General features: G+C 44.7%; 1 protein-coding gene across 1 annotated transcript; it reads right to left on the minus strand.

Moving 5' to 3' along the window:
* Positions 1-10,818: 10,818 nt before the first annotated feature.
* On the minus strand, positions 10,819-41,551 carry MICOS10 (mitochondrial contact site and cristae organizing system subunit 10). Its single transcript, XM_028108601.2, has 4 exons — positions 41,406-41,551; positions 14,463-14,510; positions 13,320-13,429; positions 10,819-11,069 (listed from the first exon to the last, which is right to left on the minus strand). The coding sequence occupies exons 1-4, from the start codon at positions 41,467-41,469 to the stop codon at positions 11,055-11,057; spliced, it is 237 nt and encodes a 78-aa protein (XP_027964402.1). The 5' UTR covers positions 41,470-41,551; the 3' UTR covers positions 10,819-11,054.
* Between the last annotated feature and the right edge of the window lie 30,538 nt (positions 41,552-72,089).

Below are 72,089 nucleotides of genomic sequence, written 5' to 3' on the forward strand. Positions count from 1 at the left end.
AAATAAATAATTAAAAAAAAAAAAAAAAAGAAAAATCCCCCTTTTAGGAACGTAGGGATGGCGGGGGGAGAAGGCACAAAAGAGTATCATCTGGGTGTCTGTCCTCTACTAGGGCGACGGCCTCCAACTACTGACCACCGACCACTCGCGGTGAGTGGTTCTCCTTGAACCTGCCCTCCTGGCCAGAGCAGTGGGACCAGGGTGGACAGCCGACCCAGGCTCTCCGAGGAATCTGACCTGTAAGGCCCAGGGGCCGTGCTGGGCAGCTGAATCCCGATCAGAGTGGGATTCTAGAGAACTCTGGGCTCCTGGAGAAGCCGATGAGGGCTTGGTTCTCCTACATCCTTGACATTCGCCTGTCCTTGGAATCTCTGCATTTCTCAAGTGTCTGACAATCTTAAGCTAATTTGCAGAAGTTTATCATTTACCTCCCACAAAAGTCTGATAGAAATAATGTCTTTTTTTTTAAAGATTTTTATTTATTAATTTGTCAGAGAGAGAGCACAAGCAGGGGGAGCAGCAGAGGGAGAGAGAGAAGCAGGCTCCCCACCGAGCAGGGAGCCCGACATGGGACTCGATCCCAGGACCCTGGGATCGTGACCTGAGCTGAAGGCAGACGCCCAACGACTGAGCCACTCAGGCGTCCCAGAAATAATGTCTTTCTGTGACCACTTCCTAAGTGTCCGGCAGAGTGGCAGGTACTAGGGACAAAATAAGGCGGAAAGCCTGCCCGGTACGGGAAAAGGGCAGACACACAGTCAATGAGAAGTAGCAAAGTCCCAGGGGGCTCACGAGGAAAGGCTGGAGGAAAGGCTCGCTGGAGGAGACAGGATTTGAACAGGGGCTTGAGCAAGTCAGGAAAGTAGTTCATACAAAGAAAGAAAAAGCCAGGGGAGCGCCTGGGTAGCTCAGTTGTTAAACGTCTGCCTTCGGCTCAGGTCATGATCCCAGGATCCTGGGATCTAGCCCCGTATCTCCCTCTGCCACTCCCCCTGCTTGTGCTCCCTCTCTCGCTGTGTCTCTCTCTGTGAAATAAGAGAGAGAAAAAGAAAGAAAGAAAGAAGAAAGAAAAAGAAAGAAAAAGAAAGAAAGAAGAAAGGAAGGAAGGAAGGAAGGAAAGGAAGGAAGGAAGGAAGGAAGGAAGGAAGGAAGGAAGGAAGGAAAGAAAGAGAAAGAAAGAAAGAAAGAAAGAAAGAAAGAAAGAAAGAAAGAAAGAAAGAAAGAAAGAAAGAAAGAAAAGAAAAGAAAGAAAGAAAGAAAGAAAGAAAGAAAGAAAGAAAGAAAGAAAGAAAGAAAGAAAGAAAGAAAGAAAGAGAAAGAAAAAGAAAGCAAGTGAGCGAGCCAGGGAAAGGGGTTTGTATTTGACCAGCATGTGGCCGCGGGCCTCCACAGCGCTCCAGCGGACAACAGTAACTTAACACGCCTGGATGGGCCCAGGCACAGCCCCAGAATCCTTCTTAACACAGCTCCTCTACAAGTCACCACCAAATGGATGCATTTGGCTTGTGAGATGAAACTTGGTTGAATGAATGTACCACCCATAGGCAAATGTGTCTCAGGAATAAATAACTAGTTTGATTGAAACAGAGTTAATGGACTACTGTTCACTTAGCAAATATTTATTGAGTACCCCCCACATGCCAGCTCTGTTCCGGTGCTAAGGATACAGCAGTGAAACAAACAAATTGCAGTCCCTGCCTTCAGGGAGCTCACGTTCTGGTGAGAGGAGACAGACAACCCACCAACCGACTATGTAGGTACAAGATTCGGGGAAAGGCCGGAGAGAAAAATCCAGCAGAGCGGGGGGTGAGGGCGCGTGTAGGGTTAGAAAGACCAGAGTGGTCGGGAAGATCTCACTGAGCACGAGACATCAAGTAGAGGCTGGAAGGAGACAAGGGCGTGAGCTTTGGGGGCACCTGCGCGAGGAGCGGGCAGAGACCACGAGCCGAGGACAGCGAGTCTCAAGGCCCCAGGGTGGGAGCGCGCCAGTGTTCAGGCAGAGCAGGGACAGAAGGACTGGAGCAGAGGAGCAGGGGGAGGGTGGGAAGAGTCAAGGGCAGACAGGCGCTGGGAGGGCCAGAACTTGCAGGGTCTTTGGAGTCCACTGGATTGACTTTGGCTTTTTCTCCAAATGGGATGAAAGGCCACTGAAAGGTTTTGGGCAGATGACTGACATAATCCAATTTATGTTGGAAGACTGGCTGCCGTGTGGAGAATAAAGGGGGGAATAATGATATAATCCAACGTTACTATAGGTCAAGGCACCGTGCAAAAGGCTGCTTTTATAGTAATGAAGACATATGTGGATGAATTTATTCTCATAATAGCCTTTTGAAGGAATCATCATCGTTCCCATTTACAGACGAGGAAAGCAAGGCACGGACAGCGTAAGTAACTTCCAGGAGGGCCCCATAGCAAGTAAGTGTGGGTATTGGAATTCAGCCCCCCGCCCCCCGAAAGTGTGGCTCCAGAGCTCCCGCTCTCAGCCTTTAACTCACTCTGTGGAGAGAGCAGTGGGCAGAGTAGGAGGCCGAGGGAGGAGCTGGTTGGTGGATGGCCTTGAACGCTAAGCTAAGAAATTTGGACCGAGGTTCTGTGCATGAGTGGGGAACCACTGAAAATTTTGAACAGGCATAAAACAGTGTTAAAACTGGTGGAGAAGCGGGGGCCGCCGGGCTGGCTTCATCCGCGGAGCGTGCGACTCTTGATCTCGGGGTTGTCAGTTTTTGTTTGTTGTTTTAAGGTTCTATTTTTAAGTAATCTCCACACCCAACGTGGGGCCTGAACTCACAGCCCTGAGGTCAAGAGTGGCGTGCTCTTCCAACTGAGCCAGCCAGGCACCTCCTCGGGGTTGTAAGTTTGAACCCCATGTTGAGTGTAGAGATTATAGTTAAAAATAAAATCTTAAAAAAAAACCAAAAAACTAAAGAGCTGGGGGAGCGGGGTGAGGCTGGAGGCTGAGAGGCCACCGGAAGCCTTACAGAGATTCTGGTGAGGTAAGAGAAATCCCCAAGACTCCCCTGCCTTGACTGAACAAGGCTCTACAGATCACAGGTTTGGGCCAAAAAGGCAGCCTTATGGCTGGTTTCTGGGGCCCAGGGTTGAGGAGTCAAGAAACCTGGAGGGATGTGGCTACCGACTGCCACTTTCTAACATTCACCTTCGATGGCTCTACCTCCTGGTCTTTTTTTTTAAGATTTTATTTATTTGAGAGAGAGAAAGAATGAGAGATAGAGAGCACGAGAGGGAAGAGGGTCAGGGTCAGAGGGAGAAGCAGACTCCCTGCTGAGCAGGGAGCCCGATGCGGGACTCGATCCCGGGACTCCAGGATCATGACCTGAGCCGAAGGCAGTCGCTTAACCAACTGAGCCACCCAGGCGCCCTACCTCCTGGTCTTTAAGAAGGGTATCTAAAGGGATCAAGGGAAGATCTGTAATTACCTTATATTCCTCGACAGGAGGACTTTTCCTGGTAAAACAAGTGGAACTTTGGGTTTTATGCAAGAAGACCCCACAGAGGGAAGAGGAAGTGAAGTCTGCAATAGGGGTAGGCCTTTCTTTCTGTGCTTATAAAAGAGTCTGTCGTGTGATGTCACAATTGATAGGCCCTGGTTTTAAATGGGAAAGTGATTCATTTGATCATAATTTGTTGCATAGTTGATTCTATCATAATATTCAGCTGGCTGTTCCACTTTTCTCCAAAATAACAGGGTGCATGACCTCACATTTGTACAGTGTGCCAGGAAGGGATCATTACCACCGCCTTACAATGAGGCCCGGAGAGATCCAGTGACTTTCTCATGATGACACAGTGACCCAGGGAAGCAGCTCAAAAGAGAACAGAGGATGCCCTACAGTCAGAATTTGGGGAAGCCTTTCTTCCCATTGAAAGTCACTGACCCATACAAATGATCAGTTAGGGCCACCCACTTAAAAAAGCAAGTTAATTTAGGGGTTTTGAAAATATACGAAACATTAAACTCAACTGCCTACCTGAAAGCTAGTAAGGACAAAACTCTTTCATAAACACCACGACAAGAAAAATGTGCCCTGGGCCTCGATGGCATGCAGAGGTATAGACAGCAGAAGAGGTAGAATAGAAGGTAAGGGAGGAAGTGGAAGACACGCCGAGGGACCAGGGGGCACCCACACCCTGACTCCCTCTCAAAGACTCCCAGCACATTTCCACTCAGCTCTCACTGATAATACTGCCTTCTAGAAATTAAATCCCCAAAGCCAGGTTTCTCACTGTTAGATAAAGGAGTTACAAACTGGGATGGGCTAAGGCCAGACAAAACCCTAGGTTTTGGACTTTGGTTATCAGTACGAACTCAAGGTTACAGATGCGTGCGTGCGCGCGCACACACCACACACCCCTATTTCCTAGATCTGCTGAGCAATGACACACGGACAGCAATGCGTGCACCTGCGGACCTTGATTTCAGACTACCGTTCTTCTCTAAAAGGAACTAGGGATTCCAAGCCTGGGGTAAAGAAAATACTGGAACGGTCTGGACTACCTTGTCCTTAATAAAGAATGGAGTTGGTGAGCCTAAAGGTAACCAGGCGCCAGCTCAGAAAAGCTCCTAACAGGCATATCTGGACAATCTGAGTAATAAATATTGACAATCACAGATTATAATCAATTTAATAAAATGAGAATCCATGAGTCCATAATGATAGATATAAACGAACAAATAAATTGGGAGGAAGAGAAAGTTCTTCCTCATAGTGACTCCAGGTCGTAAGGAATAATAAATTCTGAAAATCGCCACTGGATGCTAAAACTCACAATGGCTTGATATGGAACAGGATGATTTACGGTCTCAAAAGTATCTCCCCACAATTTATTAATTAGAAAGAAAAATAATCAACGTGCACTGGAGAAACCAAGCAGGCAGCACTAACACCAAGTAACCAAAGTTCACACCACTATTAAGACACATGGACATCCCGGTCACTGAAAAAGATACATCTCTGCCCAAACTGCAAAACCTGAATCTAATCATGAGTAAACACACCAGACAAACCCAAACTGAGAAACACTCCACAAAATAACTGGCTTGTACTCTTCAAAGATGTCAAGAGCAAGAAGAAAGGCTGATGCATGGTTCTGGATTAAAGAAAGTGACTTGACAACCAAATACCCTGCATGATCTTGGACTGGGCAAAGAGCGGGACAGTGTATTGTTCCAACAATTTATAAAATTTCAACACATACTGTGGATTAGATGATACTATTCTATCAACGTTAATTCCCCGATTTTTTATTGTTTTTATTAAAGATTGTATTCATTTATTTGAGAGAGTGAGAGCGCACATGCTCAAGTGGAGGAGCAGAGGAAGAGAGGGGAAGCATTTTTTTTTTTTTTTTTTTTGGAGAGGGAGAGAATCTTAAGCAGACTCCATGCTCAGCATGGAGCCCCCAACAGAGCTCTTATGTCACAACTCTGGGATCATGACCTGAGCTGAAATCAAGAGTCGGATGCTTAACCGACTGAGCCACACTGGTGCCCCTTACTGTTTTTAAAGATTTTATTTTTAAATCATCTCTACAACCAATATGGGGCCCAAACTCACGCCTCCGAGATCAAGTCCCATGCTCTACTGACTGAGCCAGCCAGGCACCCACCAATTCTCTGATTTACATAATTGTACTGTGGTTATCTAAGAATTTCCTTATTCTTAGAAAACATACACTGAAGTATTTGTGTGTCAATGGACATGATGTCTCCATCTTAACTCTCACACGGCTCAAAAAATACTATATACACACACAGATACAGAGGGGTAAAGCAGACGAGGAAAAGTGTGAATAATTGGTGAGCATGGGTAAAGGGTACGAAGGCGCCCCTTATTTGCACAACTTTTCTGTAAATGTAAAATTATATCAAATCAAGTTACAATATTAACCTCTTAAAAGTAAAATATAAAGGTACACATTATAAAAAGGTTTTCATTTTTGAACCAGGTAATGGGTGCATTTTACTATTTGTAAGTTATGTCTTAAAAAAAAAAAACCTAATTGAAAAATGTAGTTTTTAAGATGCACAGGTCAATAAAATGTCATGATGCTTTATCACATTTGCAAGGATTTAGCAAAACTCATCAGTAACACTGACCTGAAGCTCTGATTGACCATTATGTTTCTGATTAATAAGCATAGGGAGTTTTTTAAATAAATACAGCTGATTTGAAACTGAATCAACTTGTTCTTATCAGTTTAAACTCGGTGAAACCGATCGATTTCAACCAGTTCGAGTGTCTCAAATCGGACTTAAACTGGATCAAGCCTCTTTGAATGACCCTTCCCAGTTTCAACTGTTTTCAACTGCGTAGTTAAGAGCTTAGGTTCTGGAATCAGGTAAAAACCCTGCCTGTATCACTTCCTGGCTGTTAGTCCTTGGGCACGTTAATTTATCCTTTCCAAATCTGCTTCTTCATCTATAGAATGAGGTAAGAGTACTTCTCTCATAGAGTTATAAAAATGAAGCATCGTGGGGTGCCTGGGTGGCTCAGCCGTTGGGCGTTTGCCTTCGGCTCAGGTCATGATCCCAAGGTCCTGGGATGGAGCCCCGCATCGGGCTCCCTGCTCAGCGGGAAGCCTGCTTCTCCCTCTCCCTCCCCCTGCTTGTGTTCCTGCTCTCTCTCTCTGTCGAACAAATAAATAAAATCGATTAAAAAAAAAAAAAATGAAGCATCATGATGTACGTAAAGCCTGAGAACAGTAACTGGCACCAAGCACGTGCCCCATAAATACTCTTCACTCGAAGTGATCAAATTCAGTTCTGCCTGGCTCAGACCGGCTGGACCGGGAAGAGGGAAAGATGACTTGGCTGACAGTTGATAATGAGCTCCTTTTTCTAGTCCCAGTTTCTTCCCTATTAAAGACTCCTCTTCTGCCCACTCCTGAATTCCTCCAAGAATTCTTGACATCGCCTTCCCCCACTTACATCTCCTGGCTCCGAGCTCCAAAGTGAGGATCGCACAATGGAAGCCAATTATCCTGAATACAAATGTTCGCTCGAGGTGCTGTTTCCTACCATGCCCAAAGCTCCATGAGGAGGTCTCAGGTTCCCATTCCACTTCCTTAGTGTCCCCTGCCCCCTGCCCCCACTAGCGTACCAGGTGCTGAGCCAATAACTCTGGATTTTAGCTCGGGTCATGTCAGAAGGGGAGATGCCACAGTGGCCGTACTCATGCGTATCTCAATGGAGCAGAGTGAAAACAAATGACATTTAATACTTATTCACAAAGATGCAGTGTTTTCTAACTACTCTATTACGAGAAACTCATTTGAGACATCCATTCTCTCTCTAGATCTTGCTCGTTTAAGACTCTAAGAACCGGACTCCTTGGGCCCAAGGATTATTCCCTTTCTGTTCGGGAACAGTCCCCTACCCACCCTTAGTAATACCACGTACTCCATTCTGATTCAAAGAGCAACAACCTCTTTTTAATGCTTGTGTTAGCACATGTATTTCTCTCTCCAAGCCTATAAGGTAGGAATTCTTTTTTGCTCCCTTTACAGCGAAGGGAGTCACTCGGCGAGTAAGTGATGGAATGGGAGCTTGCACCCAGCTCCTCAGACTCCAAATCTTTCCGGCTTTAAGGGCGATCACTGACTCTCAGCCTGGCTCCACACAGACGCTGCTCACTGAACGTGGGAACCTCCGCCCTGCTCCTGCCCAGGTCGGTGTTCACCCCGACCGACCTCATCCTTTGGTGTCCGAGGCGAAGGGGTGCTTGCAGCACACTTAAGAGAAAAAAGTGGTGATAGCTTCCAGATGAGCTTGTTATTCTAAACTTAACATTCCTTTTGGTACTTAGAATTTCCACTTTCTCTCTTCCACCCCTTCGCGTTTATGTAATTAGAAAGCATGCAACAGGAAACTTGTTTGTGTCTCCAGACCACTCAGGAGAAAGGTTGCTCCAGCCCCATGGAGTACATCCTTGTGGAAATACTTTGCAGAGTTTATTTGGACAGGTTCAAAAATAGTCCTTCAACAATACAATCAGATTGAACCACGACAAGTAAAATGTAATTATGGCTTGGTTACATAAAAAAAAAGGAAAGAAAAAAATGTAAACAGTGAGGCTTGGGAAAACTAAAAGCAAATCTACATGGATCTCTCCTTCGTTCCCAGTCTTGGCATTTCCTACAAGCATGATTTCAAGACTTTGTCCTGGGATCTTCTGAAATGGAGGAGAGGATGACACTTGCTTAAGGAGACAGCTCAACAAGAGTGTGTTCTGAGGCCATGTCTCGGAACAAAGGCCTACTGCTGCAGAAGGCAAAGGCAGCCTGATAAAGGCTCCCCCAGTGGGTACTTGGAATGCCAAAGTCATTCACCTAAATGAGTTCAAAATACATATTGTTCTGGGCCAAATTATACAGTGTCAAGCTCAGACTGTATGAATTTATATATGTTGGCAGAGCAGGCCACTGTCGGGGCACCACAGCCTTATCCTAGTATCCTGTGCCCGGTTGGGTTCCCATCACTCTCCCCCCAAATCCATGAATTTCCCTGTATTTGGTTCCAGAAGGGCAGACGAGAAGCAAAGTCAAAGTTTCATAGCCCCACAAGGGAAAAGAGCCCCGGAGGACTTGAATTTCTAATGAAACTTAAAGTAGAACAGAATGTGTGCCTTTGCCAACGAGCTGGAACTTTCTGAAAGTTGATTTGAGGTGGGGGCAGGGAGTGGGGACAAAATTGAGCACTGTGCTTCGGGCCAGTCTCTGCTAAGAGCTCCAAGGCAGGAATACAAAGTGCTCTGGAATTAAAGCAAACAGCCAATGCTTCCTTTGGCCGACCTTTGCCCGGAATCATTCCCTCACAGAGCTGACCAGTTTCTCAAACACAGAAGTGGCATTTCAAAGATGCTGGGCAAAGGGACTCTCCAAATATCATGCCCAAGCCAATAACTTAAGTGAGATAGGGAAGCCTGCTTCCAGTGTCCATTTCCCCTCCATATGCTTCTGACATTATCCAGAGAACCAGTGGGCATGCTGTGATTTGTGTTTTCTTCTTTTTTGAAAAGGGACCTGTTACTCATCTGCCTGAATAAAGACAGAAAAATTAGAGAGAAATAACTTTTAAAGCAAATATGAAGACAAGAGTAAGAAATGAAACAGGTTGCAAAGGCATTTTTTCTTTTAGTGACATGGGTTATATCTTGATCATGGAATGAAAGGATCAGAGTGAAAAACAGCAGAATGGCTATGATGAGCCAGGGCCATGACTTCTAGTCCTGGGCTCAGGTCCCCTTTGGGCTTTAAGTGATTCAAATCAACAAAAAGGCCCAGAGAGCAGAGGAGTCCACAGTTTGCAGGGCAGAGAGCCACTGCTGCCTGTTCTGGTCCAGAGCTTAGCACCTTTTTCTGGAAAGGGGGGGTGGGGTGAAGGATGACGGAGGGAAAAAAGAGAGGGTATTTCTACCCTGGATCTGCTCATTGCGATACTTGCAAGAACCGTCTAATCAATGTTCCAGAACTGGGGTCAGACACTAGTTCTACCCCGGTGCCTGGCCTCACCCTCCACACCTCTCCTGGCCCCTGCGGACCTCCGCGTCATTCCCCAACGACCATATGCACTGCGTGACTCCGCGCCTTCACATAAGCCACCCTCCTGTCTTCCTCGTCTGGCTCGAATGTCCACGTCCACTTCAAGTCTCGGTCCACGGTATCTCTCCTCTGCCGGGCTGTCTGAAGGACACTTGGCTGTTCCTTCTCCTTGGTTCTCACTGCACTTCTCCTACACCCCTCCGCTTCGGGGTCAAAGTCTGCAGGCCCAGCCTTCCACCACACTCGAAGCATCTTAATGGCTTCCCTTTCCATCTATCTCTGCGGCCTGGAACAGTGCCTGGCTCACACAAGATGCTCAATCAACACGTACAGGACAGGGGCGCCTGCGTGGCTCAGTCGTTAAGCGTCTGCCTTCGACTCGGGTCAGGATCCCAGGGTCCTGGGATCGAGCCCCGCATCGGGCTCCCTGCTCCATGGGAGGCCTGCTTCTCCCTCTCCCCCTGCTTGTGTTCCCTCTCTCGCTGTGTCTCTGTCAAATAAATAAATTAAAAAATCTTAAAAAAAAAAAAATGTACAGGATAAAGGGACCAGTGGGATCAAGCGCTGTGCGTCTCCATTTTATTGTGGAGAGAGAAACACAATAGGAAAGACGGAGCTCCCTCCGGGTTTCTACACATTTTCAGAAGAAATTGCCGCAATATTACTTCTGTGTCCAGCCTCCCTGGTTCAAGTGAAACCAAAGGAATAAACTCACGGAGGGGCATGAGAAGCAGCCCCTCTGTCCTCAACCTTCAGCTGCTGTGTGAAGATAAAATCACCTCCAAACGTGGCCTTCCAGCCGGGTGGGTACACCACTAGCTCACCCCGCCCCCCAGGGCGAAGCCCCCCACCCCCCGCCCCCTGAAGCTGCGGGACATCATGCCACGGATGGAGGGAGCCGTGGACACCACCCGCGTGCACACCCTTCCCCACAGAAGCCACTGCCCTCGTGCAGCAGGTGCGGCTGAAACGTGCCCCGCCAGGTCTACTGGTGAGAAGGACACACGGATCCTAAGGAGCTGCTACGGCGAGGCTCCTCAAGACGTCTGTTACCGTCAGCAGACGCTCCAAGCACCGAGTGAGGTGGACGCAGTTCCGAACACTACCCGTCGGGGGATGAGGGAGGCGGGACGCACAACGGCTGTCGTTTCGGGAAGGCTCTGCGAGGCGGGGACGAGGTTACAGAGGCTGGCAGCGCAAATACACTCGTCCTGAGGCTCAAAGACCACAGGCAAAGAAAGGCAGGCGATGCACTGGGCTGCCTATTTTTAATTTATTTCTTTTAAGACCACCTCCTTGCAATTTCCAGAGAGAAAATACAAAACAAGAAACAGACTTCGTTTCAAATACATAAACAGTGTGCTGGAGTTTAAAGCGTTACTGATAACATTGTTACAGAAGAATGTCAGCTTACTCCAGGGCACGTCAGTATTCCTGAGGAATAAACATGATTTCTCTTCTCCTCCCACTGGGATGTTCTCAGGTGCAAGTCACTGCTCCTGCTCCTACAAAGTAAGGACACTCTGATTAGAAGTGTGCAGACAGCATTTGGACAGCCATCTCCGACCCAAGGGACCATGGGCCCCAAACCTTGACACCCTGTTTGCTTTACAAAACGGTCTCCCAAGAGAACTGTGAACACCCCTCCCGGGGCCTCCAGAGTGGCTCCCCAATCTTGGCGGGAGGACAGGGGCACCAGAGTCAGCACCCGCACAGCTCTTCCTCACACTCATCAGAGATGGGAGGACGCAGCGCGGCTCTGGAATCCAACAGCCAACCACCGACGGGCCCTCGGGCAACCTTCTTAACCAGAGTAAGACTGCAGTTCCTCATCGGCTGGAGGAAGGCAAGGAAAACCTCTCCCACTAACCTACTGGGAGGGAGGTCTCGAGAAAGAACAGGAAGGTGAGGCATCCAGGAGGGGCCCTCAACAGGCCCCAACCGTGAGGTGACTACCTTGAAAGAGCCCTGTGCTGTGCCTGCCTCTGCAGACAACGGAGGGTGACCACCCAGAGGCACAGACTCAAGTCCAGATACAGTTACAAGGCCACTTTGGAGCAGTACACACAAGGCTGTTAAAAGGGAACAATATTTTCCACAGTAGCTCCCAGCCATGAAATGTATAATACGCATATAATCACCCCTGAGCCACTATCCATGACAGCTGGGTCTGGAACAATGAAAACATTCTGAACAATTAAAAGACCTGAAGCTCCTCTCCGGCTCCTTTCTGTTCTCCCCCAAATCCAGCTGTGGTGCCAAGAAAGCAAAGGGACAGGGAGCGGTGGAAACTGCCTGTTGCCAGCTCTGGTACCATGCAGCTGCGCTTCTTCTCGTCCCTGTGAGGATCTCACCCGGGCGCTGGTGCAGGGATGGGGCACTAACCTGGAGGGCAGCAGAGGGCGGCCAGGCTCCCCAGCCAGACAGCTCCCACTGCTCCCGGTTCTCCGGCTAAGCACGCGAGGGCTGGGGGCCCAGCAGGCACTGGGTGGTCTGAGTGGGTTCTAAGACAGAGGCTACTGAGCTGTGGTGGGGACTGTCCTTTGAGCTTTGGTGACCCTTGTGGCTCCAGCTTTTGACCACTCGATGGTACCACCTCTTCCGCTCTACTTGTTATTTCGGAGGAACAATGGGTAAGTCAATCACCCTTTCGGGGCTGGCCTCGACTATTACCGCCAACATTCCTATTGATACAGCACCTCACAGCTTAAAATCATTTTCACACTGAATTCTCACAGCAACCATGTAGGTAGAAATTATTACCCTCATTTTATAGACAGAAGTGAAAACTCAAGATCACAGAGGAAGCAAGCGTTGGGTGGTCCAGGACCCACACCCCGGGCTCCTGGCTTCTGGGCATTTCCCCCTCGTCCCCTGCTGCTGCCCAGATCACAGTGACTCTAGGTCACGGACGACCCAGAAGGGAGAGGAATCTACACATCCAGGCAACAGGACACTCTGCACTGAAGCTGGTGTTGCTACAAAGACTGTGCCTTAGTAAGCCCGAGGCCACAAACACATCTAATAGGAGATACAGTTTACTTCACTCAGTCATTTCCTATTTATCTGAGTGTCTACTTTGTTCCAGGCCCTGGGGATACAAAACTAAATACCACCCCTGTCCTTGAGCACCCAGCCTCCCATGATCCTTTCCCCCCAAACCCCACAGTAACCAATCATCTAAAGTAAGGCAATGGGAAGAACCTCAGGAGACGTGCCACCTTCTCCCTCCCGAGGTGCGGGCCACAGGTTTTCATCCTGTTCCCATTATTAAAAATCCACCTGTAGACAAGGACTTCAGCAGAATCACATGGGACTCAGAGAGAAGAGAACCTCCCCTCTTCAACAAAAAGTGAAAGAATGCTGAGTCCTAGCTGTCTTTAGGTTTAGCTGGAGCATGTGTGAGATGTTGACAGGGCACTCTGAGATCTTGAACATAAGTGCTACTTGGAGATAATTGAAGATAAATCTACTGTACCGTGATGATAAACTTTTCCAGGCAGGTTCATCCATTCTACTCGCTCACATAAGCTTGTATACGTGAATGCACAGGTGTATCTCAAGCCACAGTGGAAAGGACAGACTTTAGGCACCAAAGCGGTGTCAACATCACTAAAGGCCGAAGAGCAAATTAAGAGCTCAGTGGTGCCACAATGACACACACCGTTTATTAATTATATGTGCTCCAAAGAACTCCTCAGGGACTCTGCAGAAATTGTTTTTAAAAGAAAGAGAAATATCAGTTCTATACATACTTTGACGTATTTTCCGTGTAGAAGATATGGAGCCTGGAAATCATGCTGACAGTTGGAGTAGGCCATTCCCAATCCCATGCCAGAACCAAAGGCTAATGGCCACATTCTTCCTAGTGAGCAGAAAAAGGAAAATCCCAATAAGGAACCATTAAGAGAAGATAAAGCTTTTTCTCTGGCTTCAATACATTTATTTGCTCAGGGTTCAATAAATATTCGCATGCATCTTATTGATGACTGCAACATGCCGCACATTTCTATCAATGTTTAATCAACAGTTAAAAACCAGGAAAGGAAGTCTATTACTGAATTTATCAATTCAGTAAATATTTATTAAGTACCTATGCCGCTAGGTTCGAGGTCTTAACGAGTGGTGCAATATGAAAACAGTGGACACAGTCGAACCTTTTAATTTTATATATACGTTCTAATCATTTGCTCATTTTAACTAATTTCTTAACCTTAACAGAAATACTACCTTTGAATTTTAAATGGAATCAGTGAATTTTGATTGCAGTAAGTCATAAAGCTTATTTATGCCAATACCGTTAAGTGATGATTTTGCATCAGCACTGTGTATCATGATTCTCTGGTAATGTATTCCCCCACCGATTCTTCACGGAAAGAGGTCAAAATGACCCCTTTGGCTTCCATTCAATAACCAAATTTCAGAATTTCTTCCACAGAATGAAAGGGATATTGTCTGCCCTTTGCTTAGGAGAATTTCTGGCCAAAAGGCATGTGTACTTTTGGTCCACTTGTTTTTGTGACCAGCAAGACTCATTTTCAAGTTCCTTTAGAAAAAATTATAATTAATTAGAAATATTTGAGCATGCAGATTTGGCCAAATGACTCACTGGCATAAAGTACAGGCTTTTCAGATGATATCATACTGAAGATATCAGGCACCCTGACTCAACGCCCAGGGGGAACTCTGGAGGTGCCCAACCCACTCTGACCTCTTCTGAGTCCACATTCTCTGTCCAGCACCTTTGACTGTGGCCTACCTACACCCATAAACGGACAGGGTGGCAACCACGCAGCTGTGCCCTCCAGAAGTGTGCCTGCTGTGTGTGGGTGTGCGAGAGAGAGAAAACGCGCACAAGGACATTATGCTGAAAAGGTAGTGGCAAAAGTCACACTTACTTTTAAAGAAGGTAAGTGAGAAAACAAGTCCTAATCCAAAACCAGTACCTACAAAGAGGGAGGAAAAACATGTTAAATCTTGTAACAGTAACTTAACAAAAGTAAAATGAACATTTCATAAATGTAAACATCTATAAAACAAATTTTTTCTTAAATAATTTGGTACCAAGTTGATTTTCTCATTTCTAACCTTATCGTCAGAGGCTTTACAGATGCCTTCGGTCCTTCTGCCTACAACAGGGGAGAGCAACTTTATTCCCAATTCTGTCTAGACAAGTCTGGCGGGGTAGGGGAAGGAGCCAAGAGACAGTTCTTGAGCAGACGCTCCGGGGCCCCGCTTGCAAACAACGTCTGGCACCTTGGGCGCTCCTAGTCCTCTGCCGTAGGGGTGCCTGAGCCAGAGCATCAGACTGTAAACAATGTCAACTGGAAGCTCCCCTTGTCAGTTTAGCATTTTGAGTGATGGCTACTTTTTGAGGAATAGGGAAAGGAGTGATCCAGAACATTCCCAAAGGCTGTCACATGTCAGACACAAGTCAGAGACCTCAGACAGAAGGAAAGTGTCTCCTCAAAAGCCCCGAATGTGGAGATTAGTCCCCTTCTCTCGTTTTCACTCATGGCGCATTTTCAATCACTATCTTTCAAAATAAAAGAACAAATGCAAGCCTATTTTAATGGTCTAGAATTTAAAAAAAAAGTAAATACCTAATTTTCAATCAAACCTCACAGGAACCTAAGCTTGTGGGGGAAAAAAGACCAGATCCTCATCTTTACCAGTATTTCTCAAACCTTGGTCATTCTAGTGCTGCCATCACAATTTTTGCTAAATCTATATTACCTTCACAATTACTTGTTTAAAAAAAAAAAAAAGCTAAGAAAATCAATGCATGTATTTAATTAAATGAATTTGGCCTGAACTTAAATAATATTGGTGTAATCATAGCTTTGAGTGCTAGATATAGCTTTCTCATAACATGTGTTAAAATGAGGGGCGCCTGGGTGGCTAAGTCGGTTAAGCGTCTGTCTTCGGCTCAGGTCACGATCCCAGGGTCCTGGGATCGAGTCCCGCACTGGGCCCCCTGCTACTCGGGGAGCCTGCTTCTCCCTCTGCCTCTCTCTCTGTCTCTTCTCATGAATAAATAAATCAAACCTTTAAAAAAAAAGTGTTAAAATGAATGCAGAACCATTAAAAAAAATTTTTTTGTCTGTGGTACCATTTTGGGGGGAATCACCCCCCATACTATAATAATACATGTCCCAAATATTGAAGTAAACTCATTTTTCCATTATCAAAAAAGTTATACACACCAAGGAAGAGAGCCAAGGTCTGATTTTATATTTGTTTTTCAGACTTGACAACTGTTTTCAGACCTTTCAGAGTATTCTGTGGTTCTTTACAAAGCGTCTACGCCAGGGTCCAACTGAGCCCCCAACCAACCTCTTTACAATTAAGCACCACAAAAAAGTCCCAATTCTCACTTTGCCTTAATAGTTTTCCAATTTTGGCTGTTGGAATTCTAAGAGATTCTTCTCTGTCTAACCATGATTTTAGGCTACTGCAGTATAAACACTCAAAAGTACTTCCCTGGTCACCAACGGGACCTCTCCGCTCTAAACACGGAACTTTGGTACAACTAAGCAAGCTAATTCACATGAGTTTTCATCCACCCATGTAACCAGCCAGTTGATGGTGGCGTGAAGAAAATATTTATGCCACTTACTCAGAATGATTTCTTATCATTCTCTCGTGCCACAAACATGCAGCCATGGTGTAGGTTCCTCTCCTATGACTGCATCCTATACAAATATGAATTTTCATTACAAATCATGACTTTGCCCCCTGTCCAACAGACCCTGCATTAGGTTTAGTGCTCAACTTTAAAATGCAGTATCTTTGGGGCGCCTGGGTGGCTCAGTCGTTAAGTGTCTGCCTTCGGCTCAGGTCATGATCTCAGGGTCCTGGAATCGAGCCCCGCATCGGGCTCCCTGCTCAGCAGGAAGCCTGCTTCTCCCTCTCCTTCTCCCGCTGCTTCTGTTCCCTCTCTCTGTGTGTCTGTCTCTGTCCAATAAATAAATAAAATCTTTTTTAAAAAAATAAATAAATAAAATGCAGTATCTTTTTTTTTTATATTTTATTTATTTATTTGACAGAGAGAGACATAGCGAGAGAGGGAACACAAGCAGAGGGAGTGGGAGAGGGAGAAGCAGGCCTCCTGCAGAGCAGGGAGCCGGATACGGGACTCGATCCCAGGACCCTGGGATCATGACCTGAGCCGAAGGCAGACGCGTAACAACTAAGCCACCCAGGCGCCCCTAAAATGCAGTATCTGAAAATCACCCATGTCACCCTAATGTCCATATCATTTATAATATGGTGGAAAGCTAGGCAGCTTACAGACCACACTAGTTAAACCTGTTCAAAGCTAACATCATCTGAAGGAAAAGGAACTAACATTTTGGTATTTCCCATGAGTACCCACCATTTTCTCCCCCTCCCTGCCCCCAAATTCTCTTTCAAAGCAAATGACAACCTGATCCGGTATTATCCCCCATTTTTCAGATGCAGAAAATCATTTGCTCAAGGGTACTCTGTTTAGTTAGTGGTAGAGCAGTGAACGGGGCCCAGGTCTGCAAGACTCCAAAGCCACTCTACCCACTATGTCTTGACACTGGAGTCCCCTACAATTTCAACGCCGACACAATCACTACCTCCCAAGGGGAAGTTGTTGGAGTGTCAAGATTTCTACTGCCAGTGAAGTAAGATACAGCCAAAAACCAAATTGTGCTTCCCACGCAACAGCCCAGAACGCTCGGCAACCAGGCCAGTAACAAGTCTGCACAAGGCCAAAAGGGCTTGTTCAGATTCATTCCCAGACTGATCCTACCGCACATGTCACAGACCCAAGTCCACCTGGTAGGTGAGATTCAAGAGCTTCAGAGAAATGCGAGCTATCTCAATTGATACTCCTTGGCGAGAATCTGCTGTTGCCCGGTTTATAAAATGGCACCGGGTTCAATTTCAAAGCAACTTGCCTCACCCCCTTGCAGCTGGAAGATGAGTAAGACAGTAAATTGGTACTAGAAAATGAGGTAAAGGATTTGGACTGGCTTACAGATTTCAAACCAGGCAATGGGATGGGGAGGTAGGCCAGTAAAAACATAATGGCTTACAATCAGAGCTTTTGGTCTTCTCCATCTGGAAGGCAATTTTTTGGCAAACAAATCAAAAGCCCAAAAGGAAAATATTTCAGCATTTTTCTTGTCCCTCTGACTCCATGCCTGTCTCTCCTATTTTTCCCCAAGGAAAGAAAGCTCTCAGATGCTCAACTTTTCCAAAGAGTAGACCAAGAATGATGGTAACCCACTGCTACCAGCATCGCTCACCACAGAGATGAGAAGTGTCTCAACATCAATCAATACAGCACAAAATATCTTTACCCTAGACACTTAAGCTCAGGTATATGCCCAGCACCTAGTTCTGCTCCCAGCAAAGGCACCTATCTGCAAGTCTGAGACCAAAATCCCAGTTCGGACTAAGCAAAAGATGGTCTCCAACTGGGCTGCTACCTCTTTGATTCTTAAGAGTGATCCCCCCGCCCCAACCGTCTCTGTATTTTTAAGACACAAAATAACAAGACTGGTCTCTTCAGAAAAAAATAATACAGAAACTGATTTTTTCAATGCCAATGTTTGACTTAAACTTAGCTATCTCAGTTATTTGAGAGATTAGCAACGGTGGAGCCGCTGATGAGCTTTACAGGCTCAAGTTCTCACATGCTGGATTTCTTTTAAAAGGCAACATGGTGCTTCAAAGAAGTCCCACCTGATCCGAGGACACCCACTCTGCAGCTGTTTCCACTAAAGATTGGCACCTCTAGGCCACGTTTAAACTTCATAACAATAAAACATGAAAGGTTTGTCTTACAATAAAAACAAACCAACATGGAAAAGAGAAGAGTTTTTTCTGCCTTTGGCCACTTTTTTCTGTTGTTGCATGACAAGCTCTCTTAGAGGAAAAAAGCCAAAGGAAAAAGTACAAAGCATTTTTCACCTTCCCTGGAAGCAAATATTTAACTATGAATAAAGTTTATATAACTTCGCCTTCCCCCCACTCAAGCCTGTTCTTTTGCTCCGTGCTGTCTGGAATGACAAATCACCCTCCAAAGGAAAGAAATGCCTGATTATAGGTACACATCTTCTTCGTGGCAAAGTCCAGTTATGAGGAGAAGGAGGGGGGCAAGGCAAACACACACACACACACACACACACACACACACACACACACGAGCCTTATGGAATTGACATTAGGCAAGGAGCCCATGCTCCAAAACCATTTCTTTTGGAGAGGAAAAAGAATTGGCACAAATTCTTTCAAAAAGAAATTACTCCAAATCAATCAAACCCTGCACTTCAGTGCATGTTTAGTGCCCAAATGGACATCATAAAGCTTGCTAGTAGAGAAACACAAATTTTTAGGAAGGACCAATTCCTTAGCAGTGTCATCTGATACTATTTTAATAACAAAACAAGAAAGAACTCACTCCTGCTAACAACACGTAAAATACATATAAAATATTGCTGTATCTTATGCCCAAGCGGATTTTGTAACAGATTTAAAAGAATAACAACCCGAAGCAGTACGTCCGTGTATGCCTGAAGCCACGTTCTGTGTAAGAAGGGGAGGACAGAAATATATGTTGACAGCCATTACTGTGACATGTGGACAACTTCTGGTTCCAACTTTATTTAGAAAAATCTTTGCTCTCACCATGCCACCTAGCATAAAGCTTCACTTCACTGCAAATCACTAAGAAGCAAGCATCATCAGCAAGAATTAACAAGCAGGCCACACAAACGGATTGCAGTCTTGGGGTAGAAGTGTACTTTGGATGTGAGCCCCTACAGAACAAGTTGGAGCAATCCATGCTCCCGCAGAACCGACTTGGTAAAAAGTTGCACTTGCCAACAGACTTTAGGCCAGGAGGAGGGACTCATTGTTTGGAGGGGCACAGAAAAAAAAAAAAAAATCCTCATTAAGTCACTTAGAAAACATGTCTAGGAAAGATCCCGGGGTGGGGGGGAAGACCATGGGCCCCTTTTATTTTTTTTTTTTAAAGATTTTATTTATTCATTTGAGAGAGAATGAGAGAGAGAGAGAGCACATGAGAGGAGGGAGGGTCAGAGGGAGAAGCAGACTCCCTGCTCAGCAGGGAGCCCGATGCGGGACTTGATCCCGGGACTCCAGGATCATGACCTGAGCCGAAGGCAGTCGCTCAACCAACTGAGCCACCCAGGCGCCCTATCAATAACTTATTATACAATAATTAAGCTCTCCTTCCAGTTTACATTTAACATTTTATTTTTATTTATTTTTGATTTATCATTTTTATTGTTTTTAATTTTAATTCCAGTATAGTTGACAATGCTATATTAGTTTCAGGTGCACAATATAGTGATTCGACAGTTTTCTACATTAGTCAGTGCTCATCATGAGAAGCAGACTTCCATTTCACACGTTAAACGAAGCTCCTACATTCAATAAGCCTAATGTATAGTTATCAATGCTAAAATCTGACCTCTATCTAAAAATTAAGTAAACCTGCAAAGCAACTCCACTTTAATTTCTATAACTTACCTCAAAATGTAGGAGCAAAAATTTAAGTATCATTGCAACTGGCAGTTTAGTGAATATGAGAAGCTTCAGTAATTCCAAGCAAGTTTTTCGGATCCCTAGAAGCCACGTGCCAAGCAACTTTATTTGTAAATGTCTGAAAGAAAACACAAAGGTTCCAAAGCAAGGAGGGCTTTGGTCTCCCGCTGAGTGGCACGGCAAGAGGACTGGTGCCATCACGACATGGGCCTACGTCAACCACTGTTTGGCAGCTAGCTCCCTAACCTCGCGTCCTATACTAACGTCACCTGGCCCCAACCCACTGGGCTATAAAGTAAAAACAATCTCACAGGGTTGCTGTTTCCGGAAAATGTAAGGTATCTGGCAGTGTCTGGGACGGAACTCAACAAGTGGTAGTAAGTTCTGTTACTTCTCTAATAAAACTCAAAATAGATCAAAAGTGTCATGTAATAGTTAACCCTCTATCAAAATACAACCCACTGGCTTGCCTAGGATCACACTGTGGGTAAGCCACGGCTGAAAGTCACAATCTTCCCCCATCCCAACTCTGCGTGGGTATCAGCAATTTTTTATAGGAACACCTCAGGTTTTGACAGACATTTTTTTTTTTTTAAATAGGGGATTCCTTCAGACTCATGGCTAACTAGAACATTTTGCTTAAAATATGATAAAAATTTTCCTAGAGCTATCTGGTGTTTCATAAAGCTCCAGTTATGCTTTGAACATGGATTAGTATCAAACTGATCTATTTATGATGGGCACGCTTTCCTGTTCAATCATGTTTCGATCAATGTTATTACAATCATCAAATGCATTTGTTATGACAGAACAAACAAGAATGTGCTTTTATAGAGAAGTACCCTTGGGACTGAGTTTAGTGAGAATTACATTTCCAAGAAACATTCCTGATTTATGAAAGATGCTCAGGGCCCAATTTATGAGGGAAAAAAAAGTTTTAAGTCAGCTCCAAACTGTGTTACTTAATGCTCTGAGGCAAAGACAGACTGTCCCAGGTGTCCACGTGTAAATGCCAAGTCGTGTGAATTAACCAAGAAAGTGGGCCAGACCAAAGACCCAGAGATGGTAAATTCAGTCTGCGTTAACTAGCCTCTCAAAAGTCAACATCGCGGGCGCCTGGGTGGCTCAGTCGTTAAGCGTCTGCCTTCGGCTCAGGTCATGATCCCAGGGTCCTGGGATCGAGCCCCGCATCGGGCTCCCTGCTCCACGGGAAGCCTGCTTCTCCCTCTCCCACTCCCCCTGCTTGTGTTCCTGCTCTTGCTATCTCTGCCAAATAAATAAAATCTTTAAAAAAAAAAAAAAGTCAACATCGCTGCAGGGTAGATAGGCAGCAGACTAAGAAGGTGGCTTTTGTACAAGACCTCCACCTTCCGTTAGCTATCCAGACTAGACGGAGGCTGGAACATCGGCAGGAATTTCTCGGGTGGACATCAATTCCCGGGATCCTGATCAGAACAAGCAAGCCAGTCAGCAGAAAGCAGTAAAGATAGGGAAGGTAAATGTGGAAGTCATTACCGGGGTGCTCGGCTTCAAGTAAAGCCAAACTCACTGAAAGGGTCCTTCTAAATGAGTGCGTGTGGCACATGATCCAACCTCGGAATTCTGACAGCCATACAACTTTCCAAGAATGCACAAAGGAAGAAACAGGTTTGGTACACATTTTACTAATATATAATTAGCTAATAAATTCACATGTGGGCATAGCATGCAGGAAAATGAGAAAATGCTCTGAACACTAATTTAAGGGAGACTGAAAAAATGCACAATTACTAAGTTTTAATAAACACAGTAAAAGACAATGCATTACACTTATTTGGGGGGAGGGTGCTTTGGAGGTACTAACATTTACAAAGTGTCAGGCACTTATATTGTTTCTATGTATTATTTCATTTGATCCACAGAACCACCTTGTAAGATGTACTATGATCCTGTCTCCCAGGAGAGGAAACAGTTTACTGGAACTGACTTACCCAAGTACACACAACTAAAAAAGTAGCATTCAAAGCCAGGCTGTCTGACTCCACAAAGTCATGGCTCTTTCCTATACACAGGGGTAAACTTCATGGAAGGTTGAGCACAACAGCAGGGCCGCTGGTCTAATGCTACATGTAACAGCCAAGTGTTTTCTGCATTGTGGCAGGTAGTTTCTGACTATGTTACTCTTCAGTCCCTCAAGAAAACAACAGAAACCACAGATGTTTGACTTTTCAAGAGTGGTAACAAAAACCTGAAATTACTCAGAATCAATGAGAAAGAGTCCACAACTCAAGGTGGGAAGTACTGCCCTCTGTGCACTGGCTGGAGATCAGATGAATCCAAATGGGATGAGAGCTGATAAAATGAATCCAAATTCCAACCAAACTGCTCAAAAGGGTATCTTCCAGTGAGTCCCTTCCCTCCCAAAACCCCCATCCCTCTAGCCCGTCCCCATCAATACAGTAACTGGACTCTTACCTTTGGGAAAGGAAATGTAAGAATCGGGGATTCAGGATGCCCGACATGTACCATTACAGAGATTATGTTGTCATCTACTCCTGATTCAAATGAAAAATTCAATGGAGAAACAAAAACCAATAATTTCTTTTCCTTACACATCTACTTGAGCTACATTTATGAGCATTTATTAAGTAGAAGGCACAGGTGTTTCTTTTTCGAAGGTGGGAATTGTTACATGGAGGTCTATTTCAGTGATAAGGTTGTGTGGACTTGGGGCTAAGACAGGTTAAAACACAAAGGAGAATACCGGTTAGGTTACTTATTAGTTGTGTGTCTCAGGCCTTGGGCAAATGACAGAACTTCTCCCACCATCTGTTTCCTCGTGTAGAAATCAGGCACACTAACAGTACCTGTCCCCGACTGGGGAATAGTGAGGATGACACCGCAGAATATGTGTAAAAAGCCTGGAAGAACAGCTCGCCACACACAGTAACTGTCATTCCCTTCCTTCCCAACCAGCCAAACCATCCTGGCAGGTTAGAGAAGGGAGCGGGGAGAAGGTGGTGAGATTGTTCAAGAACAAATCAAAAGTTCAAATATTTACTGAGTGCTGAAGGACACGGGTCAGAAATAAGTAAGACAGAGTCTCTTCCCTGGGGAGCTTGTGATCAGGGAAGGAGAGTAAGTCAGGTATCCAGAAAACTGGGAGGGAACATGTTCTGCTGGTCGGAGGCAGAGGGTGGGAGGAACACACTTAGCTGGGGAGATTTTTTAAAATACTCAAGAAAGAGGTGTCATTTGAGTTGTCTTAAAGAGTAGGACATTTAACAGCCGAGTCTGTACGGAGGGGCACACGCTCCACCCAAGGCTGTGCAGGAAAACTTGGGCGGCAGAGGCGGGTGGGGGCAGCCTGCCTGAAGCCTGAGGCCTGTCCTGGAGAGCAGGAGATAAGGCTAGAAAAGGGTCAGGGCCATTCTGAGGGCCCCAAAACATCACGGCACTTAATCTAGCAGGCAAGAGGCTGCCTAAAGAATTTTTAAAAATATGTAACATGACTGAAGCTGTGCTTTAGTAAGACTCATCTAAGGTGTGTAGGACCACTTGGAAAGGCAGAGACATTTTGCTGGCAGAATTTACAGGCTTAACAACTGATTAAGTGTGTGTATGTGGGTCTGGGGTTTGGGGGCTGCGGTGGGGCAGGCTGTCAAAGAAAATGCTGAGAACTGCTATCTGGATTAACTACAAAAACAGGGGTACCATTTATAACATTCATCAAATAACCTTTTAAATACCAAATGCCCTTTATCTAAAATATAACTGGGTTTATAAAACTGCAACATCTAGGGGCGCCTGGGTGGCTCCATCAGTTGAGCGTCAAACTCTTTGATTTCGGCTCAGGTCACGATCTCGGGGTCGTGGGATTGAGTCCAAGGTTGGGCTCTGCGCTCAGCATGGACTCTGCTTCTCCCTCTCCCTCTGCTCCCCACCCCCACTCATGCTCTCTGTCTAAATCAAATAAATAAAATCCTTAAAAAAAAGGGGGAACATCTACAATGTTTTCGGGAACACTATATAACATTAAAAGCATTCACTAAGCACTTAAGCTTCAGGAGCGCATTATCTCATTTAATCCTCACGACAGGGGCACCTGGGTGGCTCAGTTGGTTAAGCATCTGCCTTTGGCTCGGGTCGTGATTCTAGGGTCCCGGGATCAAGCCCCACGTCGGGCTCCCTGCTCAGCGGGGAGCCTGCTTCTCCCTCTCCCTCTGCCCCTCCCCATGTTCACTCTCTCTCCTGCTCTCTCTCTCAAATAAATAAATAAAATCTTTTTAAAAAAATCCTCACGATAAACTTCTTTTATTAGCCCCATCTTACAGGCCAAGAAAGGGAGACACAGAAAGGGTAAGTAACTTGTCCCAGGTCACACATCTGGGATCTGAACCCAGGCAGCCTGACTCCAGAGGCCTGGTCCTTGACTGCCCCTCACAGATACACAAAGCTATTATCATAATTTTGACTCCCTAAAGTAAATGAAATAGCTTTCCAAATTTGTCCTGGCCAACACTATGTGTGAGCATTGCCTTAATCATACTCACTGAGCACCTACTGTGTGCTGGCTGCCACGCCAGGCCCTGCCATTGGTAAGCTCACGGTCCAGTGCTGGAGCCAGCTGTAATTAGAAACTCGAGGTGCAAGGTACAATGACAGAAGCAGGTACAACGCACAAAAAGCACTGAGGAATCCTCCCAAACCATTCTGGGGGGCAGAGAAGGGGTAAGGGAGCTCCTTGTTGCCAAATTATCCAGTGTGAGGTCGACAGAGCAAGTCTTTCATGCCACACTAAGACCCCTTGGCCTCTACTGTTAGCAGGAGGGAAGCAATAAAGAAGATTAAGCAGGGGAAACAACATAACCAAAGAGCACCTGACAACGGGCCTGCTCTGCAGCAATGGGGACAGAGGTGAAGAGGCCCCCATCAGAGATGGGGGTACCGCGAGGAGAAAGCCATCACAGCAGCTCAAGTGGGACACAGGCCCGACCACAGACTCTCCTCTGCCCATCTGACTGGAAAATGGTATCCTACATACCGTGGCCTTTGCCTCCCCTGTCCCCCCGGCTAGGCAGAACTGAAAGGGACAGTACTGGAGGTGAGCAGCACAGCTTACAGCGGGACTCTGGTTAGGGCTGAGGAACTTCTGAGCAGTGAGAGTGACCACACTCAGTCATGACTCTTAATAAATAAGGGATCCTTAAGACATAGTCATGGACGGGGCGCCTGGGTGGCTCAGTCGTTAGGCGTCTGCCTTTGGCTCAGGTCATGATCCCAGAGTCCTGGGATTGAGCCCCGTACCGGGCTCTCTGCTCTGTAGGAGGCCTGCTTCTCCCTCTCCCACTTCCCCTGCTTGTGTTCCCTCTCTCGCTGTGTCTCTCTCTGTCAAATAAATAAATAAATAAAAATTAAAAAAAAAAGTCATGGACAAAGGTAAACAGAGATAGAAAAGGGGCTCAAATATTTGAAAAATATACCAATGGTTCTGCATTTAAGGTATTATTTGTGCAAATGGGGGATATCCCAAATCAGCATTTGCAAAGGTGTTGGAAGGATGCACCTGAATTTCAGGGCTCTCTGTGAGGAAGCAACTTTTTCTCTGCAACTCAAATCTGGCTCTAATAAGGGGCCTAAGACAGGCAACAGCGGTCAGCTGACTTTATATTCCGGTAGTAGTCCACAGTCTTTCTTAAAAGGCATCGTTATTCTACAAAGCCCCATAAATAAAACTCTCCAAATCACTGGACTTACATACATAAAGAAACCAAGAATTCAGGGCGCCTGGGCGGCGCAGTTGTTAAGCATCTGCCTTCGGCTCAGGTCACGATCCCAGAGTCCTGGGATCGACTCGGCAGGAAGCCTGCTTCTCCCTCTCACACTCCCCCTGCTTGTGTTCCCTCTCTCTCTCTCTCTCATCAAATTTAAAAACAAAACAAAACAAAAAACCAAGAATTCAATTTTCATAAACTGAGTAAAGAAAAAAAGTCTTCTAAAACGGAAGTTATGAGGAGCACCTGGGTGGCTCAGTTGGTTAAGCGACTGCCTTCGGCTCAGATCATGATCCTGGAGTCCTGGGATCAAGTCCCGCATCGGGCTCCCTGCTCAGCGAGGAGCCTGTTTCTCCCCCTAACCCCCCCCCTCATGTACTCTCTCTCTCTCTCTCTCATTCTCACTCTCTCAAATAAATATTTAAAAAAAAAAAATCTCCAGGGCGCCTGGGTGGCTCAGTTGTTTAAGGGACTGCCTTCGGCTCAGGTCATGATCCTGGAGTCCCGGGATCAAGTCCCACATCGGGCTCCCTGCTCAGCGGGGAGTCTGCTTCTCCCTCTGGCCCTCTTCCCTCTCGTGCTCTCTCTCTCTCATTCTCTCTCTCAAATAAGTAAATAAAATCTTTAAAAAAAAAAATCTCCAACTAATGGATTTCAATTTAATCATCTGAGATGATGCCAAGAAAGTAGCAGCCTTCTTAGGACTGCTTCCTAGTAAAAGGCGAATTATGTTGCTTAAATCATTCGCTTTAGTTAATCATTTAAAATCTATCAGACAGAAATTTCGAGTGGTTTACATGTGCAGGTTCTGACAATCAGAAACATTTGTTCTGACTCGTAAACATTTGTCAAAGTAAGTCTACAAATCTGTCAACAATTATGTCAGAGTGTTACAATAATTATAAATTATCCTAAGCATTCTAATGCAGCTTTAGGTTGGATCAAGAAACTTGACATAAACACACTGGATTTCAATTCCTCGCCATATACACTGTTAACTATTAATCAAATAGTTCTAAATTCTACCTGAAGATATCCGACTGAAACGACTTTGGAAAGTCTGTATAGTTTTTTTTTTTCAAAAGCGCCGCAATCTGCCCGCTCTCCCAGCCGCGCCTCACCCCATTTTGCTCCTTGGCTCCCCATCATCACTCGTTAATATTGACTCATATCCTCATCCCATATCCTTCTCATATGCAGGCATGTGGTGTTTTTTTTTTAAGGCCCTAAAAATAATGGGCTATGCTTTCCTTAAAATCATTCTAATTATTCTGTTTGTTCCTTTTTTTAATTCATTTCTCACCTCGATTTCAGTTGCTGAAAAAGTATGTGCATACAGATATATGGATATATGAGCCATGTTGGGTGAGTTACTAGTATGAAAGGCTGTGGCAGGGGAGCCACAGAGAATAAGAAGCTTAGGGAAGTTACATAAGCCTGGGGCAAGGTTTCTCAACCTCGATTCCTGACATTTAGGGTGTACAATTCTTTGGTGCTGTTCTGTGCATTGTAGGATGTTTAACAGCATCCCTGTCCCCCACCTACCCGATGTCAGTAGCACTCCCACTCCCCTATACCCTATACGGCAACCACACAAGTCGCCATACATTGCCAAATGTCCCCAGGGGCAGGAGGTAGTGGTAAATCACTCCCAGTGGAGAACCACCGGTCTAGGGGTTTACAATTGATAAAGTGCTTTCGCATCCACTTAGATTATCTTATCCTGAGCCTCATCAAAACCATGTAGGGACTAGCACCCCACGTGTACAGATGAAGTGGGGCGTCTGGCTGGGTCAGTAGGTAGAGCATATGACTCTTGACCTCAGGGTCCTGAGTTTGAGCCCCACATTGGGCGTGGAGCTTACTTTAAAAAAAAAAAAAAGACAACCAATTTCCTACAGACTAGGAAATTGAGGCTCAGAGAGAGCCAGTAACTGTCCCAAGCCCATTCAGCTTTTCACTAGCCCACACTGCTTCTCCAGCTAAAGGCCTTCAGCTTCCTCACCCTTAAGTTTATGAATTCATGGGGGTTATTCGACTGGGGTCTTCCAAAGCAATGATGGGCCATCACATCCACCAAAAGCAAACCCATTAACAGGCCACCCAATGAGAAACTCCATGAACAGACACAAATATAACTTCAAAGTTGGCAAAAAGCTTAAAAAGATTTTCACTTTAAAGTACTAACCTGTTAAATAACAAAACTAGACCTAATATACTCATTTGAAGATTATTCATAATCCTCAACTACAAGAACCAAATGGACTCCATAAATAACTTAAAAAAAATTTTTTTAAGATTTTCTTTTTAAGTAACCTCTACACCCAACATGGGGCTCAAACTTACAACCCGGAGATCAAGAGTCTCATGCTCTACCAATTGAGCAGCCAGGCACCCCTAAATAACGTTTTTTTTTTAAACAGAAACTGTTCTTATGTGTTTATTTGCTTACATTATAAAACCAGCAAAGTTAATGATCCTCTCCACCTAGAATCATCATCACTCCCAAGAGATAATTTGGATTGTTTGTTTATCATCCCATTTATATAAATGGGATCACACATCATGCATGATGTTTTACAACTCGCTTTTCTCACTTTATAATTATCAAGGACACCATTCTCTAACAGTACATCTTTTTTTCTAAGATTTACTTATTTATTATTTGAGAGAGAGAGAGAGTGTGTGTGTGCACGTGAGAGAGATCATGAGCAGGGGAAGGAGCAGAGGGAAAGAGAAAGAGAGAGGGAGAATCCCAAGCAGATTCCCCACTGCGTGCAGAGCCCTATGAAGGCTTGATCCCATGACCCTGAGACCATGACCTAAGCCGAAATCAAGAGGCGGACACTTAACTGACTGAGCCACCCAGGCGCCCCGACAGCACGTCTTTTAAAAGCTTTTTACTGAAATACAACATATAGAGAGAAAGCCGCACAATTAGGTGTACCACAGGATGTATTTTCAGACCAAAAACACCCAAGGTACCAGCAGCCAGAGTAAGGCACAGAAGATTGCCAGCATCCTCAGAAGCCTGCCTTGGGCTCCCTTATTCAAAGCTCTCCACCCGAGGGCAATCATATTCTGACTTCTCTAAGTATAGAGTAGTTTTGCCTGTTTCTAAACTTCTATAAATGAAATCGCACAGTGAGTATGTTAGTCTAACACTGTGAACAGTTGTAGGTCATTCATTATCACTGCCAAAGAGTACTCCATCATATCAGTGCAATTTACTTATCCATTCTCTGCTGATGGGCATTTGGGGAGTTTCCAGTCGGGGCTATTATGAACAGTGTTCTATGAACATTCCAGTGAGAGTCATCTGGTGAACACATGAATGCATGTCTGCTGCGTAGACACCTAGGCATGAAATCGTTGTGTCACAGGGAATATACATATGGTTAGCTTTAGTAGATACCGCCAGTTTTCCAAAGTGGTTCACCGATTAATATTCCCACAGGCAGTCTGAGGCTTCTGGTTGCCTTTATCCTCACCAACACGGGGTATTTTTCATCTTTCTGGTTTTAAATAACTCTTCAAGGTATAATTTCTGTAGAATAAACTGCAGCCACTTGCAGTGTTTGACAAGTGTATATACCTGTGACGCCACCACTCCAATCGTGAGCCAGAACACGGCTGTCAGCCCTAGAAGTTTCCTTATGTCCCTTTGCAGTCCATGCTTCCCTCCACCCTTTGCCCCAGGCAACCACTTCTCTACTTTGTCATTACAGATTGGTTTGCATTTTCTAGAATTTTATATACAAATGGCATCATATAAATGGAATACAGTAGTGGCGCATGGCTGGCTCCATCGGTAGAGCATGCGACTCTTAATTTCAGGGTTGTGAGTTCAAGCCCCACATTGGGCGTGAAGTCTACTTAAAAACAAAACAAAACACATTTTTTTAATGAAATACAGTATACGCTCTTAGGTGTCTAGCTTGTTACTCAACGTAATGATTGTGAAATGCATAGATATTGTTGTATGTATTAGTATTTGCTCCTTTTATTAATGAATAATAGTCCACTTTATGGACAGTCTATATTTTGTTTATCCATTCACCTGTGGATGGACTTCTGGGTTCTTCCCAGTTTGGGGGCACTATGAGCAAAACTGCTATGAATATTCAAACATAAGACTTGATGTGAACAAATGTTTTCGTTTCTCTTGGGTATACCTACAAGTAGAATGACTAGATGGTATATTTATAAAAAAAATTACCGAACAGTTTTGTAAGTGGTTGTACTATTCTACAACCCCACCAACAGCTCCCCAGGACTCCAGCTGCTCCACATCCTAGTCAGACTTTAGTGTGGTCTTTTAACTGTTTAATGGGTGTGGAGGGGTATTTGCATTATGACTGAAATTTGCATTTCCCTAATGACCAATGATACTGAACATTCTTTCATGTGCTTCTTTGCCATTAGTATAATTTCTTTTGTGAAGAATCTTATCAAACATTTTACCCATTTTTTTTTTTTTAATTTTATTTATCTGAGAGAGAGAGAGAACACGAGCAGGGATAAGGGGTAGAGGGAGAGGGAGAAGCAGACTCCCCGCTGAGCTGCGAGCCAGACTCCGGCTCGATCCCAGGATCATGGGATCATGACCTGAGCTGAAGGCAAATGCTTAACCCACTGAGCCACCCAGGTGCCCTTACCCATTCTCTCAAATGGGTGGTTTGTCTTTTTACCATTAAATTTAAGAGTTCTGTTTTTTTAAAAGATTTTATTTATTTACCTGAGAGAGAAAGAGAGAGCGTGCATGAGAGAGCACAAGGGGGTTGAGGGGTGGGGGGAAAGGCAGAAGCAGAGGAAGAATGAGACTCCCCGCTGAGCAGGGAGCCTGACGCAGGGCTTGATCGCAGGATCCTGGGATCACAACCTGAGCGCAAGGCGTCTATGCTCAATGGACTGAGCCACCCAGGCTCCCCAAGAGGTCCTTACTTATTATGGAACAAGTCCTTTGTCAGATATATGTACTGCAAATATTTTCTCCCATTCTGTGGCTTGCCTTTTTGTGCTTTCAAAGAGCAGTTTTAGATTTTGATCAAATCCTGTATATCAATTTTTTTCTTTGTGACTTTTGTTGTGACCTAAGAAATCTTTTCTGAACTCAAAGGTCACAGAGATTTTTCTCCTATGTTTTCTTCTGGAGTTTTACAGTTTTAGCTTTTACATTTAGGTCTGTGATTCTTTTGAGTTAGTTTTTTTTAAAGACTTTTAATTTTATTTATTTGAGAGAGAGAGAATGAGAGATAGAGAACACGAGAGGGAAGAGGGTCAGAGTGAGAAGCAGACTCCCCGCCGAGCAGGGAGCCCGACGTGGGACTCGATCCCAGGACTCCAGGATCATGACCTGAGCCGAAGGCAGTCGCTTAACCAACTGAGCCACCCAGGCACCCTCTTTTGAGTTAATTTTCATGCACGATAATGAAGTTCATTTTTTTCCTCTATATGGATACCCAGCTATTCTAGCACAATTTGTTGGAAAGATTTTCCATTCCCCGTTAAACTGCCTTGGCATCTTTAACTGACTATCGACTATTTCTGGACACTGATCTAGACGTGTTTCCCTTCTCCAATATCACTGTCTCATTTACTGTAGCTTTACAGTAAGTCTTGATGTCAGGTAATGTTACTTTTCCAACTTTATTTTTCATTTTAAAAACTGCTCTGGTGACTTTGGATTGTTTACACTCGAATACAGATTTAAAAAGCAGCTTCTCGGGGCGCCTGGGTGGCTCAGTTGGTTAAGTGACTGCCTTCGGCTCAGGTCATGATCTCAGGGTCCTGGGACTGAGCCCCGCGTCGGGCTCCCTGCTCGGCGGGAAGCCTGCTTCTCCCTTTCTCCCCCTGCTTGTGTTCCCTCTCTCGCTGTCTCTGTCAGATAAATAAAATCTTTAAAAAAAAAATAAATAAATAAAAAGCAGCTTCTCAATTTCTATAAATATCTCTGAGCATTATTTTTCTTGCTAGAAAAAGAGAAAGAATATAAACTTCCTCACTAAGTTGCTAGGAGGGTAAAAGGGGATAATATGTTAGTATACCAAGTACGGTGGCAGATACCAGGCCTTCACTTAAAGTTAGCTTCCTCTCTCTTTCCCTCTCTTGGTCTTTAAGTAAACAAGATCCAATCTAGCAATGCCCTCACATTTTACTAGTGGGTCAATGGGCACAGTAAAAATATTACCACACCAAAAAGACTTTTATAAGTAAATATTTGTATTTTCACTTGGATTCAATACTGAAATGCACTTGCCAGAGAAAGCAATTCAGCATATTTGCTAATAAACTGTTTCAGGCCACATTTTAGGAAAGCATGAAACCACAGCTAGAACAAAAATTTAAATATGTTTGCAAGTTCTATATCGTGCCTAATTACATTATTCTATAATACTAACATAAAATTCTCCTCTAGCAAGATCACAATGTTCCATTATTCATATTGCTGCCGCAAATGGAAAAAGTATTTTTGGATACATATAACAAACAATATATGGCTTCTAATTCAACAATTAACATACTAATTTGAAACCCAAAACCTATAAACGGCCAAAAACCTTTGAAGTATTTTAGTTTAGCCTAAGTGATATCACTCTATGAAATGGAGACAGATCAGTTTGCAAACTCAGGCTACCAAAAGGCAATTTTTGGTGAGCCACCAATACTTTGTGGTAACCCACATTTATCAGATGAACTGAAATTTAAAGACAAACAATAATTTGCTTTCTTTTTCCATGACCTTATTCAATGGCTTCTTTCCATATAGTATTTTTTTGACACAAAAATGGCCTTCAAAATTAATTTAACTACCCTTAATTGATTATTGGATGAATACACAAAATCTGCTGGTGAATTCTAAGGCAGGTCACCTGCTAAGTGATTTACCATCCTACTTTCTTAACAAGGAAGAAACAAGGCCAAACCCTTTCTTTTCATGAAAATGAATGCATGGCAAAGCAATTTCATCTCGGTTGAATGAGCTGCATATATGCAGCAACCTATCCCAAGACGTACCAGAAATTAATAAACTGCAAAGCGTTCCTTGGGCTCCCCTCCTGCCTCTCCTATTTGTCAAGGGCAACACCATTCTCCATTCATACAGACGTGGCATCATCCCGACTCCTCCCTCTCGGGAGCATTTCAAGCTCCGTCGGTAGGACTGCTGCACAGCGCCATGACATACCTCTCCATTCCCCTCCTCTGTCCCCATCTTAGTTTTGGTTTCCTCTAATCAGATCACCTCATCTTCAGCATGAATTTGCAATAACATACTATCAATCTCCCTGCCTTCATCTTGGTCCTTTCTAATTCATTCTCCTCGTGCTAATTCAGTGATCTTTTTGAAGTCAGAAATCCAACCATGTCACTCTTCACCTTCACATCCCATGGTTTTTCTCAATGCTACCCAAAGAGTTGCCACACAACCCAGCAATTCCACCCCTAGATACATACATACCCAAGAGAAATGAAAACAGGCCTCCACATAAAAACTTGTATATTTGATCACAGCAGCATTATTCATAATAGCCAAAAAGTACAAACACCAGGGCGCCTGGGTGACTCAGTTGGTTACACGTCTACCTTCGGCTCAGGGCATGATCCTAGGGTCCTGGGCTCTGCCCTCCCCTCGCCCCCCCCGCTCATGCTCTCTCACAAAAATAAATAAAATCTTAAAAAAAAAAACTACAAACAACCTAAATGTCCATCAACTAGTAGATGGATACACAAAATGTGGCGTATCCATATCATAGTAGTCTATGGTAAAAGAATAAATGGTATTAATACTAACAGTATTAATAAAATCATTAATATAAATAGCATTAAGGACTAATAAATAGTATTCTATTTGTTAATACATGTCAATACTACCCAAAACAATCTACAAATTCAGTGCAATCCTTATTAAAATCCCACGATAGGGGCGCCTGGGTGGCTCAGTTGGTTTAAGTGTCCGACTCTTGGTTTCAGCTCAGGTCATGATCTCAGCATCATAGGATCAAGTCCAGCATTGAGCTACCTAGGTCTACTTGGAATTCTCTCCCTCTCCCTCTCCCTCTGCCTCTCCCCTTGCTCTCTCTCTCTCTCTCTCAAATAAATAAATGACACATATATCTGATAAGGGGTTAATATCCAGAATATAGAGAGAACTCCTAAAATACAACCTAAAATAAACCAAGTCAAAAATGGACAAAGGACTTGAACAGACATTTCTCCAAAGAAGATAGACAAATGGCCAGTGAGCACATGAAAAGATGTCCAACATCACTAATCATTAGGGAAATGCAAATCGAAACTACAAAGAGATACTAGCTTCTACCCATTAGGGATGGTTACTATCAAAAAAAGGCAGGAAGGAAGTAACAATTGTTGGTGAGGATGTGAAATAATCCGGAGAGGCTCTGGTGCACTCCAGGTGGGAATGTAAAATGGTCCAGCTGCTGTGGAAAACAGTGTGGCAGAGCCTCAAAACGTTAAAAGTAGATTTACAATATGATCCAACAATGCCACTTCTGGGTATGTATCCAAAAGAACTGGAGGCAAGGTCTCCAAAAGACTGGTGTCTACCCATGTTCATAGCAGCATTATTTACAATAGTGTCCAACCATGCACAGGTGAATGAATAAGCAAAATATGTTACAAACACACATACACACACAATGGAATCTTATTCAGATTTAGTAAGGAGGAAATTCTGATGTATGCTACAACACTTATGAACCTCGAGGGCATTACCCAAAGTGAAATAAATCAGTTTCAAAAAGACAAGGACTGTAGGATTCTACTTCCAGGAGGTACTTAGAGAAGTCAAAAATCACAGAGACAGAAAGTAGATCAGATGTTGCCAGGGGTGAGGGGGCGGGGCAGGAATGGGAAGTTAGTGTTAAATGGGTACAGAGTTTCAGTTTTACAACATGAAGAGTTACAGAGATGGATGGTGGCAGTTAACTGCACATTACAGATGTACTCAGTATCATTTACCCGTACATTTTTAAATGGTTCAGATGGTAAATTGTTATGTGTATTTTATCACAAAAAAAATTTGGGGAAAAAAGGGGGAAATACCCCATAAGATTATAAGGCTTAAATGTGATAATGTATATAAAATGGAAAATGCCAGTATCTGGTAGCACACACTAAGTGCTCGATAAATGGCAGCCACGATCAGCATTCCCTGCAGAAGCCAAAGCCTCTCTGTCCTCTGGGACACCGCCTGGACAGTTTCTAAGGCCTAGAATGCAGTCCTCTACCTGGTCCACCTACTAAATGCCTACATATTCTCCAAGGTGGAACTCCAATGTCACCACCTTCTTTGCACATTCCTCCAGAAGGTAAGCCCCTCCAGGGTAAGGCTGGTGCCAATTATCTGTGCACTGCACCCCCCAGGCTTTCCACAATGCCTGGCATTAAATTTGGGGGGGGGGGAGAGTATACATTAACGATTACTATTACATATATAAACTGGAATATTGATCATCAGGCTTCCATACTACCCACAGCAGCAAGATAAAAGCAAATGTGGTAATTATTTTAACTCAGGACTGCTATCTTTCATTCATATGCCTGCAGCTAATATTTATCAAGTACAGGTAATATCCTAATTGCTCTATAGAGAATATCTCATTTTGTCCTAACTTGTAACAACCCCCTGAGGAATATACTACCATACTATAAATGAGGAAACTGAGGCACAGAGAGGCGCTTCTTTCTTTCTTCCTTTTTCTTTCATTCACTCATTCATTCATTCACGTAAACTCTATGCCCAATGTGAGGCTCAAACTCAGGACCCCGAGATGAAGAGTCGCACACTCTACCAACTGAGCCAGGGAAAAGGAAAGGAAAGGACCGTGAATGTCCCAGAGTCCACTGAATGCATCACACAGTAGGGCTGCTTCCCAATGCTCACAGCTTGCACTTTTCCTTGTTACCAAGAAAATGAAAAATCCTGCTGTGCTGCATATAGGTGGCTTGCAGAGACAGCCTTTTTCAGGAAAGCACCACAGCCTTAGGCAAATCCTGCCCCAACCATGACATCTCCTTCCCCTCTTTTGGATCTCCTGGCCAATTCACAAGTTAGCAAGACCAGATATTCTGGACTCTGGCCTCCCAGTGGGAGCGAAATGCAGGGGAGAGGGACACAGTCCATTGTACAACTTTGCAAGTCACATTAGGGATCCCAGGACCTCTGTATGAATCCATGAAGTACTGGGATCAGATTTTCCTCCAAGCCTCCTCGGGCAAATGTGCAACCCTGAGGCCCTGGCCAATGTCACACAGACATCGACTTGGTCATGAGGTCACAGCCGGCCAGCACAGACATCCAGCGTTCAAGAGGGAGTTATAACAAAGCTCTGACGACAATGGCAGTGCTTCCATGACCCGCACTTGCAGAGCTTAGAAATTCTCAAATCACAGGGAAGCACCTCCCAAAGTCTCATAGTGGGTTTTTCTCATCTCCTGGAATCTTATTTTCCCGGGAAACAGAAAACAGATATAACCGCCCATCCAGTCCAGAGTGACAAGCACAAGCTGAGGGCAACAGCTCTGTCCCAGAGCTTTTAAGCCCTCTATTTTGGCAAGACACCTTGCTTTCTATTCTCATTAACAAAAAGGTATAATTTATTCACGTGGGTACACACAAGACAAATTACTCCATATGTACAAGGAAAATGAACGGCACAGTCTGTGAACTGAGTGCAGAAAGAAAACCAGAGCATTCAATAAATCTGATAAAACTTAAAAATAAATCCATAAAATTAGCAAAAAACCATTAATGACGCATTCACATAAAAACTAAAGGAACATGCCATTCATAAAATGTAATATTCTTCACTCCTTTTTAATTTCCTGCAATAAGGCTTTGGCACTACCACTTAAACCAACATCACCCTCTACTTGTTTAAATACAAAAGTGCTCTCTGGTTCATGTTTCTTAGCTGACTACTCCCAAACATTTCTAATACTTTATTATGAAGATCTACTGACAATAATTTACATCCCCAGATGAAATAAAAAGTTGGTAAAAGCTCCAGGATTACAGGGACACATGATCAAACATGTGAACTGGCAGAAATTCACATGAAAGCTACCTGACTTGACTTTTAATTTAAATGCTAATTCATTCAGTTAATAAACACACACTGAAGAGCAAAATACCGGCAGAGAATGTAGTCTGCAAAATTCTCAGCGATATATGTCATTCATTTAACAGTAATTATGGTATGCCTCCTCTATGCCAGGGGTTAGGGGATCAACAGTGAATAAAAAAAGTCTCTGGGTCTCATGAGTTCACATTCTAGCCAGGACGGACAATCAAGTAAAGAAACTGCAAGGCGCCTGGGTGGCTCAGATGGTTAAGTATCTGCCTTTGGCTCAGGCCATGATCCCGGGATCCTGGGATCGAGTCCCACATCCAGCTCCCTGCTCAGCAGGGAGCCTGTTTCTCCCTCTGCCTCTGCCCCTCTCTCTCTCAGACTCTCGTGAATAAATAATCTTAAAAAAAAAAAAGAAATCGCAAATTTCAGAGGGTGCCATGTGCTATTAAGAAAAATTAGTGATGTGATGGAGAATAAACAGAACACCTAAGAACTTATTCAATGCTAACAAGTTTATTTTAAAAAAAGATACATTAATCTCAAACTTTATGGAGGAACTAGGCAATGCATATGAGTAGCAGGAATAAGAACACAGGCCAAAGAGAAGGGTAAAAGTGTGGCGGGGCGGGGGGGAAGGAAAGGAAAGGCACAGGAGCTGAAAGAGAGAAACAGATGTGTAAGAACAATGGCCTATTGTGTCTATTACAGGGAGGCATGTGTTTTGTTTTGTTTTGTTTTGTTTGATTCATGGGCTCCATATATTAGGTCAAACCGTATTAGAAACCACCTATCCTACCATGCTCCTATTACACACAAAATAGATATTTTAAAACCAAAATTAATGAGGGAAATACAAATGCTTTTCTTATGACAGCGAAGGGCAGGGAAAAGGTACTTATGAATAAATGTAGTTCTTTCTACAGGATGAAATCACAGAATTTTCTGTTGAGACATTGCTCAAGCTTCAGAGCAAGCAAGCAAGAGATCCGTGAATAGCAGTTTTTTTAAAGAACAACTCTGAGTACAAGCTTATATGCTCTTTAACTCGGCTGTACTACATCTAGGTTAAACATGAGCAATGAAAATAGTCAGTTTTCAGCAAACCATCGTGAAAAGAACAAATACCCTTCAGGTTCAAGGCAGCCAACCACAGAGAAGCGCTCACAAAGGGAGCTGTCCATCCACCTTGGCTTCCCTTCAGTCTCTGTCAAGCCAGAGCATGAAATTACCAGTATGTAGCTGAAAGCCTGCGTTGGCCCCTCTTCCCCGCCTACATCTCCTACAAAACCTCTATCTTCTGGCGGGCGACCACTCTGAGTCTCCACCTCCATTCTCAAAAACCAGGGAGCAAGCAGCCCAAGAGGTCTGAAGAGTCCCATAACCTCACTGCCAATACGCTCACTGCTCATCTTCACAGTCTCAAAGACCTCTAAGACTACAGGCTCCCCAAGTAACACTTCTGTGCTTCAACGCTCTTATGCCCTTCTCTAAGTCCACTACTAAAGGGACAACGCTCTCCAAATCTGAACTCAGCTTGTCCCACAAAATTAAAACTCCCTACTCAACTTCATTTGCACTCTCAAACAATTCAGTCATGTAAGCAGAAAAGCAACCAAAATCATGATCACTGTTCTCATTGGTCTTCCTCCTGCCATCCCCCATGATCAGTTTCTAGTCTTTCCTCACTTTGTGTAAATGAGGTGCACGTACCCCCCCCTCCAGTTTTATGTCCAAGTTCCCTTCAGTGAATCACCCCTTAACCACATTGGAGTCATCTTTGTAAGAAACGGAATGATGCAAAGTTAACCAGTTGGAGAGAAAGATGAAGAAAATAGCATTTTCTGAGTTCCTACTATGAACTTGGCACTGTTCTAGCCTAGGAGGTGGGAATTACTATCTCCATTTTATAAATGGGGAACAAAGTTGGATGTTTCTCAAATACACCCATTCCTCTCTGGTCTAACAGAGCAGGCTTTCTTCACTTCACATTCACAGCACCACTGGCCTCCTCGACTCCTGACCTGTTCTGTATAAAACACTGCCAGAACAATCATACCAAAATTCCATTTATATCACATCAATTCCCTGTTGAGGGAAGTGAAATGCCTTCTGCTTCTCTATTTGCCCACGGACTGGCCCACAAGTCAATAAATATCTGTTGCTTAAAACCATCCCATGATTCCCCACCAGCTTAGACCTAATGAGCCCAGGAAGCAGAAAGTAATAGGTCTTTAGGACCTATCCTAAAGACCAGCCATGTTGAATACGCACCATGAATTTGAAAAAGCCAAAAGCAACTCAAGAGCCATTAAGATAAAGTGGAATTTCTCTAAGACATTTTACAATTCTGACCCACCCAAACCAGCCTTCTTCAGGGAGTAAGGGCACTGGATTTAGAATGCCTGGGTTCTAACCCCTGCTCTTCCATTTCTAGCTTCTTAACCTCTCCATGCTTCAATCTCCTGCCCTACAAAAGTTCAACTGGGCCTCTGTTCCAGTTTTCCCACCCTCCCTGACTATCCAAGTCCAAGTCATTCTCCAAAGGTCAGATGAAGGCCCATTTTCCTTGCAAACTCTCACTGGATGACCTCCGCCCATCACCACACTGACTGGATTTTTAACAGCTCTACAATAGAAGGAGCCTGAATCACTCATTTCAACTTTTATCTGTAATCATGTATCGCTGTGCCTCATTTAATTATTTCCCCTGTGTATACCCCTCCCCCACCTTGTCCCACTCACAAATGACAGCCCCGCGACTCACTCCCTCAGGTGATCCTCGGTGGCACAATATTAATATCAACAATTATTATGACCACCATTTGCTGACTATGTAAGTGCCAAGCACTGTGCTCAGTCTCCTACGTATTTTACTATCCTTCAATCTTCCTAATCCTTTTAGGTAAATCTGTCTCTTTACCCCCTTTTTACAGTGACAGAAGAGAGCCCACCCAAAGCTACAAAGCTAGTGAGGACGGGGGTGAAGAGTGATGACTTCAAACTCAGCCGTCTGCCTCCCACTCTTAACTGCTGCCATCGTGTTCCTTAGTACTTACTAATATCGACATGTTAAATCTTCTCTCCTAAATGTGAGCTGTTTACAATAAGAAAAACTATTTCTTGGCTCACTTACAGAATAACCCATTCTTAATAAGTGATTCATACCCAAGCCTTTACTTAAACTCATAATCCTAACAACTTTATGAGATAATAATTACTACTGTCAATTTACAAATGAGGAAACAGAGGGAGGGGTTCAACAACTTGCCCCAAATCACACAGCCGGTAAATGAATTCAAGGGTGAAGGGACAGCTGTGATCAAGTAAGTACTCCTCTTATTAACTGCTTCTCAACAATTTTTATTAAACACAAGAAAATCGAGAAAGGGCCTGGGGATACAGCAGTGACACCAGAACGTCTCTCCGCTCTCATGGTGCTTAGAATCTTCATTCTTTTCCAACACCATCATTGAATGGGCACAATCCTAAATCCTCTTAAATACTCAAGTTTTCCATACAAAAATATCAAATTTGGTAAGAATTAGTATCAAAGAAAAAGCATGGGACTCAAAGCCAGAAAACCTGAGTTATATTTCCAACTCTGCCATTTATGAGCAACTGTCACTTATTCGGCCCTGGACAAATCCGTTCACCTCTCAATTTCACGACCTGTATGAGATAATGTATTGAGTTGCACACCTAGCACAGTGTCTGGCACTTAGTATACGCTCAATAAATGAGCTTCCATCTTTCCCCTCCCCTCCGTGCAGTGACTTCATAATCTGTGTCGTCACTGAGCACGTGTTAAAAGGCTCCGCGGAGTTATACCAAGGACCAAAAAGTCTCCAGTCTCTTACTTCCCAGGGCAATTCTCATTCCAGATCACTATGTCTCCAATTTCCGGCCGCAGACTACTCTGATGCCAATAAATCGGATTACGACTCGGGAATGACAGCGACGCTCGTTAGGGCCTGGTAGTGTCTATAAAACGTTCCCCATGACCTTCTTTAGAAGGCATTCGTTTCAGCTGGCGAGCACTGTGACCCCTGGCCGGGCTCCACGCCCCGTGCGGGAAATGTGGCACCGGGGAGGAGAATGACCAGCCTCTGGCACGAGGTTGTGCCCTGCAGACCGCATTCTACTCGAGGAGCTCTGCACCTCTCCTGCCACCTGCCAGCCCAACCGCCCCCCCCCGGCCCCCGGAGCTGCGACTCCTCCCCTCCCACCTCGCACGGGGGCCCAGGCTCCTCCGGCCCCGTCCCCACCCCCGGCCGCCCAAGTGACCTCCCGCCGGGTTCGGGCAGCTTGCCCTGGCCCGAGGGGCTGGATCAGGGCGGTCGGCCTGACCTCCCCCGGAGCTTCCCTTGCGCCCGCCTGGTCAGCGGGGTCTGGAGCCGGCCGCTCGGGTCCCGGCGGGGCCGGCCAGGGGCGAAAGGCCCCTTACCTATCTTCACGACCGCATCCGCCAAGCACCGGTCCCACTTCCTGCCGAGCTCTGAATCCGACATGTTCCCCACCCGCAGCTCCCGCTTTCCTTAAGGTCGGGCCCCCGCTCCCACTCCAGGCAAGTATCGCGAGAGCCGGCCGCGGGTTCCAGTCCCGGAAGGCCGGCCCGGCCTGCCAGATATCGCGAGATGATCTGAATGCTTCCGCCTTTTCTTTTCTTTTTTTTTTTCTAGTTGGTCGTCAGGGTGACGGGTTGCCTGGAGGCCCGAGGTGACCCTGACCTTGGAGCCGCGCCTACCTGAGTGCTGCGAGGCTGACAGGCTTCCCGGGCGGCATCCAGAGCTCTGTCTGGAAGGCCTTGCCTCCGCACCAGCTCCCGACGTTGGCCCTGGAAATTCCCAGGGCAAGTGAGGGCACAGCTCTTGATTTATTCATTCATGTACTCACTTCACTGTTTCTACTCCCTCATTCACTCCCGCCTGCACCACTACCACGGAAACTACTCTGGCAAAGGTCACCTAGGCCAGATCAAAGGGATGCTTTGGAACCTCTACACAGCGCTGGACACAACTGCGCCCTCCTTCCGGGTCCTCCTTGTCTCCTCCTTCTCTTTATTCATCCGACTCCCGGGGCACAGCCTTTCCTAGTTCAGCTCCCGACTCTAATCTTTAGATGTCCTTCCAGGGTTGCTTTTTCTCTGCCAGCTACTTAAAGATTGTGGATTCCAAGGAGTCCACCAATCCCCTTTTCCCTCTACATACTCTCCCTGAATAATTGCAACCACTTTCAAATTCTATCTCCAGAGCAAACGTCTACCTCAAGCCTCCTGTTCACAATTCAGCCTCCTTGCTGGTGGCGTTGATTTTAGCCTTCCTTCCCCGTTTGCATCCCCCATTCTACCAACAGATACAAATTTGACCATATTAATCCTGATTAGAAGCTTTCAATGACTTCCATCCACTTGTGGAATATATATCCAAGACTCAAGGAGTTCATTCTAGGAAGCCTACACTAATAGAGCCCCCCTTCATCCACTAATAGAGGGCAGAGCCCCCTCTATCTTCTTATTGTCCAAGTAGCTTGGGTACCCCATAGAATTCTCTACATTCTATTAGAACATCTCTTTATAGATGTTTGTATCTGCCAGTAAAACTAGAAGCTAGAAGGGCCTGAGCTGCCCCTTCTTCATCTGCACACTCCCTGTTCAGAGTGCAATAGCTTGGACAGTAAGATCTTCTATGAAGTGCTTGTTGAACTGAATTGAATTCATTCACCCATTAATTTATTCATTTATTCCTGGCAACTTTAACAGTGGAATTGCTATACCGGTCCTTGCCATGACAGAGCCCCTTCCTTCAGGAAGGCTTCCTTCCATGACCACCCTTCTTCTAGCTCTCATTTGAGCCATATATCAGATTGTATTGTAATTCTTTGTGTATCTCTTGGATGTGACTGGGAGCTCTTTGAGAATGAGGACTGTACCATTTTTGTATCCCCAATGACTAGCAGAGAGCCTGGTATATATTGGATTCTCAATAAATGCTTTTTGAATGGATGTAAGAATGAATGAATGTATAAATGAATGATTGATTGAATGAATTAGACAAAAAAATTCAGAGCACCTGGCTGGCTCAATCAGTAAAGCCTGGGACTCTTGATCTCAGGGTCATAAGTTCAAGCCCCATGCTGGGTGTGGAGCCAACCTAAAAAAAAACTAAAACCACTGTTCTAGAGGTAGAGCATTTGTGTTGGAAAAAAAAAAAAGACTAACTTCACTAAATACCTATGATGTGTCACAAATAGCACCAGGCATCTCATATATTTCCATTTATCCTCACAGCAGGTTGAGATTAGTATCTTCACTTTCACAAATTTGGAAACCAAGTCTCAGAGAAGTTGTATGGAAGATGCACAAGGCTCTGCATTGTGTAGATTTAGAAACTGACAGAGGCATTTTTATTGGATTCAAGAGAATTGTAACCTTTTGCAGAAGGCAGAGAGCAACTTACAAAAGCAATCAGAGGCAGATGGTATAGCATGAATTCTGGAGCCAGGCTGTCTGGGTTTAGATCCCAGCTTTGCCATTTCCTAGCCTTGTATCTATTTTTCTCTCTTTCCATGGTTCCTTTCCCAACACAAGGTTTTGTTCACTGCTATATCCCCACTGCTAGAAAGTATTGGTATGAACTCATCATATTTAATAGAGACAAATATAAATATATGTGTGTGTATTTCCTGATCCTATCTAAGGAAAGGGTCTGAAACAATGACACCAGGCACCTGGGGGGCTCAGTTGGTTAAGTGTCCAACTCTTGATCTCAGTCCAGGTCTTGATCTCAGGGTTCTGAGTTCAAGCCCCATGTTGGGCTCCACACTGGGCATGGAACCTATAAGTAAGTAAGTAAGTAAATAAATAAATAAATAAATAAATAAATAAATAAATAAATAAAAGCAACTACACATCAGTAGCAATAAGCAAGCCTGGCTCTTGGCTTCCAAATATCAGGACTCCTTAGAAACATGACCAAGACTCCAGGACTGGAGCAGTGAAAATACAAAGACGAATGTGTTCTTGTGTCACAAACACAAAGTAAGGAAGTCTTCAAAGGTTAACAATGTCATGTCAAAATGTATAACTCCAAACTGCCTAAAGTAGTGCTTGGTTCCTAATTGGAACTCTTCGTGTAAGTCACTGTTACTACGGCTGGGACTTCTTCCAACTGTATGGAACAAGTTTCACAAAGATGAAGTTTGCACTTCAAATGGGTAAAGACAGAGTCTTGTAATAAAGCAATTTCACAGCAAGAGAGCTAGCATCTTTTTACACTGAATAGAAGAAAAATGAAAGAGTGAAAACTGTCACTTAAGTAGTCTAGATGTCACCCTCAACCGGTTACTCAGCTAAACATAAGCTCTTTGTTTAGTTTACTAGGTTGTAAATCCAGCTTCATTAACAACGCAGATTAGAATATTTTATAGCACAGCACCTGCATAAATAAAGGTCTTTTAGATTCCAGGAGGGTTTTTTTTTTTTTCAATTTCCCTTCAATTAAAAGTGAATTCCTTTCTTAAAAGGAGATACACATTTTTTTGTTTCATATCTCCTTTGCCCTACAGGGTCTTAGCTGGTTTCACCCCTTTAGCAGTGTGTCCAGAGTCAAACTAGTAGTTTGACTACTTAGTAGCTACTAAGTAGCTTCTTTGTCTGATTCTAAAGCCCAGGTGCTCCTCCCCCCATATTTTACATGTGTATATGTGAAATGTAACAAGCCTACAGAAAAGTGCTAAAAGTCTAAATACAGCATAACAAATAAATTGTTATGAAATGAGCATTACTGGCATCTCAGAAGCCCACGCCTGGGTGAGTCCTTTGCCCAATCACATCCTTTCCCTTCCTGCAAGTATAACCACTATCCTGAGTTTCATGTTATTCGTTTCCTTGCTTTTTTTTCCCTTTAAAATTTTTTTATTGTTATATTAATCACCATACATCACATCATTAGTTTGTGATGTAGTGTTCCATGATTCATTGTTTGTGCCTAATACCCAGTGCTCCACGCAGAACGTGCCCTCCTCAATACCCATCACCAGGCTAACCCATCCCCCCAACCCCCTTCCTTGCTTTTCTTTAAGCATTGTTACCTGATCACACATCCTTAAATAATATGGTTTAATTTTGCCCACTTTTGAACTTTATATAAATGGAATCGTTTCTATTTACGGTATTTGGCTTCTTTTGTCCATTATTATGCTTTAAGAGTCATCCGTGTTGTACGCATAATTCATCCTGGTTTCATTGTTATACAGTACTCCATTATATTCTACCCATAATGTGTTTACTTATTCTACTGTCCACGGATATTTGAGTTGTTTCCATTTGGGGATTATTACCAACAAGGCTTCTCATTCTTGTCCACGTATCCTAATGCACGTGGCATACATTTTTATAGCATATGTAACCAAGGAGGGCAATAGGACATGCTCATCTTCAGCTTTACTAGATACTGACAACTTTATCCCAAAGTGATTGTACCAGTTTACATCCTCACAAGCAGTGTGTGACCATTCCTGTTACTCCACATCCTCCCCAGCAGTTGATTTTTTTTTAAAGATTTTATTTATTTATTTGACAGAGAGAGAGATAGCGAGAGAGGGAACACAAGCAGGGGGAGTGGGAGAGGGAGAAGCTGGCTTCCCGCTGAGCAGGGAGCTGGATGCGGGGCTCGATCCCAGGACCCTGGGATCATGACCTGAGCTGAAGGCAGACGCTGAACGACTGAGCCACCCAGGCGCCCCACCAGCAGTTGATTTTTAATTACACTCTAAAATTGTTGCCAATCTAATTGATGTGTCATGGCATCTCATTAAGATAATCCTTGCTTCTTCAAGTGTTTATACTACTCAATCATATGTTCTGAATCCATTATACAGCAGGAGTAAGGGGATTCAAATGGAAACTCAGCATGTGACCTCATTTGGAAAGAGGGTCATGGCAGATGGTATTAGTTAAGATTAGATCATACTGGAATAAGGGGAACCCTAAATCCAAAATGACTGGTGTCCTTATAAAAGGAGAAGAAATGCGGAGGCAGACAGATGCAGGGGAAGGTGGCTGGGGGATAATGAAGGCAGAGGCCAGAGATACGTGGTGACAAGCCAAGGGATGCAAGGACTCCTGGCGATCACTAGGAGAGAAGCATGGTACACATTCTTCCCCTGAGCCTCCAAGAAGAAACCAACCCTGCAGACGCCTTGATTTTGGACTTCTAGCAGCCTCCAGCACTGAGAATAACGCTCTGTTGCTTTAAGCCACCCAGGCTGCAGTACTTTGTTACAGCAACCCTGGGAAAGCCCACTAACAGGGAACACGCCAGAGTGGAAATCGTGAGCTGGATCTCAGTTTACACTGCCACGGATTGGTGGTTGTGTACATGCATGTAGCAGATCCCATCAAATTGGGCCCCCCATCAGCTCTCTCTTCAGATTCTCCTGTTTGCTTCTTCCCCTTCTACTGTGCACATGATGCTGGCACTGGCTCCCACTGTTACTAAGTACAAAGTGTTCAACTCTCCATGTCCCCCTTTGAGGGTACCCCATGTTTCCCGCCAGGACCCTGACTGCTAAACCCATGACAGATCCTCGCTCTGCCCCTGTTCTCTACGGCCCACCACTCTCTTTGTTTCCTTCCTAGTGCGTATCAAAAATCGCAATCGCGTTCTCAGTTTATTTACTCCCCTCCTCTCCTCCCCACCCCTCCCCTGCCCTGTTTCTCCCACCAGACCTCAAGTTCCACAAAAGCAGGGACTTCACGTGTCTCACTGTCATCATATCCCTAGTGCTTCACACAGTGTCTGAGAATATTGAAGGCATTTAACTAATATTTCTTGAAAGAATGAATGAGGAGCAGGAATGATGGGGGTTTTTTTTCTTCATTTTTACATCTCTAGCACTGGCGGTGCCAGGTACTAAGTGCTGCTCAGTTGATACTCTATGTTCTCACCTGGCCCTGCCTTGGAGGCCGGAGGCCAGGGTGGGACACAGCTCAGGAGTAACAACCAGAATGGACTTGAGTGTAGCTCGGTGGTCAGTATGTGTTTGAATTGACCTCAGAGAGAGTTTGAGTCTAAGGGAATGCTGGGAAAGATGCACTGGAAGGTGCATTTACCTGCATTGGAAGCTACATTGAAGGGGCATGGAAACGGATTTGTGAGAGAGTGTGAGTTTCAGACAAACACCATCACTGAATTAGTTCAGATTTAAATATATGAGCTTGAGAGTAAGAGTTGGTGCACATGCAATCATTATAGCTTGAGCGTTGATATTTCAAAGGCCAACCAAAGCCATGTATTTGTCCACAGGTCAGCTCCCTTGGCCAACTTAATGTTTGATTTTTGCCTGGATTGTATGAACTCAGCCATAATGAGGTTACCGGCTATCACTTGCCGGTTCTGTTTGGTTAACAAAAAATTTGGGATTTCTTAGTCAATGCAATTTGTTTGGTAGGGAAACTATTTCTGAACATGGGATCCAAAGAAGGGAAAAGGCATTCTTGGCAGAAAATAGGTTGGGTAACCTTGTTTTTATTTCTCTTCTGTCTCACAGCCAAATAGGTGGGTGTCTCAGCCCTGAACTGGCACTTAGGTCTGTCTGCTTCGCAAGCTACACCTTTATGGGAGTAAGTTAGTGTAGCCACTAGGGAAAACAGTATGGAAAACAAAAAATTAAAGAGAGAATTACCATATGATCCAGTAATTTCACTACTGGGTATTTACCCAAAGATAATGAAAACACTAATTGGAAAATATATACACACCGCCAGGTTTATTGCAGCATTAGTTACAAGAGCCAAGACATGGAAGCAGCCCAAGTGTCCATCCATAGATGAATGGATAAAGAAGATGTGGTGTCTGTGTACAATGGAATATTCCTGAGCCATAAAAAAGAATGAGATCTTGTCATTTGCAACAACGTAGATGGAACTAGAGGATGTTACACGAAGTGAAATAAGTCAGAGAAAGACAAATAGCATATGATTTCATTTATGGGTGGAATTGAGAAAAACCAAAACGAATGAACAAACAAACGAAAAAGCAGAAACAGACCCATAAACGCAGAAAACAAACCGGTGGAGGGATGGGCAAAATGGATAAAGGAGAGTAAGGAGATGTAGACTTCCAGTTCTGCAATGAGTAAATCACCGGGATAAAAAAAAAAAGCAAGCATAGGTTTGCTGTGTTTGTGGCAATAGCATTGTGTGGCGGCAGATGGTGGCTACCCTTACCTGGAGCATAGACGATGGCATGACGTATGGACTTGTCAAATCACTGTGTTGTACACCTGAAACTAATGTAACAGTGGGACTTGACTATACTTCAGTTTAAAAGAAATCTAAATAAATAAATACATAAATAAGGAAAAGTAGTTATACCTTTCATCTGGAAGGTTGATGGATGGGTTTCAGAGGATCTTTCCACAAATCCTTGAAACTCTATGCGAATCTTTATGTATGAGTGCATATCTTTTTTCTTTGAGTCCATAGCTTGCTTCGTATTCTTCTCAAAGGGACCCAAGATCCAAAGATCTTGGATCCAAATACAGGCCTTGGGGAGGACTGCAGTCCCTCCAGCAGAGGGCAGTGGTACCCACAGTCGCTGACCTCCTTGACCTTACAACACTGGGGTCAAGAGATCCTAGTGGTGGAGCCAGGTAGGCCAGAAGAGACACCAAGCTTTCCCTGTTCTTCCTGTTGGGTTGGTTTTGAAATCCCACTTCCAAGCCCCAGTTGCCACATCATGGGATGTGTAAGCTCTCGAACAGTGGCTCTGGGGAAGACTACCTTCTCCTATCAACTTCCTGAAAGGGCCTGGAAAATTCTTCCCAGGAACATATATTTTTCTCAGCTTTCTTGCTCCCTTCTCAATGTTGGTTTCTCTTGCTTCCTTCATGGATATGGTTAGACCACCAGAGCAAACTCTGACTCAAGAGTTCCTGGTTGGAAGACATTTTTCTTTTTCTTTTTTTTTTTTTTTAATATTTTATTTATTTATTTATTTGAGAGAGAGAATGAGATAGAGAGAGCATGAGAGGGGGGAGGGTCAGAGGGAGAAGCAGACTCCCTGCTCAGCAGGGAGCCCGATGTGGACTCGATTCCGGGACTCCAGGATCATGACCTGAGCCGAAGGCAGTCGCTTAACCAACTGAGCCACCCAGGCGCCCTGGAAGACATTTTTTTTTCTTTTTTTAAAAGATTTTATTTATTTGACAGAGAGAGACACAGTGAGAGAGGGAACACAAGCAGGGGGAGTGGGAGAGGGAGAAGCAGGCTTCCTGCGGAGCAGGGAGCCCGATGCGGGGCTCGATCCCAGGACCCTGGGACCATGACCTGAGCCGAAGACAGACGCTTAACGACTGAGCCACCCAGGCGCCCCTGGAAGACATTTTTCAATGGAAACTTAAGTGAACTGACTTTGATTCCCAGTTGGAGGCCTTTGTCCATAGAATAAACAACTCTCTCCTTTACTTAGCATTCAAAGCCTTTTGAAAAGGTTCCACTCCCCCTTCAACTTTTTCTTTTCATGGGACTTTTCCCACACAGAAGGTCTCCTTGTTGGCCAAACTATCTCTGCAATTGCTTTGGGCTTTCCAACAAGCTCCTGAAGGGATCATTTCTTCCCTCCTATTTTCCTGTCTTTCCCATCCTTCAGCCCCATCCTCCATGGAGCCGTCTCCAGCTGAGAAGCAGTGGAACACAGGGTTAAGGGCTCTGAAGGAACAAGGAAGCAAAGCACACAGATATTGGGGAGACAGTCTTGTAGGCACAGAGAAGAGCAAGTACAAAGGCCCTGGGGTAGGAGTCTGCTTGACCCTACATAGGCACCATGTGGCTGGAACAGAGTGTGCAAACAGGAGATCAAATCAGAGGGGTGGGAGAAACAGATGGTATAGAACCTTGCAGGCTATAGCAAAGCCTGATTTTACTCTGCGCGAGACAGGAAGGAGGAGAGGCGTGACCGTCTCACTTGTGTTCGAAAAGCATCGCTCTGACCCTTGTGCTGAGAACAGAATGTGGGGGCAAGGGCAGAAGCCAAGAGCTGACAGAAAGACCCTTACAATCATCTGAGAATTATGGGAAAGGAGGCAGTGAGGAGAGGTTGGCTGCTGGCTATATTTTGGAGCTGATAGGATTTGCTGATGGATGGGATATGGGTTTGAGGAAAAAAGAAAGAGAACTTAAGGACAGTTCTAAGATTTGGGGTGTGAGCAAATGGAAAGATAGGAGTTGAAGCTGAGACAGAAGAAAATAGGAGAGGGGCGCCTGGGAGACTCAGTTAAGCGTCTGCCTTCTGCTCAGGTCATGATCCCCGGGTCCTGGGATCGAGTGCCACGTCGGACTCCTTGCTCAGCGGGGAGCCTGCTTCTCCCTCTCTCTCTCTACCCCTCCTCCCCGCTCGTACTTTCGCACTCTCTCTCTCTCTCCCCGACAAATAAAATCGTTAAAAAAAGAAGAAGAAGAAGAAAGTAGGAGAAAGGAGTTTGTGTGGGGGAACAGAGGCAAGAATTCAGTTCTGGCTAGCTTAAGTTTGGGGCTGCCTGGGAAATATGCTGCCCCACATTTCCCCAGCCCCCATCCTCCCCACCCGCTCTTGACCGTGAACTCCAAGAAGGGCCCCGCCACCCCAGCGAATGGCCTCCTGCTAAGATTGGCTGCCTCAGTCTCTCCCAGTGGGAGCTCCGTCCGGCCTACTGCACCAGGACACCCATCAGCTCCCTGCACAAGATCCACATGTCCAGACACTGAGGCTCTGGCTCCTCAAACTCATCTGAGCCCAGATTAAGTTCTAAACCAGAGCTGGGAGCACTGGCATCCTAAGGAGTCCAAAAAGGCTAGGGACCACAACCCTGAAGGGCAGGGCTCGACTTTGATCATTGAGAGATAAGAGGTAAGAAGGAGCCAACAGACGAATTCTCTTTCCTTCTGCAGGCCAGAAATAAACCTCCTTCCTGAGAGGCAGCACTGAGGTGCTGTGGTCCCTCCTGACACACACACACACACACACACACACACACACACACACACACAGCCTCTCTCTGGAGATGTTCCCGTGTGACTGAGCCACTAGCATATGGCTAACTAGATAATGCACCCCCTGGTGTTTGCTTTCCCTCCTTCCCTGCCTTGTCCCCCCCCCGCCCCACCCCCGGGATTGCACCCCTCCAATAGAGCATGCCCAAGTGTGAGCTTGGCCTCAGGCTCTGATGTCTAAGGCACCCAGGCTAAGTCAACATTCAAGTGGACATGCAGAGTAAGCAGAGGAGAGGTCAGAGCTGGAGATAAAAATGGGGAGTTCAACGCATAGATGTGCTTCTCCAAGGTCACCTAAGGAATGAGTGTGGACAGAGGAAAAAGGAAGAGCAAATGCTGAGCCTACGGCACTCTCGGCTGGGGAGCGGGGGGTGAATCAGCACACGAGAATCAGCAGGAATTACCGTGAGTGGGAGGAAACCCAACACAACTGGCTTCCTGGAAGCCAAATGATGAAAAACTGTTTCAAGAAAGAGAATACGACCGACTTGGTCGAAGGGAGCTGAAGATCCAGACGTTGGATTTCTCACCAAGGTGGTTCTTTCGGTTACATTGACAAGGACATTTTCCTTGGAGGGGTTAGAGCCAAAGACTGAAGACAGCAGGTCTGAGAAAGACCAGAAGGTGCATTCAAGGAGTGTTTCTCTAAAGAGGAACAAAGAGAAGGGGCAGTAGCTTGAGAAGCAGTGGAGTCCATAGCAGGTTTTTAGGGTTGGAGATATTACTCGTGTGTGTAGGCAGATGGGAATGATTCCGGGAAGAGGGTTAAACTGGTGGAGTAAGGCAGAGACTGCAGCCTGCAAGGTCCCCTGCAGAACCCTGAGGTTTTAGATTCCATGGGGCTGCAAGTAGGAGGTTGACTTCTGACGAAAGAGGGAGAATGCGAGACATCTGGAATTTCCTCTCCATGGATGCCTGGGTCTCTAGGGCCCAACTTTTAAAGTTGAACATTTACTTTTTGATGTGGTTAGAATCCCTGGGCCCGCAATATGTTCCCGAGAGAATTTAATTCAATGGGAATCTGGTGTGCATCTGTGACTAATTAATGCTGATCAAAAACAATTAAATATTAAATGTCAGTGCCGTTACCTGGTTCCTTACTAATAATTGCAAAGGGCTGCGTGTAATTATCAACTCCTGACCGCCATAGGAACCAAGTTCACGTTGAAATAATGAGAGACGAAGACCGAGCTAATGAAAGAGTTGATTTGGTGAGTTTTTAAAAATATTTGAAGCAACGAAATGCTAAATATCAAGGCAAGGGCATTGCTTAGAGTTCTCTTCCTCAGCATATGGGTTTGGAAGGGCCCTCTCTCTAAGAGAAATAATGGCAGCTTCACTTAGCAGCATAGGAAACATTTCTTAACGGTTGCCCTTGCAGTAAAATATGCCTTCATCTGCAGATAACTGTTATATAAGATATATATATAAAACGATGTAATTCGTTCAACAAGTGTTGAATGAGGATTAGTTGAATGCTTGATTAGTCCTATGCTAAGCCTTGAGGATAAAGAAATGCACAAGACACACCCTCTGTTTACAGAGTCTAATCTGGTGTTTCTCTGAGGAGGCTCTGATGTCTACATGGGGTGCTCGGCCCTTCGTCTTTCCACATTCCTGATCCCTGTGTGATGGGGGTCTGCTGTTTTCTCCTGGTTTAATGAACAGTACTTTTGTTTTCATATCCTGCACTTTGTTTTGGGGTGCTTTTTAATGATGGGGGCAGAAATGCCCTGATTCTGCCATCTTGAAACTGACGATGATCCCTGTGGTCCTGCTGAGGGGTGGGGCGCCTCCAGCAGATCTGACTGATGGGCTGCTTCTTACCCTTGGGAGCAGTGTGGGAGATCGAAGCACAAAGACCAAGCAATGTCTTGGATCAGTGTGGTTGTTGAGAGCCAGGAGCGTGAGTCAAGCCCAGAGGACCATCCAGCACAGACGTGGGTGGAGGATAGGAACCTCATAGTATGAAGCCAAAACAAAGAGAGTTGAGGACTAAGAAACTTACGAACGAGGAGTTGCAGGGTGGAAAAACAAGGAGGTGGTCTGGAAGGATTCCAGAGACAAACTGGGGATCCTTGTGGTGACTCTACATCTCATCCCTGCACCGGCTTGAACCTGCTGCCCGCGTCACTGGAAAGGATCAGGGTGGATGGACGCTTTGACATGATCTCCTCCATTGTAAAGAGCGAGCTCACTTCCTGAGAGTCTGAGTTCTGAGCTGTCATAAACTGTAAAGTGCTCCTTGGATGCTCTTGGGATGGTACCTGATCCTTCGAATTCTTAATCTGTAAATGGACAGTTGAAGTTCCCTCAACCTGCTTTACCCTGGGGAAGGTTGTGTAGATTACTGAGACTTGCAGTCTGACTTTCCCCTTTGGCTCTGCAGGAGGCTCACATAGAGACCATTTATCCTGAGAGCTCAGACACTTCTGTCTTCATCTGGAAGCTGAATGCAGGAGAGGGATGCAAGGAGAGAGAAGGAAAGGGACCTCAGAATTCTCTTTAGCATCCTTTGGGTGCAAAACATTCTCCATGTGTTGTTTTAGCCTGTAATAGCCATCCGGCCTGAGCCTTCTTGCCCACTTTGATAGATAAGGAAAGCAGGCCCTTGTAAGTGGAGGGTGTGGAATTTCAAAACCGGTCTCTCTGACTCTAGAACTATGATCTTTCCACTACCGCACAGTGACTATGGCTCTGGCCACCGCCAACTCTTCTCCTCACGCCCTACTCTATCTCAGAGACAGCGACCCTGCAAGACTGGAGGAGGTGACCAACCAGGAGAGGACCACTCTCTTCCCAAAAGAGGAAAATAAGCTGGGGCGCCTGGGTGGTTCTGTTGGTTAAGCGTCTGCCTTCAGCTCAGGTCACGATCCCAGGGTCCTGGGATCGAGTCCCGCATCGGGTTCCCTGCTCAGCAGGGAACCTGCTTCTCTTTCTGTCTCTGCCTGCCACTCCCCCTGCTCATGCTCTCTCTCTCTCTCTCTCTCTCTCTCTCTGGGAAATAAATAAATAAATCTTAAAAAAAAGAAGAAGCTAAGCTGACTCATGGCTGAACTTCCCTCTGAAATTTATGTGACTCTGATCTTTTGAACCATGAATAAAAATATTTGACTCTGACTTTTATTATGGCTAAACATAAGAGATCCTCTCATCCTTTGAATAAATAAATGTTGAACACCTACTTTTTAGAAGATACCATGCCAGATTGTTGGAGGATCTGGAAATGTATAAAATATAGGTGAATCATATAACATTACTTGCATGGTGAAGATTGATTTAAATCTACACATACTAAAAATGCCCAGTTTTCCGTTTGAAATTTGGCATTCACGAGAGAGGTCAGGGCTGGACCTGCCCGTTGGGAAGTCACACACCTGGAAGTATTGAAACCTTGAAAATGAAGGGATTTCTCAAAGAAGATAGAATTACATAGGATAAAAATAAAGACAAGCATCGAGCCTTAAATTACACGAATTGTTAGGAGCTGCAAGAGAAAGTCAACCCACAAAGCCCTAGGGATGAAAGAGGAGGAAAAGATGAAGGAGGAAAAGGCAAACAAGAATAGTAAGTCTAGAAAGGTCGTGCACACAGAGCTGCAAGAAGTGGAAATGGTCCAAAGCACCCAGTGCTCTATAGAGGGCAAGATGAATGGAGATTTTTTTTTAAAAGCCCTGAAGTAAGAGTATTAAGAGGTTCATGATTCTCTGCAGACGTGGCATCTTAAGAGAGTGATGAGAGCAGAGAGACAAAGACACACGGGGGGGGGGGGCCTGGGTGGCTCAGTCATTGAGCGTCTGCCTTCGGCTTAGGTCATGATCCCAGGGTCCTGGGATCGAGCCCCGTATCCGGCTCCCTGCTCGGCGGGAAGCCTGCTTCTCCCTCCTCCACTCCCCCTGCTTGTGTTCCCTCTCTCGCTGTCTCTCTCTCTCTCTCTCTCTCTCTGTCAAATAAATAAATAAAAAATCTTAAAAAAAAAAAGACACATAGGGAAAGCTGGTTCATGACACAGAGGAAAAAGGAAGGGATATCCCCCATAATACCCACATTCAAAGTAGGCTCCATGAGGACTGAAGACCTAAATTTGAAAGGTAAAAATATACTTTTTTAAAAAAAGATTTTATTTATTTATTTGAGAGAGAGAATGAGATAGAGAGAGAGAGCACGAGAGGGGGGAGGGTCAGAGGGAGAAGCAGACTCCCGGCCGAGCAGGGAGCCCGATGCGGGACTCGATCCTGGGACTCCAGGATCATGACCTGAGCTGAAGGCAGTCACCCAGGTAAAAATACACTTAATGAAAAAAAAAAAAACATAATGTAGGAGGATCTCTTTGTGATCTCGGGAATGAGGACAAATCATTAAGGAGAGAAATCTATTAATTTGGTTACATCATAATTAAGGAATTCTGCTCAACAAATGACGCTAGCACTTAACAGACAGACGACAGACTGAAAAAAGATATTCAGACTAGCTAATATTTAAAATGTGCATGGAATCCTTGTACTCGGATATGAAAAAGGCAGAGTCGCCATAGAGGATGCTGTGGTGTTCTCTCGGATCCCATATTTCAGAACTAAGCCGCTCACTCCCCCAGCTCAGCCACAGAGTGGTGCCTTGCCCAAGATCAGGCCCCCTCCCTAAAGGCACCTTGTATCTAATGACTGGTCCAGGAGGGAGAGTCAATGCCTAGCCCCCTTGCTGCAGGCAGGACAACTCTGAAAATCCATCTCAACTCCAGAGCTCCTCAGGGTTCTATCTGAGGCTTCGGAGCAACGTCATTGCTGTTTAGCTTCTCCCTCTGCCCGATTCTGCTTCCCTCACTCGTTCACTGGCATCGTTCCTGAGAGCATTCCCATCCCACCCCCGCTAAAACTTCTTACATACAGATTTCAGACTCCGCATCTGTTTCATGGAGAACCCAACCTATATCCGTTGCTATAGAAAGTGGTTTTAGGAAGCAAACTAAATTGGGATTTTAGAGCTGGATCACTGGCCCGTTGCTGTCATCGGTGGTTTGTGGAGTTCCAGCAGCCTCCCGCATGCAATGATGGCACCATTGTTCAAATTCTCACTGGTGGTGAACTGGAACGGGATAGGAGAGAAAGAGAATGAACTGATGGGTGCAGTATATCAGGTGTTTGACAGTTTCAAAGACTGGAATCAGATGGTATTCCTGGAGGCTACCCATGCCCTGGAGAAAGATGATAAAAGACCAAAGGTGCTTATCACCAGTGGAGGGTGAACTCGCCATTGTGGTCTTGGAAGATGACAGTGGACTAGGGTAAACTCCACTAACTAGCAGCACCAGCCCAGCCCTGCCGTACCAGATGTGAGATCTTTGCTGGAGCAGATGAATGCAACCTCAGAGACAAGGCATAAGGTCCCCACTTACAGATGAGGAGAGCGAAGCTCAGAGAGGTTAAGTGAGTTGCCCAAGGTCACACAGCTAGTAAGAAATTGTGCTGACTTTCAAACCCAATCTGTTCCTCTCTAGAACCAAAGCTCTTAAAAATAAATCCTTATAAAGCAAGCACCTTCTACATGCTGGGCATTGTTCTAGGTGTCACCCACTTACTCCCACACAACACATTTCTGCTGGTAGTGTTCTTATCACCCTCATGCCTATGTTATAGACATGGGAATGAAAGCACAGAGAGGTTGAGTAATTTAGCCAAAGTCACAGATAAACAATTGGCACAGGCTGGATTTGAGCCCAGGCAGACTAGCCCCAGTATTCAAAAAAAATTTTTTAGATTTTATTTATTAATTTGCCAGAGAGAGAGTGAGAAAAAGAGAGAGAGAGAGTACACAAACGGGGGGAGTGGCAGGCAGAGGTAGAAGCAGGCTCCAGGGAGCCCAGTGCAGGACTCAACCCCAGGAGCCTGGGATCATGACCTGAGCCGAAGGCAGACGCTTAACCAACTGAGGCACCCAGGTGTCCCGAATTCTTTCTTTTTTTTTAATTTGAGAGAGAGAGACAGAGAAGAGGAAAAGGGAGAATCTCAAGCAGGCTCTGTGCTGAGCGAGGAGCCCGATGAAGGGCTCCATCTCATGACCCCAAGATCATGACCTGAGCCAAAATCAAGAGTCAGACACAACTGACTGCACCCCCCAGGCACCCCTCCAGTCTTCAGTTCTTAACTAATACCACCCCACCATTGGGCTAGGACCCTGTGCTGATTCAGAGGGCCATGTAGGGCTCCACATATGATCCAGTTTGTTTTAGTAACATAAACACAGGCTTTAGAAATAGCCCTGAGTTTGAATGCCCAATGTTTCACTGAGTGGCTGGGTGATGTTAATGTCTCTGAGCCCCAATTTCCTCAACTGTAAAGGGGGAATAATAAGAATATCCACCTCGCAACTGGAAGAATTATATGAGGTAATGTCTTTAAAGTTCCTGGCATGGTTCCCACCAAGGCTCAAGAAATGTTAGTGGCTTATTGATTTTTGCTCCCATCTTGTCAAGGAGTCTTTAACTTAGATCAGGGTCTTAACTCTTTTGTGCCATGGACCCCTTTGGCCATCTAGGGAAGCTGCTGAAGCCTTTCTCAGAATAATACTTTTATTTTTTATTTTTATTTTATTATTATTTTTAAAGATTTTACTACTTTATTTTTTTTAAAGGATTTATTTATTTATTTATTTATTTATTTGAGAGAGAGAGAATGAGAGAGATAGAGAGCCCGAGAGGGAAGAGGGTCAGAGGGAGAAGCAGACTCCCTGCCGAGCAGGGAGCCTGATGTGGGACTCGATCCTGGGACTCCAGGATCATGGCCTGAGCCGAAGGCAGTCGCTTAACCAACTGAGCCACCCAGGCGCCCTTTACTTCTTTATTTTAGAGAGAGAGAGAGAGCAGAAGGAGGAACAAAGGGAGAGAGAGAATCTCAAGAAGATTCTGAGCTCAGCTTGATCTCACGCGGGGGCTCAATCTCATGAGCCAAAACCAAGAATCTGACACTCAACTGACTGAGCCACACAGGCACCCCTCAAAATAATGATTTTATTTTATTTTTTAAAGATTCTATTTATTTATTTGACAGAGAGAGGGCACACAAGCAGGGGGAACAGCAGAGGGAGAGGGAGAAGCAGGCTTCCTGCCAAGCAGGGAGCCCGATGCGGGGCTCGATCCCAGGATCATGACCTGAACCAAAGGCAGACACTTAACCCACTGAGCCACCCAGGCGCCCCTCAAAATAATGATTTTAGATACAAACAATAAAATGCAGAGGATTACCAGGGAAACTAAGTAAGACAAAATACTGTTATCAAAAAATTCAAATTTACAGTAGAGTAATATATGTGCTTGCTAATGCATGAAATCGTAAAATGTAGTGGCATCTAATAATTACCATAAGTTCGAAGAAGTGATGAAGATAAAAGACATTTGAGGATAATCTGTGGCACCAATTATGTAAAATGAAAATATCTGTGATTATTATTGGTAATAGTTGCTGGCCTTGCTAAGTCTTCTGGGGTTTGTTGCCTAGATTCATAATTGAAGGCAATGCAAAATTCTAGTAAGAGGTTAGTGGGGGGAAAAAAGATGTAATTTTTTTCCCATCCAAGTTCATGGACCCCCAAGGTAAAAACAGATGGTTAAGAGGAAGGTGATGTTGGGGCTCCTAGGGGCTCAGTCGGTTAAGTGTCCAACTCTTGATTTCAGCTTAGGTCATGATCTTGGGGTCCAGGGCTCAAGCCCCAAGTCAGGCTCGGGTTGTCCCAGAGTCTGCTTGAGATTCTCTGTCCCTCCCCCTCTGCCCTTCTCCCCGGCTCTTTCTCCCTCTCTCTCTCAGATGAATAAATAAAATCTTTTAAAGAAAAAAGAGGAAAATGATGTTGGGGAAACTCTGAAATTGGCTGGTTAGTTTGGAGGCTCCTCATAAATGGGCCTCGGGCGCCTGGGTGGCTCAGTTGGTTAAGCGACTGCCTTCAGCTCAGGTCATGATCCTGGAGTCCCAGGATCGAGTCCCGCATCAGGCTCCCTGCTCAGCGGGGAGTCTGCTTCTCCCTCTGACCCTCCCCTCTCTCATGTACTCTCTCTCTCTCTCATTCTCACTCTCTCAAAATAAATAATAAATAAATCTTTAAAAAAATAATAAATAGATGGGCCTCTTGGGTCTTGCTTTTGGATGATATTGGTTTGGCCCCGTATGGAGAGAAGTTACACATCTCAAACTCATTATGTCCAAAACCAAACTCCTGATCTTCCTTCCCTGCCTACATCTGCCCCACTCAAAACCTTCCTCCTGCCAGCAGAAACCTTGGAAAGTGCCCGGACGCCTCTCCCTCTCACACCGCACATCTAATCTATCAGGAAATCCCGCTGACTCTGCTTTCGGAATAAATCCAGAATCCAACCACCACTGCACGGCTCCCGACCCGGTCTCTCGCCTGGGACTGCAACAGCCCTTCCCCCGCTCTCCCTGCTTCTTCCCCACACCTCTGCGGTCTATTCACAACCCAGCAGAGTGGCCCTTTTCTGTGTAAGGACTCCTTGCTCCTTCTGCTCACCCTCACCTTCTTGCTGTTGGTCGAACATGCTAGGCACACTCCCAGCTCAGGGTCTTGGCACTGCCTTGACTGTTCCCTCTGACAGTAATAATTTCCCTCAGCCACCACCCCCAACTCTCATTTCTCTTTTATTTTATTTTATTTTTTATTTTTTTAAAGATTTTATTCATTTGAGAGAGAGAGAGAGAATGAGAGACAGAGAGCACGAGAGGGAGGAGGGTCAGAGGGAGAAGCAGACTCCCTGCCGAGCAGGGAGCCTGATGTGGGACTCGATCCCGGGACTCCAGGATCATGACCTGAGCCGAAGGCAGTCGCTTAACCAACTGAGCCACCCAGGCACCCTAGGTGCTCAATAAATTGAGTAAATCAGTGACTAAAGTCTGATTAGCGGATTGCACTTCGTAGTGAAACAGTTCAAACCTCAGAATCAGAGCCAAGCTGTGTTCCCTGCTGACAAGCTGTGCTCCCCTGGGGCAACTCACTGCATCTCTCTGGGCCTCAGCTTCCTCAGCTGCAATATGGAAGTCACAAAACCTCTCTCACCCACTTGCGAGGATTAAGTGAGCCTGGCACTTTTGCAGGTTTCATAAATGCTGGTTCCGGCCCCCTTCTGATCCGGAGTAAGCAACTTCCTCCTGTTGGCACTGGGTCCCGGGAAGTCCCGTAGGAGGGCAAGGCTCGAGTCCTCCTTCATCCTGTTCCCAAAAAGGCTCAGAATAGAACCAAAGTCTCCCGGCTCCACTTGGAGTGGTAGCCAACAGACCACACGACCTCTTTTTTCCTGTCCACTACTTTCTTTTGAGGTGGAAAGTAGTTGTTGGAATAACTTACCCAGGGGCAGGGAAAGGAAAAAACAGCAAAAATTGTTTTAAAAGGGAGTTATACAAGCATATGCAGGAAAACCCCATTGAGGGACATAAATGCTGATTCAAAGGAGGAGGAAATATGAAATTTGACTGTTTTCCAGGCCTTCCCTGGTCCCGAATTTCCTCTCTTCCATCACACATTTTTCTCGCCCACAAAATAGGCATTAAGAAAGATGACAGGTCAAAAAATAGACCATGTAGAAAAGAGGAGGGAGCTTGAGGTTGTTGTTAGCAGGAGTATAAATGCTACTCCCTATTACCACCGGCCAGTTCCCTAAGTAATGATGGGGAAAGGCAGGCTGGAGCAGAAGCTGATGTCTCCCCAGGGAAGGAGAACGAATTCTGGATCCCTGATGGAGACCGTTTCCCAGGGTTGCTTTGATCTTCTGCCCGATCCAAGGCTGGGGACCAGCAAGCTGGGACTCCAAGGAAAATGGGACGTCACAGCGGGCCCAGGCAGCTGTCTTCCCGCAAGGGCGTGTGCCTGCCCCACCGGCTCACCCCGCTGCCCAGCCCAGCTGGTGCCCGCTTCCTGTGCCCTTGCCCTCCAGCCCCAAGGAGTCCTGCCTCCCCTCCTCCTCCCCACCCAACACAGAGCTGAGCGGGCGTCTGAAAATGAGTAAGTGTGAAGCGAGACTGCACATCGGTCTTTGTCGAGGATTTGTTTTTGCCAAGCCCGGTGGAGAAGGTTGCATTTCTTGGTTATTTTTAAATCTGGATTTCTGGAATTTGATTTGGAAGAAGAAACAACAACAACATTAAAAAAACCAAACAAACCAGAAACTCAAGTCCTGAGAGGCTAGTGGCTCCAGGTATCCTCTTTCGGAGGTTTGATACTCCCTCCAGCCGACAGGAGCCCAGGGAGTGTTGGGTTGGCAGAGCGGAGGTGCTGAGGGGTTCCAGGCACTTCCAGAAAGCATCCCAGCTCTCCGCGTCAGGGGGAGAGAAGCCACGCCCACGTGACGGCTCACTTCTAGCACTCACACGTGGGCACCGGCTGCCTGCCCGCTCTGGGCTGGATGGTGATGGCAACAGTCTCGGTCCCTGGTCATATGGGCTCATCCTTCGGACGAAGAGATGGATGGTTACAACATATTTACGACATGGGCTTGAGAGGGGAAGACACAAGGCTGGAGGTAGAGCTGCTAGCTTAGCCCAGAGGGATCCAGAAAGACTCCAACTCTGAAACCTGAAGCGTGAGTGGGAGTCAGCAGAGCACAGCCAAAGAGGACTGTGGGTAGGGCAGGGGGACAGAGGGGGTGGGGACAAAAAACGGAGGCCTGAAGGCAGAGGGGTTTGACTTCTAGTTCTGTTCCACTTCTGTCAAGCTGTGTCATTTAAGCAGGTTTGCTTACCTTCTCTGCACCTGATTCTCCTCATCTGTGAGGTAGGGATAATCTGAATCCTTTGCTTAAAAAAAGCTAACATTTATTGAGCCTCTACTGGATACCAGACACTGTTCTATGCATCTTATATACGTTAACTCAAAGGGTAATTTTCAAAAAAGTTAAAATTTGGGGCACCTGGGTGGCTCAGATGGTTAAGCGTCTGCCTTCTGCTCAGGTCATGGTCCCAGGGTCCTGGGATCGAGTCCCGCATCGGGCTCCCTGCTCAGTGCAGAGCCTGCGTCTCCCTCTCCCTCTGCCATCCCCTTTGCTTGCGCTCTTCTGTCTATCTCTCTGTCAAATAAATAAATAAAATCTTAAAAAAAAGTTAAAATTTTGACTCTCCTAAGGATATGAAATGAACCTGTATCAAAGATTTTATGGAACCTATGAAATGAGGGAACCAGTTAGACGTTATGACTAGTAAGTAGTAATCAAAGTATTCCGCCATTATAGGGAGATAAGGAGCAATAAAATTAATCTATAAACAAATACAAAACTGGCAAGGTTGGTTGGTATCCCCAAGACAACTGCACTCCACCAGACGCAATTTGCACTTCAATAGATAAGCATCATCCGCATTACATTACTGTCAATTTTCTACAGCTTTGAGCTGTAAAGTAGCTCAGTGATAATGAAAGACAGAGGTTAGGTGAAGTCAGTCAGGATGCCCGTTGAGTTTCAAGGTCCTTCCAACTTCTCCCGATGGTCTCCACCAACCCCTTATGATCATAATAATCTCAAAGAAAAATTATTCTTTTTTTTTTTAGATTTTATTTTTATTTATTTGACAGAGAGAGACACAGCGAGAGAGGGAACACAAGCAGGGGGAGTAGGAGAGGGAGAAGCAGTCTTCCCCGCGGAGCAGGGAGCTCGATGCGGGGGCTCGATTCCAGGACCCTGGGATCATGACCCGAGCCGAAGGCAGACGCTCAACGACTGAGCCACCCAGGCGCCCTCAAAGAAAAATTATTCTTGATAGCCAGATAAAGCTGGTCTCATGAAATTTGGTCTGATTGTTTACATAGGTGCAGTGAATGTATTAATTTGTCATATGGACCTCCTAAATTTGCAAAATTTAAAGCCATATGGGTTTTAAATAATTACACAATTAACTTTTGTCTGGAAATTTTCATAAGGAATCTCCAACTGGAATTTAAAAAGACTCTATTGGGCGCCTGGGTGGCTCAGTCGTTAAGCGTCTGCCTTCGGCTCAGGTCATGATCCCAGGGTCCTGGGGTCGAGTCCCACATCGGGCTCCTTGCTCTGCAGGGAGTCTGCTTCTCCCTCTCCCACTCCCCCTGCTTGTGTTTCCTCTCTCGCTGTGTCTCTCTCTGTCAAATAAATAAATAAAAATCTAAAAAAAATAAAAATAAAAAAATAAAAAAAATAATAAAAAGACTCTATTATTTGTAATTCCTAGGTTAAGAAACCCAACCCAGATTTCTTTGACCTGTCATAGATAAATTTGGGTGCGTTCTTCTCTTTTTGGGGTCCCCCAAATATTCCAAATATCATACCTTAGCACCTGTAAACCAGGTACCAGGTCAGTTTTCCTGACCTGGTTTTGTAAGTATCAGCTCCGTAAGTAGAGCCAAATTTCATTCCTTAAAATGTCTCGTCATACCTGATTTAATGAGGATCATTCTCAAACATGACACCTGATGCCTTGATGTACAATCAATTTATCCCGGTACGAGTGGGACACGTTCTTATTGAAGCTATGCCAATAACTATTATCATGAAAAGTAAGAGCACATTAAGAGTTTCTGGATTCTGTAAGGTCAGTGAAAATCAGATATTTTAAGTGGTTTAGTTCAGTTTACATAAGCAAAATCAACTAAGTTGTTATGGATAACATGGCTTGAGAAGACAAAGGGCTTCCTTTTGAATCTGGAAAACAGAACATTACAAAATCAACAATTTTCCAAACAAATAACTACCATAAAATTTCCCTTGTCAGTTCATTCAGTCCTATGTAGATTAATTCTTCTTCAGCTGGCTCTTGAGTTAGAGTCTCATGAAGCCATCTACTCAACTATAGAGTCCTGGAAATCCTGACTCACTCCACTGGTGCTGTCTAAAATTTGTCTAAGCTGAGTCAACTCAGGTTTGAGTGCCAATAATTTGAAGTATCTGGTATAGTCCCTTTCCACGAAGCTCTGAGACTGGGTACTTTGATAGAAACACAAACCCTGTGGCTTATAGCAGGGTCTTTGGGCAAGCCTCAGAGACACTGTAGATGGCAATGACTTCAAATGGCTCTGGTTAACTTATTACTGATAATTTCTCTCTCTCTCTCTCTCTTTTTTAAATATTTTATTTATTTATTTGACAGTGAGAGAGACAGCGAGAGCAGGAACACAAACAGGGGGAGTGGGAGAGGGAGAAGCAGGCTTCCCACGGAGCAGGGAACCCAATGCGGGACCCGATCCCGGGACCCTGGGATCATGACCTGAGCCGAAGGCAGATGCCTAACAACTGAGCCACCCAGGTGCCCATATTACTGATAATTTCTCAGTGTGAAAGGTCTGATGAGGGTTCATAATAAGAACCATGAAACGGACAAGGAAATTGAGTTGTTTCTGGCAAGCTAAACAAAGATAAACCATTCCCCAAAAGAATAAAATTTAGGCAAAATACTCTGAAGGTAATGATTAAGTCTATTTTCTTTTTTCTTTTTTTTTTAAAGATTTTATTTATTTATTTGAGAGGGAAACAATGAGAGATAGAGAGCACGAGAGGGAAGAGGGTTAGAGGGAGAAGCAGACTCCCCGCTGAGCAGGGAGCCCGTTGGGGGACTCGATCCCGGGACTCCAGGATCATGACCTGAGCCGAAGGCAGTCGCTTAACCAACTGAGCCACCCAGGCGCCCCGATTAAGTCTATTTTCAAAAAAGTCCACTAATGTTACATCTGGTTCACAAAAATTAATTAATGTAATTGGTACAGAGGAAAACATCTTGAGAGATAACATACAATAATCCTGAGACATAATTTTTTTTATACCAAGAATATCAACTAGAGATTCAGTAAGTCCAGAGTAGGGCCTAGAAATCTTATAGATGTCGGGCGCCTGGGTGGCTCAGTCAGTTAAGCGTCTGCCTTCAGCTCAGGTCATGATCCCGGGGTCCTGGGATCGAGCCCCACATTGGGCTCCCTGCTCCGCGGGAAGCCTGCTTCTCCCTCTCCCACTCCCCCTGCTTGTGTTCCCTCTCTCGCTCTGTCTCTCTCTGTCAAGTAAATAAATAAATAATCTTTAAAAAAAAAAAGAAATCTTATAGATGTCTACAGATCTCTCGTCCACGTTAAGTCTGAGGTGCATCCCACTGGATCTAGACCATGCTAGATCCAAACTGAAGAAGGAAGACTACAGCAAGTAAACATTTTAAAGAATATCCTAGGGGTGCCTGGGTGGCTCAGTCGTTAAGCGTCTGCCTTCGGCTCGGGTCCTGATCCCAGGGTCCTGGGATCGAGCCCCACATCGGGCTCCCTGCTCCGCGGGAAGCCTGCTTCTCCGTCTCTCACGCCCCCTGCTTGTACTCCCTCTCTCACTATCTCTCTCTGTCAAATAAATAAATAAAAATCTTAAAAAAAAAATAAAGAATATCCTAGCTCATGATACACTGTGCTGTTGTTACCAATATCATCAGGCAAAGCACTGACAAGCCTCTGATATAGGAAAACTCAACAGAGCTCTTTCATAATTGTTCTAGTTCTTAAGAGAACCAGTTAATAAGAGTGATTTCCATAAAAGTAGGACACCTGGGTGTCTCAGTCTTTAAGCATCTGCCTTCGGCTCAGGTCATGATCCCAGGGTCCTGGGATCGAGCCCCACATCGGGCTCCCTGCTCAGTGGGGAGCCTGCTTCTCCCTCTCCCACTCCCCCGACTTGTGTTCCCTCTCTCACTGTGTCTCTCTCTGTCAAATAAATAAATAAAATCTTTAAAAAAAAATGAGTGATTTCCTACTATGGAGAGCAAGGATGTTGTCTCAGGGACTTCCCATAAGGCATATTTAAAAATCTTTATATACTTTCTTTTTTTTGGTAGGTTCCATGGCCAGTATAGAGCCCAAGGTGGGGCTTGAATTCACGACCCTGAGATCAAGAGTCAGATGCTCAACTGACTGAGCCACCCAGGCACCCCTAAAAATAGTTACATAAATAACACTTTACCTATACAGATTTAATATACAGAAAACTGAGCATCTTTCCTGATTTGACACCTCTTCCCATGCAACTCTTCAAGGAAATCTGATAATTTCTTGAATAAGTTTGGAAACCAAAAGAACAAATCTTTGTGGTTTTCTAGGGATCCGATGGGAAATCTCAAAGATAGTTTTAGGTGTAGTGGATATCTCGAAATTTTTCTTTTACTTTTTTCTATATTCAGGATCCAGTCTGGGAAGGCAAAAATTTAGAAACCTTATCAGAAATTGGACACTGAGTTAAGCTAGGATCCTGAGTACATGTAATTGTGGTAATAAAGCATTTGCAAATAAACATAGACGGAAACAGGATGGCAAAGAACATTAACTCTTTCATGAATGAGGAATCTTTGTTCTTTTTTCTCCCCCTTAAATAATCAACAATATAATAAAATCAAAGTAAGTCATAGAAAATGATTAAGACATGGAGTCTTTGCGAACTAGGCAATTGTGCAGAAAGTAAAGAATAACCTTCCATAGGGCAGGTGAAAACATGAATCAGTAAACCAAGGAAGCAAGCCCATCACAATCGAATGAGCTCTGCTACGATTTTAAACATTTTTTTAAAGATTTTATTTATTTATTTGAGAGAGAGAGAATGAGAGATAGAGAGCATGAGAGGGAAGAGGGTCAGAGGGAGAAGCAGACTTCCCACTGAGCAGGCAGCCCGATGTGGGACTCGATTCCGGGACTCCAGGACCATGACCTGAGCCAAAGGCAGTCGCTTAACCAACTGAGCCACCCAGGCGCCCTCTGCTACGATTTTAACATTTATTTATTTGAGAGAAGGAGAGAGAGAGCACGCACGTGCATGTGCACAAGCAGGGCAGGGAGGGACAGAGGGAGAGAGAGAATCTCAAGCCGACTCCCCGCTGAGCACAGAGCCCAACCTGGGGCTGGACCTCACCACCCTGAGATCATGACCTGAGCGGAAATCAAGAGTCGGATGCTCCACCAACTGAGCCACCCAGGGGCCCCTGATTTTAACATATTTCATAGCTTCTGTTCAGACTCAGTTATCACAAACCAAAGCAAATAAAATTTATGTTTACATAAATCTTCTTTGTGGGGGCACCTGGGTGGCTCAGTCATTGGGCATCTACCTTCAGCTCGGGTCATGATCCCAGGGTCCTGGGATCTAGCCCTACATCAGGCTCCCTGCTCTGCGGGAGGCCTGCTTCTCCCTCTCCCACTCCCCCTGCTTGTGTTCCTGCTCTGGCTATCTCTCTGGAAAATAAATAAAATGTTTAAAAAAAAAAAAATCCTCTTTTATATTCTGGACCATACTGAAACTTTACTTGAGCATAGCATTTCTCTTTCAGGGGGTCCATGAGGCCAAAACAATTTTCATATTAATACTAAGATGTTACGTTAATGTGCAATGAGTGCATTGGTTTTATCTTCCAATGAATCAGTAAGTATTTTTCTTACTATTTTCTTTAAACTTTATTTATTTAAGTAATCTCTACATCCCACATGGGGCTTGAATTCATGACCCCAAGATCAAGAGTTGGGTGCTCTTCCAACTGAGCTAGCCAAGCACCCCTAGTATTTTAAAACTTATTTTAAATTTTTCCCAGTTTCAAATTCCAATACGGTAAAGATTGATAGTTAAAATTCACATAAACAGAAGCTGTCTGAGGTCCTCAATAAGTCTCAAAACGACGAAGAGATCAAGAGATTTTTCTTAAAAAGGCTGAGAACCTCTGCTCACATATAAGTTATATTTCTCTGGGCTTCTGGGCGGCTCAGTCGTTAAGCGTCTGCCTTCGGCTCAGGTCATGATCCCAGGGTCCGGGGATTGAGTCCTGTATAGGGCTGCCTGCTGGGCGGGAAGCCAGCTTCTCCCTCTGCCCCTCCTCCCACTCATTCTTTCAATCTCTATCTCTCTCAAATAATAAATAAACAAAATCTTTTTTTAAAAAAAGTTATATTTTCCTGTTACAACTGCTCCTAGTAGAATCTCAACCACTCAGAAATTTTTATTTATTTATTTTTTAGATTTTATTTTTAAGTAATCTCTACACCCACCATGAGGCTTGAACTCACAACCCCAAGATCAAGAGTCACACGGTCCACTGACTGAGCCAGCCAGGTACCCATATGAATATTTATTTTTAACCAAAGTTTTACTTTTTCCAAAATAACTTAACTTCCATTTCACAGATAATATTGGGGCATGTGGGGGTAGCTAATGAAGACCTGTCAGCCATACCCCAGTATTGTAGCAGGTGAGCAAAACTTAACAATGCAACTTTCTACAGCTACACATCTCTCTTACCCCTTTTAAAAATGCTCATTAAAATAATTCAGAATAGGGGCACCTGGGTGGCTCAGTCGGTTAAGTGTCTGCCTTCAGCTCAGGTCATGATCCCAGGGTCCTGGGATCAAGTCCCACATTGGGCTCCCTGCTCAGCCAGCAGCCTGCTTCTCCCTCTCCCTCTGCCTATCTCATTCTCTCTTTCTCTTTCTCTCAAATAAAATAAATAAAATTTTTAAAAATGACACAATATAGCCTTTATATAACAAACATATAAGAAGAGTATATAAATTTAAAATTATGCTTAGTAAACAATGTTTCACTATACTATCTTAGAAATTATTTGGCTGTCAATGATTATCCATTAAATAACTCAATCCATTAACTCAATAACTATCAGTTCAAGGTTTTCAGTCATCTGAAGACCTTGGAAATTATCTAGTAGGTGACAGACTGTAAGACATGATCACCGTTAAAGTGTGTCAAGAGTGATTCAATTTAGTTGAATACAAATTTACATTTCTTCATTTTGTAAACGTTATGCATGAATAAGTTAGCTTATTTGATCAATAAGCCTGAATAAATTCAGGATAAACAAACCCAAGTAGAATAAAATGTACACTGCTATTATATTCACACTGATAAATCAGATATAGTTTTTATTAAAGCAAAATTGTTAAGCTAACCTTTTTTTGCCAAAGGTTTATCTTGCATATGTGATGCAGGCGGGCTGAGTCCAAGGACCCAGGGGAGGGTCCCACAGGACCAGCCAAAAAGGTCTTTGGCTTCCTGAAGAGAGAAATCAAAGGCAAGCCAGAGAAAGTGGAAAGTTTACTGACTAGCATAAGTGGCAGGTAGAGAATAGTAGACAGAGTGTCTGGGAGACTCAGAAAGGAAAGGAAAATGAGTCTTGTCGTTGCTTGGGGCTGGGGGTTTATATAAGAAATGGGTCTAGGGTATGTGTTCCTCCAGGAATCCATGGTAGGGTCCAATCAAAGGCAAGTGAGAGGTGAACAATAGTTGTTATTCCATAAATGACTGAAGGTGGGGGCTACTGAGGCCAGCGTCAGCTGAGGTTTGTTCGAAGTTTATGTCCTGGAACACATTTGGGATCTGGCTCATCTTAGATGTTATCAGGTGTTTGGGGCCTAGGACAAAACTCAGAGAACTATGAACTTTCTTGCTTCCCCCTTGCAGAGGGAACAAAGCTTCTTTGGCTTATTGAGAGGCAAAACGTGAGTCAATGGGGCCTAGCAGAAAAACAGCAGAGACAAAGCCTTTCTAGAACGGAGCCCCTTCAGCCTCCCTACTTCATCCTTGGACTTGAATCCTGAAAAGATTTCTGAGTTTCTCTAAGAATAATAGGTTTTACTTGCGGCCCCTGGGTGGCTCAGTCGTTAAGCGTCTGCCTTCAGCTCAGGTCATGATCCCGGGGTCCTGGGATCGAGCCCCACATCGGGCTCCCTGCTCCGCGGGAAGCCTGCTTCTCCCTCTCCCACTCCCCCTGCTTGTGTTCCTTCTCTCGCTTTGTCTCTCTCTGTCAAATAGATGGATAAAATCTTAAAAAAAAGAAAGAATAATAGGTTTTACTTATCACATATTGAAGTGTTAGAAATTCAATTTCCTCATTTTATGCATATTTCAGAACTATAATCACTTTTAAAAAATCTCTATGAGATTCAGAAAAGAGCTCCTTTACTTTAGAAGATTTCATAATCTGATTTGCTAATATCCTCTAAAGATAGGAAAACTTTACATACTTACAAAAGAGATAAGGGCCTTTCTGTATTACAGATACACAAACATACGAAGCCTCCAACTTCAGACCTACAACTGTAGCCAAGGGTCAAGAATAAACTGAAAAACACATAAAACTCACTGGTCCGGATATCAAAGAGCTCTTTGCCTTCCTGGTAGGCATAAAAGTCTTAATTGATTTGAGCTCAAACAGACAAACAAAAAGACTAACAAGCTGGATTCTCTGCCTCTGTCAGCAGAGAATAGATCTCTTACAATCCATTAACCCACTTACAGAGATTGCTAAATGTTCTGACCATAAAAATCAAATTCCCCATTACTGCTGCCACTAAAGGGGAATAATTCATTGGCTGCACATGAGCCAAAACAAGAAACAAAACACAAAACTTAGTGGAGAGAGAGAAGAGAGAAACAGAGAGTTAGGAAAGTCAAGGTTCTCTTGCTAGTTCGGATCTATTTCCGGGTGCCAAGAAGAGACGTGTCTGCACTTAGACCAGCCACGAGGCACTCTTCTGCAAGCGAGGTCCACCCAGCTGGCAGGTGGATCCCTAGGATGTCTTGATGGAACATTATAGGATCATCTTCCAAAAGGGTAAAATCCTGACTCTAGGACAGATAAAGTGAATATCATCAAAGACTTTATTGAACTCATTAAGTAAGGAGGGAACCACTCAGATATTATGGGGTGGGAATAGAACTTTGGAAAGTTGGAAGTGCTACCAGTGATAGTTGGGAAGAGGATGTTGAAATTTACGAATAGACTGGAACCTGCCAAAACTGGTCAATATCCTCAGGGCAAAATCAGCTGCATTTCATCAGATACAATATTTGCATTTCTATTAGCAATAATTATACAATAATGATTGCATTACTATCGGTTTCCTATGACTTAACAGAGTTGCAAAATAACTCAAGGACTATGAAAGGTAGCAATAACTGTGGTGGGTGAGTCCATCATCAGACACCCACTGATGGTTTGGTTTGGTTTGGTTTGGTTCCCATTTCAAAGTCTTTCACAATTTTTCCCTGCGTTTTTTTTTTTATTTTTTTATTTGAGAGAGAGAGAGAGAGAGCCCAAGCAGGGGGAGGGGCAGAGGGAGAAGCTGACTCCCACTGAGCAGAGAGCCCGATGCAGGGTTCGATCTCAGGACGCTGAGATCATGACCTGAGCCCAAGGCAGGTGCTTAACTGACTGAGCCACCCAGGTGCCCCTACATTTTTTTTTTTTTTAAGTAGGCTCCACACGACCGGCATGGAGCCCAGTACAAGGCTTGAACTCAGGACCCTGAGACCAAGACCTGAGCTGAAATGAAGAGTCAGATGCTTAACAACTTGAGCCACCCAGGCAGCCCTCCCTACATCTTTGAAGTCGGTACTATTTTCCCCATTTTAGAGAGAGAGAACTCAAGACAGAGAGAGAGATTGAGCTCAAGGTCACACAGCTAGTTAGAGGTGAAACTATTATGAAATGTATTATGATTTGATTTAAAATTTTTTTTTAATTTTAATTGTATTCTAAAGTAACCTCCCCCTACAACGTGGGGCTCGAACTCAGGACCCCAAGATCAAGAGTCACGTGTTCTACCGACTGAGCCAGCCAGGCGCCCTTCCATGATTTGATTTTACTCAGGTATGGTAAGATATCAGACATGGAGACAACTGCCTTCAAATGAAGGATTTATTACTTAAAATTCCCAAGGAGCAGGGGCTCCCCATGCTATGCAGGGCCATGTGAGAAAAGCACTGGGACAAGTTAGACCGAAAAAAAGCACCAGCATAAGCCTTGATTGTGGTTTTCGGGGGAAGGAATGAATTTTGGGTTGGCTAGTATGAATAATGTCAGCAGGCTCCAGCCTATGGGGTAACCCCTGGCTGTCTGGTTACCTGGCCTCCGTGTATGTGTGTGTGTGTGTGTGTGTGTGTGTGCGTGCGCATGCGTGTGCACGCGTGTGCACGCGTGTGCGTGTGCATGTGTGCGCGCGCGCGTGTGTGTGCACGTGCGTGTGTGTGTGTGGTGGGGCAGGGGGACTATTGACTTGCTGCATGAGGGTTGAATAAAGGAGGTGTTGGGGGTGTGAGCTTTGAACTGACTGGTTTGTATTGGAAAA

Source organism: Eumetopias jubatus, unplaced genomic scaffold (assembly GCF_037043125.1).
Source record: "Eumetopias jubatus isolate StellerSeaLion01/CBP00866 unplaced genomic scaffold, mEumJub1_p1.0 scaffold_4, whole genome shotgun sequence".
Classification (NCBI taxonomy): domain Eukaryota; kingdom Metazoa; phylum Chordata; class Mammalia; order Carnivora; family Otariidae; genus Eumetopias; species Eumetopias jubatus.

Bases quoted from the DNA above. Each gene is read 5' to 3' on its own strand.
- MICOS10 (XM_028108601.2), bottom strand. From the start codon at position 41,469: ATGTCGGATTCAGAGCTCGGCAGGAAGTGGGACCGGTGCTTGGCGGAT. The intron at 14,511-41,405 runs GTAAGGGGCCTT...CCCTCTTTGTAG, and splicing joins GGATGCGGTCGTGAAGATAG to GTACTGGTTTTGGATTAGGA. The intron at 13,430-14,462 runs GTAAGTGTGACT...TCTGCTCACTAG, and splicing joins CTCACTTACCTTCTTTAAAA to GAAGAATGTGGCCATTAGCC.